At 37.8% G+C, this 72,089-nt stretch overlaps 1 protein-coding gene across 1 annotated transcript; it reads left to right on the plus strand.

Moving 5' to 3' along the window:
• Positions 1-4,115: 4,115 nt before the first annotated feature.
• Positions 4,116-40,605, plus strand: ALX1 (ALX homeobox 1). Its single transcript, XM_070947567.1, has 4 exons — positions 4,116-4,338; positions 9,365-9,669; positions 27,713-27,841; positions 40,291-40,605. The coding sequence occupies exons 1-4, from the start codon at positions 4,116-4,118 to the stop codon at positions 40,603-40,605; spliced, it is 972 nt and encodes a 323-aa protein (XP_070803668.1).
• The last annotated feature ends 31,484 nt before the right edge of the window (positions 40,606-72,089 follow it).

The raw sequence follows: 72,089 nt of genomic DNA on the forward strand, positions 1-72,089 counted from the left end.
GATAGGACAGGACAGGAAAAGCAACCGGGCCCCTTCCTTTCCTCCCAGGCTTTCTTTCCCAAGCGTCCTCTGGCGGGATCTGTTTTGCGCGCTTCTCCGGTTTTGGAGATGCGAAGGGCCTGGGGAGGCGAGGCAAGGAGCAAAGCTGCGAACCAAAGGTAACTTAGAGATCGTTGCGAAGAAAGACTCCAGCGGGGCTTCTGGTCTCCCGATTCAGCGAGCCCGGAGAGCAGGCTCTTTTTCTTTCCCTTTTCCGTTCCTTCTTTCCTTTTTTCCTTTCCTTTCCTTACCTCCCCCTCTTTAGGGAAACATTCTGCTAGTCCGCCTCCCTCGCCCCTCCCTGGGCTCGATCTTATCACATCCAAGGCTTATAAATCACGGAGCTTGTCTGGCGAGAGGTCACACCGCCTCCGTAAATCCAGGGCAAAGCCGGTGGAGACTGTGCACAAAGACAGCGGAAGAAGACGAGGGGATCCTTCAGATTCCCGGCGGCTTTGAAAAAAAGAAGCTGGGTGAAACAGTTGGGTGTTTGGCCTGCCCAACCCTCCCGGGGAAAGGGAGGAAGGACGAATCGGAGGGTCCTTCTTACCCCCCCCCTTCATTCTTTCCTCGCGTGGGCTGCCTTTGACGGCAAGGAGGAGGACGCACATCACTTTCATTTCAAAGATACAGAAAGCCGCATCTCTCTGACTGATGAAGTCTGGGGAGGGAAGAAGGGAGGGTGAGGGAACTCCGAACTCGGGAGGTTATCCTAAGGTCCTGTGACGATTTTTCAAAGCCACAGTCCGGAAGGACTGAACTTTAGACAACTTTTTCCTTTGTGTAACTGCACAAAACTACAATCGCATCCCAGCTGTTAACATATTAAGTTGCTTCTTGCCCGCAATCCTCCCTCCCTCCTGTGTCAAAATTTGTGATTCTTTCTCTCTACCTTGTGTATCGGGAGGCCACCAGGTCACCCCCGAACTTTGTCCCAAGATCGATAGAAACTGATTCTCAGTCGCAGCTATTTCTGATCGCAGCCAGGGTTTTATGCCCGAGACAAGCGGTTGCTTTTTGGGAAGAGCCCACAAAGCCAGCAAACAGTCCCCGATGGCGCATCCATTACTCTGTGGTGGAACTCTTTGAACTAATAATCCAACCCAATTTCTAGTCAGTTAGGATAGGCTGTTCCAAACGAGCACAGGATTTAGGACTGACCTTAAGGGGTTCTGACTGGCTCCTGCAAAAATCCGATTGGAATAGTTCGGGATTTGGTACCCAACTCTGCGAAATGCTTATCATGGATGTGTCGTTTAGAGGGGTCGTCAGGGACAGAAATGCTGGTATTGTTAAGGATTCTACAGTATACATAGAGGAGCATCACCTTTACTCAAAGCCCCGCCTGGACTGGGCAAATCGCGGCTAACGCAGAAGAAGCCAGAGGCAGATGGGTGACTGGTACTCAAGTTCGTCTAACAGGCACATTTCTCTCCAAACGAATCTGGTTCCCACCTCGCCTTTATTTATTCAACACCAAGAACAGCAAGAATATCCCGAAGTGACTACAGTTGTGAGGGTTTGAAGACGCAGGTCCTTTCCTACTTCAGGCTTAGAAAAGAAAAAAAAAAGCGGTCTCCAATATTTAGCATATTGAGCGTCTGAACCATCCGGAGTGCTGTAAAATGCCTCGCAAAATGCTCAGTGTTTTCGAAGCCGTAGGAGAACTGGCCTACTGAACAGCCTTACCTCTTTTCTCTCAAGGTCCCACTTCCCGGGGCACGCACCGAGCAGCTGTTGCCGCCAGACTCGCCTTATAAAGAAAGGGAGGTTCTGATAAGGCAAAATAGCATCAGTGTTTTACGAGTTTGTTATTTCATGTAATAAAAAGCAAGCGACCCCACCCACCCACCCTTACTTTCAAAGGAGGAGTGGGAGACTTCAGGACACACGCCCAAAAGTTTCTCTTATCCCTAGAGTTGCAAAGTTCACAGTCAAGGGAAGAATGCGGCGAGGAAGGGACAGATATCCTGCAATATCAACCGGCAAGAAATGTTTCGGGCCAAAGGCCGCACCAAAGCAAAACATGTCTATACTGCACACCATTCCCACGATCCTGGGAAACGGAGGGGGGGGAGGGAATATAAGAATATAAGAGATTGCCCGTGTAGGGGGACTGGAAAATCTGCTCGACCGCCGTGGGAGATGCAAGAAGGAATAAAAAGAAGAAATGGTTGCAGCAGCAGCAGCAGCAGCAGCAGCAGCAGCACACCCCCCCCCCCCGTATTTTTCTGGAATGGAAGAATTAACAGCAGATAAAGGTTTAGAATGGAGGGTATTATTTTCTTAACAATAAACCAATTTTACTATGCTCGCCACACTTATGCACGAAGCAGGTTTCCTTAAAATAAACAGTATGAGACTTTTAGCGTTTTAAAGATTAAAGATGCGGGACGGGGAGAGAGGAATAAAGGGCTTTCCTAATTCCTAGGTTACAATTCATCTATTCAGCTCATTAGCTTTCAAGATGCTTTTCAATTAATCGCACTACAATTGTTATATCTATCAATCATCATCATCATCATCATCATCATCATCATCATCATCATCATCATCATCATCCCATTTCCAAAAGGGTTCACAATGTACATAGGTCCTTTCTCTGCAATCCCTTGCCCCAGATCCACATAGATCCATCCTTCTGCATTCACTTGAAATATTAAGCCGCCTAATACTTTGATGGAAGGAGCAAGATATCAGACATCTCTCTAGGGTCTTTCGGCGGGTGGGATGCTCTCCTGGGAAATCGCCATCTCACGGTTTACTTGGCGATACCTGAGCCCTCCTCGAGTGCGGAGGGGCTTCTCCAGATCCCCAGAGCTCCCGCAGGCACAGCTGCCGAGTTTCTGCGGAGTCGAGTTCTTTGGCCTGCCAATCTATTTAAGTTAGGGCAAAGCTGCTCCTGACGGTAAAAAAAAAAAAAAAAAAAAGATTGCTCGAAAATAAACGCAGGAACAAGGCTGCTGCACTTTGAAACCGGAGATGCTCTAGATTAGGATCCTACTCAGTCTTAAATTTGTTTCGGATCTTGGAGCCAGAGCCAGAAGTCACTAAGAGGACCGCTTACTTCCAGAGAATTTCAATCAGAATAGAGCTGCAAGGGACCTTGGAGGTCTTCTAGTCCAACCCCACACTCAAACAGAAGACCCTCTATCATTTCAGACAGGTGGCTTTCCAGTCTCTTCTTAAAAACTCCAGTAATGAAACACCCACAATTTCTGAAGGCCACCTGTTCCACTGGTTAATTGTCCTCCCTGTTAGGAAATGTCTCCTTAATTCCAGGTTGCTTCTCTCCTTGATTAGCTTCCATCCATTGCTTCTTGTTCTGCCCTCTGGTGCTTTGGAAAATAAGTTGACCCTCTCTTGTTTGTGGCAGCCCCTCAAATGCTGGACTACCGCTATGGGGTCATCCCTAGGCCTTTGACATTTCTAGCAGCAACAGCAGCTGTTTTCCACCGCCGGCCTGGCAGCGCTCTCATTTTTTTTTTTTTAATTATTATTATTATTATTTTTGCTGGCTTCCCCAAGGCACTTCCTTCGAAGGCGGCCAGAGAAGTTTCCCGGGCGATTTCGGAGTGGCGCTCTCTTGCCGCTTTGGAAACGTGGGCGCAAAGCTCAAGCGGCCGCCCCCCTCACGTTGCCGCCCCCAAGCTCATCGGTCCCTTTGTCTTCCTCCTCCGGTTTACCGGAGCCGAAGCGAAATCTTCAGGTCGACACGGCGTCGCTGGGGCAGGGGAGGCGGGGAGGGGGCCGGACTCCTCTGGGCTGGGAAGAAGCCGGCCCGAAATGTGAGTCGGTTGCGGTCGACGAGGGGCTCTTCCCAGCCGCTCCCCCTCCCCTTGGCCGGCGTCCCCTCCGCTGTGGGCCGAGGCTTGGAAGAGGGGAGGGGGGGGGAAGGGGCCAAGAGGCTGGGTGGAGCCAGCGGAGGCTGCGCGCAGGGAGGGTTGCGCAAGAAGCCCCTGCTGCGCTTCAAGATATAAAAAGCGCCGTCGGGGCGCCTCCGTCGCGGCAGCCAGGGGAGCAGGTCGGCAGCCGGGCGGGCAGCAGCTGAGGCGAGTGCGGCTCCGTCGAGGATTATGGAATTCCTGAGCGACAAATTCGGCCTCAAGAGCCCCCCCGCGGCGGCGGGCAAAAGCGGCGAGTTCTACCTGGCCCCCGGAGCCCCTTTGGAGCACGTCATGGAAGCGCTGGACGGCGGCGAAGCCTTCTACGCCAAAGGCGGAGGCAAATGCGTGGGGCAGGCCGCCTACGCTGCTCACGGCCGGCTGGAGAGGACTTCCCCGGCTAGGGACGGCTCCGGTAAGTGAGGCAACCGGGGGTGGAGGTGGGGAAACGGGACGGTTGAGGATGGCTGTCACGGGCTCCTGTTTCCCGAAGAAAAGCCGCGCCAATGGAGCCCAGCTCGCCTTGGGGAAACGGGAAGCGATTGTGTGTGTATGTGTGTGTGTGTGTGATCTTTGTCAATTCTTCTCCCTCCCCTAAGTACACAAACAGTCGGGCTCCGGGCAGCAAATTTAACTTCTGATTTACACAGTGGGGTTTGCCTTAACGTCCCTGAACCGGAAATTATCGGGAGAGTTGAAAGAGCACAACAGGCCAGGCAAAAATGCGGCTGGCTAGTTTCAGGGTTGATGCAGTCATTGGCACTTTGGAGGCTCGATCCACCTAAAAATTTCCCGACGTCTTTAGATTCCGGTTCGCTTTAGGAGCCGTAGGGAAGAAGATTGGGGGGGGGGGGAGGGAGGCGGATGTCTGACAGAGGCCTTTTGACAGATTCACATTATTTATGGGCAACGGGGTGGGGGGGGGCAGAGAACCTCCAAAATTATTGAAATCAACAGGCGTGACTTCGGAGAAAAGAAAAGAAAAATATTTACGACTGGCTGCTATAATTGTGAATTAAAGAAAATCCGCGCGCTTTCAAAATCGAGAAAATATATCGCGTATTTCTTCTCCGTCTGCCGTTTCATTTTAAAGTAGTTGACAATTTCTGATCCATGCTTGCAGTTACGTCCTGGGCACACTGGTTACACATACGCATACATACACACGCACACGGTCTTCCCTCAGGCTGAAACTTGGTCTGGAAAGCGCCCGGGAATATTTGAACTCCTCGACTGTTTCCAGACGAATTTCCAGATGCTCTTTCTTTAGGATCCTCTGGGAGGAACGTACTTTAGGAAATCCTTGGAAAACGCGGAGGCTGCTTTAAATTAAACATACACACACTCACGTACCTTGGTCCAGACGGTCCGAATTCTGCCCTCTTGGTTTTCTGGATTCATCTACTCGCCGATCTTACACGGAGGAAAGAAACAACCGCTTTTGTTTTGTAAACCTCAACATCGCATCTTCCTTTTTCTTAGCAAAACGAAAGTGAATCCGCAAAGGCTCCGCAGGCAGAGTCCGGGTTGCTAAACTTAACATTATTGACCGGGCAAGGGCGGGGTGCGAGGGAGGTGGGGGGGGGGGGAAGGATGGCAGAAAGCAGCAGTTGTTTGTGGGGGGCAGGGGGGTTCAACTGACGCCCCGAAACTTCATTTTACTTTGGACACCGGTGCAGCAGCAACTTTTCATTTTCATCCTCTGTTTCAGCTAACCGCCAGGCCGCTGTGATCTGAATCAGCTCGATTTTTACGATTGAATATCTGAGTGGAGATCCCAGCCCATTATAAGAGCACAACATTTGTATTTTTTTTTTTAGATGGAGAGAGAATAAGACAACTCGATGGATAACTTATTAGGCAGAACGAAACAAAGCGATGACTGAAGGACCGGGCAACTTAATTATGGTTTGGGGGAATATTGTTCTGCTGTGGAGTTTCTTTTTGCATATGGTCAACTGGCCAGTCGCTCTGAATCTATTTTCTGATAGCTTTCTTCCCCCCTCCCTTTTAACTACCGGTAACATACAAAAGGCATCACTCGGACCAACTCTCCATTTACAGAGGCATCAGTGGTCAACACGATTACATTGAATTATTATTTTTTCATTCATTTTTTTTTAAAAAATCTTTGCTGCTTCACAGATAGCTTCATCTCCATATTTCTCCTCTACTTACTTCCTTTAGCAAAGTTTCTTTACATTTTATTTTGTGTGCTCCCTAAGATAAATTAAATGAAGGGGAAAATAAACGATTATGTAGTTAAGTAGTGGTCCTGCTACTTCCTTTCTCTCTCTCTTCCAAACCAGCAGCTGCCCTTTCCGTTAATTTTATGTTGCCCGGAAGCTCTGCGTAGCTTCTCCGCTCTGCCTAGTTGCTGGAGGTTGAAGAAACAGTCCAGCAAAATGAAATGTTGGAAACCAGAAACCGGCCAAGACTTAAAACTATCAAAAGGGTCAGACTGTTCTCTCTCTTTCACCCAGGAGCAGTAACGGTGGCAGAAGCAATTAGTAGTACAGTAGTAATAGTAGTAGTAGCAGCAAGCAGACTCTTGCAGAAATGAAGTCCTTGGTTTGCCATTAGATGCTCATACTTAGCAAGTGAAAAGTAAGAATTCAATGGGCTTCAACGGGCTCCCGAAGCAATTGTGCATTGCCCTGAGGTTTTCGCGCGCCTATTAACACTTTTCCAGCCTGGAAAGTCATTGGAAGTTGGTGATTGCGTGAACCATCTTGCCTTTGCTAAGCTTTGTTCTTACAATTTTTGTTTTCATTCAAAAAGCTGGCTACCACACAGACACACAGACACACACTTCACCACTTCTAACTGATAAGGGTATGTTGGAATTACAGTTTGCTTCTGAGATTTATAGGGAACACATCTTCCACTAAATCCAACTATTTCACAGTAGCTTCAGGGTCATCCAAAACTCTGTAACAAAAACAGCAGCAAAACATCCCTTGGTCTTCCTAACTTGCAGATTTGCCTCCTAAACCTTTCCCTAAACCTCTCCCACTTTCACCTCTTATCTACCTCAGTCTGTAAATCTGACAAACCAAGTCAAGAAGAAATGCTTTGTTACCTAGTCCTTCAGTTTAAGTGGATTGGAGTTCTCTTTAGTCATGTAATTAGTGCAAAAACTCAACACTTAACAAAACAAACAGTCCGAGCTTGGCCTAAAATATCTAGTAACACCCCCCCCCACTTTCTGGGATTAGTTAGCATTTCTGTTCTTTAAATGCTACATTTATTTTCTCGTTTGCAATGTGTCCTTTGCCATATAATTCACAACAGAAAGATGACTTGCTCTCTAATTTTAGACTCAGCCAACTGGTTACAGTTTTGACTTTAAGGCACTGTATTTGTAATTTTTTTTAAAAAAGAACATAGAATGAAAAATGCAACCTTTTTATAGCTGAACAGACACAAACATCAAAAAATTGATAATTGATAATTTATTCTAAGCAAAGGAGTTTATAAAGATTTTTTAGAAATTTTGCAATTAAAACAGCAAAGGGAGGTATTTAATGCATTATGGTGAGAGACATTTACATATCAAACATGTTTCAAATAAAGCAAATATCTTCAATGATTATTATGTTTTGGTAAGTTTAATTTTGAATCATAATATAATTTCCCTTATTATTAAAATTAAGGATTTATCCTTCCATTTGTAATGTTCTCACTGTTCAGTGTGCCTAAGAAAAAAGTTCAAATGATTTCAAAAAGAATCACTTCTCAGCACACACTCACACATCCCCACATACATATGGAGAAATGCAGGAAATATCTAATGAAACTACCAATTTCATAAAAGTATTAATTGGTTTGCTATTTGTTAATGCCTAATATTTGGTCAGAATTCATACATGTTTAGTTATTGTTTGCATTCATAGAAGATGGCATCAAAGTTTTACCAGAAAGGAACCAGAAAGAACATTGTTGGCAGAATTTAAATCATTATTTCTCATCTCACTTAAAATTATTTAATTTTTTATATATAGTTTTATTTTATGTGTGTAGTTCTCTCTGTGTTTGTGTGTGAGTGTGTGTGAGAGAGAGACAATATTTGATGAGTAGAACTTTCCATTGAATTTGTTTGGAATCTCACCTAGAGGTAAGGACACTAGTGCAAATTGTAAGCCATGCCTAGTTAAAATCATACCCAATGAGCAGACCAGTGTAGTGAAATTACTGGGAGTGACAGAGAACACTAAAAACAAATTCAAAATATCAAGTTAAATTCCTTTCATTTTAATGCTTACTGTTATGGGTAGATGGAATGATTTTTTTCCTCCTAAACTTGTGATTCCATCCCAACATGTAACATCAATTATCTTAGAAATATGGCATTTTTAACGGGGTGTGGAATCATGGGAATTTGTTCAGAAGCTAAGTGGGAGCGGGGGAATACTTTAAGCTTTATCTTGGACAGTGAGTGTTTCTGAGCAGATAAATAGTTCTTGTAGGACCAGGGCAAAATATAGGAAATAACCAGTTTGACTGAGTTATGATTTTAAAGAGCCCCCTCTCCAAGTTTGCAGTAATAAAGAAACTAATTGGAAGCAAAGCCACTCAACTAAGATTTAAGAACATTATTTTTTGGTGAAATATTTCCATTTCTTACTAACCTTGACTCGGTATGTTGCATTCTTTAACGAATCCTTGTAATACATGCACCCCTAATAATTTTCATGATTAAATAATTTGCAAAATAAAATAACTGGACATCATCCATCCAAAGAAAAGCATTTTAAAACTCTAATTGATTTTTCCTCAAATGGAATATGTTCAGATTGTTTCTCTGCATATTCTTTGTTTAGCAATAAGTTTCATTATCCCCAATTGATCCTACTCTTAAGTAAATTTGGTTATGATTATATTTGATAGTATTGCTTGTCTACCTGAAAATAAACCCCTTTGATTATGTTGTAAATGAAAAGTAGACATAGGCTTTGCAATATAGCTGACCCTTGAAGAGAATAAGGCTTGTTCTAAATGAATAGACTTAATACAAAGTTAACTCCGCAAGAATACAACAAGATTTATTGCTAAGAAGCTATGTCTAGTACGGTGCCATATGTTTGTACTATTACATTGATCAGATTTTCCATTCTAAGTATGAATCAATTTATCTTTAGTAGAAAAAGAAATGCACTGCTGGAAAAGTGCATCTTACTTTAAAAAAAAATCAGACTTAGATCTTGATGAGACTAAATTCAAAATCCACAATAATATCCTTATCTTGTCCACTAATTTCTAGATACTCACATAAAAAGAAATCTGAGCATAACAAATCTCACCCATGAGTAGATCATGTACCTATAAACATTTCACACATTATTCTTACAAGCAATCTATGGTTTGTCACACATTTTTTTAAAAAAATGATGCTAAACTTAACATGAATGCAGGCCAACTTCATTTATTTTCTTCTGCAGTGAATTTTGGGATTACGAAAGTTGAGAGTCAACCACTGCACTCTGAGATGGGCAGACCGCTGGACACTTGCAGCAACCTCCGAATGTCTCCTGTGAAAGGGATTCCAGAGAAAAGAGAATTGGATGAACTTGGTGATAAGTGTGACAGCAATGTTTCCAGCAGTAAGAAGAGAAGACACCGGACCACTTTTACCAGTTTACAGCTGGAAGAACTGGAGAAAGTGTTCCAGAAGACACATTACCCCGATGTTTATGTCAGAGAGCAGTTGGCTCTGAGAACGGAACTCACTGAAGCTCGAGTTCAGGTAGGTGCCTCAGTTCCATCCAAAACAGAACAACATAATCTACTCAGTGTTTCTCAAACTTGGTAACTTTAAAACGTGTGGCTTCGTGCTTCCTGGGGAATTCTGAGAGTTGAAGTCCACAAATCTTAAAGTTGCCAAGTTTGAGAAACACTGAATTACTGAATGACTAGAAGAAACAGTTGAAGCAGTAGGGTCCTGCAAAAACCAAACCAAAAGGTATAAATTATCAGTCAGACAAAATAAAATAGGTTATTTAGAACTGATGCTGGGCCTTTACTATTTGCTAGCAAGGCATGCCATCTAGTTAACACTGAGTAACTTCCCTAGCTGCTGCCCCTTTCCCGCCCCCCAGTTCTTCACTTCATGATCTCAAGAGTTTGTCTAAAGGTCTTAGTAAGGTAAAGCAAGATGGTTTTATATTCTATTCAATCAGAAATTGCAAAAGAACCTGTAGTACAGTGGACTAAAGCACTGTTATTAACATCTGTTGCTTGCAATTACTGCAAGTTCAAATCTCACCAGGCTCAAGGTTGACTCAGCCTTCCATCCTTTCAAAGGTAGGTGAAATGAGGACCCAGATTGTGGGGGCATTAAGCTGACTTTGTATAAATATACAAAAGTATGAAGGCTATTGCTTAAGGCATTGTAAACAGTCTCCAGAGAAGGGCGGCATATAAATTAAAGCAAAAAAAAAAAAAAAAAAAAAAAGCATAGTGTCTTGCTTTAGGACATCTGATATCATACTAGATTATAGACTGAGGACTTTTGGGGTTCAACCGGAGCTGTGACAGCCTAAAGCCCCGCTGCTAACAGCAATCATGGAAAGATGAGAAAAAGTACGTTATGATATCACTCTCAAGGTTCCGACTAATGAACCCAACCAATTCAGCACTCCTAGACTTGCAGCTTTCTCAAAGGACTGTTTTATTGAATACATCATTTCATCATGGATGAAAACAGTTCTTTGAGAAAGCTGCAAGTCTCGGAGTGCTGAATTGGTTGGGTTCATTAGTCGGAATCTGGACAATCACAACTCGATCCTTGCTTTTTTTTCTGTGCTTGCATCTCTGCATTGTAAGTCATGTGGGTTGCATCATGATGTCACAACACACATTTTGTCGTATGCTCTGCTTTCCCTGGATCCCCCTGTCTGTGGCAGCAAATGGTTCTGTTGGACAGCTTTAACTATGCTTCATTAAGGTGCCTTTGTACCTCGGTTGCATGAGCTGCATTTTGGAGCTAAATTTTTGTTAATGAAGGACGTAGAACAGAAGAAGCCATGTTTTCAATAAAAATAATTACATAGTCCCATTCCTATGTAATTTATTCACATTTGGGACTCTGGAAATATAAAGCGGATGTAAATATGGTAAAATTATTTTAACGTAATGATTAAGGAATGCCAAATTGTGCAGGTAGTTAAAGGAATGTATCTGCATTCTGAAATTAGGACTAACCATCCTTCTGTTCAGGAAAATGATAACTTGCTTAAACAATAATAATAATAAATAATAATAAAATGACTCTAGTGAATTGATTCAATTCATTGAGTCATTTTATTTTTTATTATTGTTGATTCTGAAATGTTTTTAAAGAGAAGAATAAAGAAAGAACATATTATATTGAACAATGTTAATGAGTATGAGAACATACTCATAGCACTTGAGGTCTTTTGAGTACCACTATCATCACCCAACTGGCTCCTCCCGAGCTGAGAAATCTTGGACTTTGGCCTTGAAGTTCACACGTGACTCTTCTACCATCTGGAAATCTATATAATTCCAGGAACTTTAGCTGGCTTTCTATTGAAATGTGATGCCAAGATTTTATTGCATGCTCTATGAATCAATAGCATCATCGGTGACTGATTTTGAAAAGTATAGAGTTCTGGATCCTCCACTAAAAACACCGGAATTCTGTTTATAGGATCTGCTGCATTAAACTGTCAAGATTAATGTAGTAAATGGTCAAGTAACAATGTTCTGCTAATCAGTATTCTTGTGCTTCTTCAAATGCAAGTGTAAACTCTCGGTTAAGGCTGTTTCAGATTATTGTATATATAATATCCTCCTCTTCATTATTACAAGCATGCTTTTTATGATGTGTTAAGCATATACTTAAACATATATATGGTGAACAGCAAATGTATGGCATGCTTGTATTTAGAAGTGCATATATCTCACATAGAACCACCAGATTTTCCTGAAAATAAGACCCTGTCTAATATTTTTTTGAACCCTAAGGCTTGGCCTTATTGCCATGCTCTCAAAAGCCCAATTGGGCTTATTATCAGGGGATATCTTATTTTGGGGGAAACAGGGTACTAATGCATCTAGGAGCTCATATCCCTGCAAAGCTGGCAGTATCAGGTTGAACATTATATAGTTTGCAATATATTATATTAGTAATCTGTAGTTGGTAAAGGAGTTGCAATACTACTTAAAATTATTACATTCAGTTCCCATTCCTGGCAGCTATTCCCACTGAAATTAGTGGAGGCACGGTCATACTTGGGCCACTAGAAGCTTGGAAACTTCCTACATCTTGTGATGGCATAGAAGAAATTAGGGTGTGTTTTGGAATTATTTCATTATATAGATTCTGTCCCAAATAGAACTTTATTTTTCTTCAGTTGATATCTTCCAGATGTCAGACTACAATTATTGTTGCCATCCACCAGACTAGAGATTATGGGATTTATAATCTAATACATCTGAAAGGGTTGTTGCATTAGTTGAGGCTGCATTAATTCATATATTCGGTCAAATCATGTAGCACGTATGGGGTGCTAACAGACACTTGTTGGATGTAGGTATTAATATAGGTAGTCCTCGACTTACAGCAGTTTGTTTAGTGACTGTTCAAAGTTACCACAGTGCCTTAAAAAGTAATTTATGACCGTATTTCACACTTACGACTATTGCAGCATCTTCATGGTCACACGATCAAAATTTAGATGCTTGGCAATTGACTCATATTTAGGATGGCTGCAATGTCCTGAGGTCATGTGATCCCCTTTTGTGACTTTATGTTAAGCAAAGTCAAATTTTGAGCTCAGTTGTGGCTGTTATATTGCAATCCTAAATGAATTAAATATCTCTGAGACAAACTCATAAAAAATCCTGCTAAGTGAAGCAAATTCCATTGAAGGTTTAAAATGGTAAAGTAGTTAGTACACTGGGAAATAGCTGATAATGGATATATCAACAAATCCAAAATTGTACCTTAAACTGTAGAGAATTCCTATAAAGAAATACGATACCTTGGATCCAGACTTAATGATGCTTTAAAAAAACTACTGAGTTTAATCCTTCCTGTTTCAATAAGGCTAACCAAAAGTTCACTTAAATCTGGAGTATTGGACTAATTGCACCAATCTGAATTAATCTATTCTAAATATGATTAAGACTATATATTCTGCTGTGATGGGCGAGGAATAGGTATTTGTCTTTTACAGAATGCCTCTTATTATTTATTTTATTTATTTATTTTTATCCTACCTTTATTATTTTTATAAATAATGCAAGGGAGTGAACATACACAACACTTCCACCCCCTCCTATTTTCCCTACAACAACAATCCTGTGAGGTGGGTTGGGCTGTGAGAGGGTGACTGGCACAAAGTCACTCAGATGGCTTTTATTCCTTAGGTAGGTTTAAAATTCACAGTCTTCTGGTTGTATAATTTAATACTGTTTTATTTAAGCAAGCTAAAACTATACTTTTTAAAATCCAGAATATTTAATAGTTACTTAACACCCAAAGTGTCCTTTTTCTCAATTTTTTTTAAAAAATAGTGTCAATAACAAATATTTTTGAAAGCTGTGTATCTAATTCAAAATTTGCTGGACACAATTTTCAGAATTACAGATTATGGTTTTGGTTTGGCATTCGAAGAAACTGCTGTACCGTTCATGCTAACATCATATCTTACTATTTGAAGGAATAGCAAGGTTTGGTCTAATTCAGCAGGCAGCTGCTTAGGTTTTGCTAAGGCTTCTCAAGTCATTATGGACAGATAAAAGAGTGGCAGAGCCAGAGAGAGAGGGAAGTTATGGCTTGTATATATTATATTCTCTCCTTGGAACAAAATTGCTGGTTTCATTTTTTTTTCCTGAGAATGTTTATTCTACTCTTTGTGTACATAGAGATTTCCGTGCTATTGAAGTAAATGCCCTAGATTTTTGCATCTCTGATCAGTCTACTGAAAAAGGCCAATGTAAGAAAACGGGGATCATAATCCCACTGAGCGGCAACAGTATTCCATCATAATATTAAGCAATTTTCAAAGGCTTTACATCATTAGAGACCGGCATCTGGTTAGGCAGGGATAACAAGCAGCAGATTGTTGCTTCATTTTATATAGGCAATGGTTATTTTATCTTTGCCAAGAGTCGGTTTTGAGTAAATCGATGTAAACAGAAACATTTTGGGGGAGTGTCAGGGTTAAAAAATGTGGGTTTCTTCCCCTCATAAATTCCTTCCTAAAATTCAAGCAAATTGTTTGATTTAAAATAACCAAACGATTGGCTGAATATATGCAGTGCACATCTCATTTTGCCAGTATTTCATCAAGAAGTTTCATCCTGCTTACATGCAGAAAGAGCCTGCCTGAATCTAATTTATTGAAGTGAATTTCTTTTTCTGTTGCATGTCAGAAGAGTAACTGGCACCCAGCCTAAGGAGACGGTCAAGACATTTACAGCGACAGGGGCCTAAATATTAAATATTATGAGTTATTTGTTCTTAGTGCAGACACAAAGGAGAGGCAAAAAAATGTTTCCCAGAGCCTTCATACAGCACAACAACTTTCAAAAAAAAAAAAAAATCTTTCCTGCAATTGATTATGCAGTTGGGTAAATTTTATTGACTAGTGGTTGCTATATATATGATCATAATATATTTATTAGCTGTGTTTTTCCTTTTGATGGTTTAGAGGCACTTTTCAAAAATTGTTCTATTAAATTTGCAAGAGGGTCTGTGGAAAATTAATTCTCACACTGGTGTTTCAGCATGGCAGTCACCTTATTCAGTGAAAGTAATTTCAAGTGGTTTAATTGCTTCTTAATTGGCTAATCTTTAACTGCCCTGAAGGAGTGTTCTTGTTTCCAGCAGATTTGTTATTATGTAATGTTAACTATGAATGTGGTGGAATATTGGTAACGCTAGAATATATTCTGTCATTCAGTTGAAAAGGAACAAATATGAAATAAATTATTTGTGCAATTTGGCATGCTAACATGCATCGTACAACAATAACGTTGGAAGGTCACATGCAGCTACTAGCTTTCATGAAATTCCAGTCCTGTCATGACTTGGGTATAGCAGCTCCAATAAAGCAACTATTCCAGCTTATATTTCTTTGAGAACTGCAGATAAGCCTTTGTATTGATACTGGAGAACACAAAAGTAGCAAACCTCAAGAACATAAGTTCCATCTGCTTCATATCAGCTAGTTACAATATGCTTGACGTGGGGGAGTGGTTAGACTGCCTTTGGAAACTTCAGTTGGTTTTAAAAAATACTGTGCTTCTTTCATTTAGTGTAGCTGAATAACTGACTGGATCAGCAAGTTTTTAGAATCAGTATGGAAGAAGGGAAAAATTGGGATTGCATAAAATATAGCAAAGACATTGTATTCTGTCCAATTTTTTTTGCCAATTGTTTTTCTTCAAGATGATTTTTTACTTAAGTTTCCTAGTTTTGTTTCCCAGCTTTTCTCTATTTCTTTAGCTGTTGCTATTCTTACTAATATTGGGCTGTTTTTTTATTTTAAAAAGTAAAAACAAAACAAAACAGAATTATATGAAAATGGCCAAGGTGAGGATTGAATTGCAAAACACACCACCATTCTTTGGAAGCTAGTACCTAATTCCAGAAAGCTAACTAATTCAAACCAGAGACAAGAATTTGTCCAAGGCACTAAATAAAAGTAAGAGTAGGGATTATGTCCCAGATCCAAAATTGCAGTTTGTCCCCCAGCTCCAAAGAACATCAGAACACCCTTGTCACAGTAAAAAAAAAAAAAAACAAAAAAAACCCTGGAAAATAGAGAAACACATATATTTAAAGATGCATAGAAAGATACCCCATATTAAAACCCATATGCAATCAAAACAAAGCCAATAAAAAGGAAAGCAGCCTTCATTGTATACATGACCCCCAGGTAGAAAATGTAAACATGGTAAATGAAACTATAGAAAATGAACATCTCCGTGAAAGAAAATAAATAGACATGTCTTGGGCATGGACAAGAACTTCTCATTACCTTAAAACTTCCTCTAGTTTCTTTGGATGTTCTCTGCCATTGCCATTTTGTACCACAGCTTGCCATTATTGTTTGTTTGTTTGTTTATTTATTTATTTATTTATTTATTTATTTATTTATTTATTTATTTTATTATATTTCTATACCGCCCTTCTCCTGCGGGACTCAGGGCGGTGTACAGCCAGGATAAAACATAGCATATAAAATTTCAAAACATTTAAAAAACAATTAAATAATTTTGGCCCGAATTTAAAACAACCCAATTAAAACCAAATTCGATTAAAAAACTGAGAGGATGGGATCAAGCCAGCCCAGCTAGATGGAACAAGTGTGTCTTCAGGGCCCGACGAAAAGTCCGGAGGTCTGATATCGTGTATATCTCAAGGGGCAGGTCATTCCAGAGGGCAGGTGCTGCCACAGAGAAGGCTCTCCCCCTGGGGGTCACCAGCCAGCACTGCCTGGCCGACGACACCCTGAGGAGGCCCTCTCTGTGCGCGCGAACCGGTCGGTGGGAGGCTATTGGCGGCAGAAGGCGGTCTCGCAAATACCCCAGCCCTAAGCCATGGAGCGCTTTAAAGGTGGTCACCAACACCTTGAAGCGCACCTGGAAGACCACAGGAAGCCAGTGCAGCTCGCGCAGGAGAGGTGTTATATGTGAGCGCCCCGTCGCTCCCATAATCCCCCGCGTGGCCGCATTCTGGACCAACTGCAGCCTCCGGGTGCACCCCAAGGGGAGCCCCATGTAGAGAGCATTGCAGTAGTCCAGGCGGGAAGTGAGGGGTGCTTGAATGACCGTGCGTAGGGAGTCCTGATCCAGAAAGGGATGCAACTGGCGTATCAGGCGAACCTGATAAAAAGCCCCCCTGGCCACGGCCGTCATATGCTCTTCTAAAGACAGCCATGCATCCAGAAGGATGCCTAAGTTGCGAGCCCTCTCCGTGGGGGGCAGTGATTTGCCCCCAGTAGCCAGCGATGGCACCAGCTGGCTATATCGGGACGCCGGAAGCCACAGCCACTCAGTCTTGGAAGGGTTGAGTCGGAGCCTGTTTCTCCCCATCCAGGCCCGCACGGCCTCCAGGCACTGGGACATCACTTTAAGGGCATCGTTGGGTGGCCTGGGGTGGAGATGTACAGCTGAGTGTTGTCAGCATACTGATGGAACTCCACCCCAAAGCCACAGATGATCTTGCCCAGCAGCTTTACATAAATGTTGAACAGAAGAGGCGAGAGGACCGACCCTTGTGGCAGCCGACAAACAAGGCGCCTTGGGGTCGACCGCTGCCCCCCTGTCAACACGGATTGCGACCGGTCAGAGATGTAGGAGGAGAACCACCGCAGAATGGTGCCCCCACCCCCAGCTCCTTCAACCGGTGCAACATGATACCATGGTCAATGGTATCAAAAGCCGCTGAGAGATCTAACAGGACCAGGATAGAGGAACAACCCCTATCCTGAGCCCTCCAGAGATCATCCACCAACGCGACCAATGCCGTTTCCATGCTGTGCCCAGACTGGAAACCGGACTGGAGCAGGTCTAGATAGACAGCTTCATCCAGGTACTGGGGAAGCTGCTGCACCACCACACTCTCAACAACCTTCGCAACGAAGCGAAGGTTGGAGACTGGACGATAGTTAGCCAAAATAGCCGGATCCAGGGAGGGCTTCTTGAGGAGGGGCCTCACCACCACTTCTTTCAAAGCAGCCGGAAGGACCCCCTCACTCAGAGAAGTGTTAACAATCCCCTGGAGTCAGCCTCGTGTAACCTCCTGGGAAGCCAGTACCAACCAGGAGGGGCACGGGTCCAATAAACATGTGGTCGCGTTCAGCCATCCCAGGATCCTGTCCACGTCCTCGGGAGCAACAGGATTAAACTCCTCCCAGATAACACTCTCAAGACCTACCTCAATCATCCCGTCCAGACTTACCCAGTCAGAGGCCAGGCCTTCCCGAATCTGAGAGATCTTGTCATACAGATACTGCACAAAGTCCTCAGCTTGACCCTGCAAGGGATCATCCCGCGCTTCCAGATGGAGGAGGGAGCGGGTCACCCTAAACAGGGCAGCTGGGCGATTATCTGATGACGCTATAAGAGCGGCAAAATAGCTAGATTTCGCTGCTTTTATCACCACTAGGTAGGTCTTAATGTGAGACCTCACCAGTGTTCAGTCGGATTCGGAGTGGCTGGTCCTCCAACTACTCTCCAGGCATCTTTTCCGGCGCTTCATCTTCCTCAGCTCCTCAGAGAACCAAGGAGTTAGGTGAGTTCAGTGCCAGGTCAGAGGCCGCAAAGGCACGACGCGGTCCAAAGCCCCGGCGGCCGCACTATCCCAGGCAGCCACCAGGTCTTCAGCCGAGTCATGATGAGATTGCATCAGGAGTGGGCTGCTGGGGGTTCACATGGGTTCGGGAGAACCTCTAGCTAAGATTCTGTGAGGCTTGGAGAACCCCCAAATCCCACTCCTGGCCTGCCCCACCCACCCCTCCCCACCTCTCCCAGGAGTCCTCACGCGACCCATTTTGGATGCAGGTAAGTGCAGGGCATGCAGGGAGGCTTGGGGAGGGCGAAAAACGGACCTACCAGACGTTTGGGAAATGGGCTCATTTCCAGCCTCCAGAGGGCCTCCAGAGGGCCTCCAGAGGCTCGAGGAAAGCTTCCAGAGCCCAGGAAGAGCAAACCCCCTCCCACCATGGTGCAGGAGTCTGAGTAGGCCATGCCCACCATGGCCACACCCACCCAGCAACCGGGCAAAGAACCCCTTGCTAAAATTTTTGAAGCCCACCCCTGGATTGCATAAATAAAGAAGATAGTAGGATCAGGAATTTTTATCTGACAGCTTGCCAGTTTTCAATTACTATTGTGAGGAAGGGAGGGAGGGGGAGAGAGAGAGAGAGAGAGAGAGAGAGAGAGGGAGGGAGGGAGGGAGGGAGGGAGGGAGAAAGAAAGAAAGAGACTGATCAAAATTACTACTCTTAGTAATTCCAATGTTATATTTCATTCAGTGTTCACTTTAATATGAAATGTAAACTTCAAACACCTTTTATAGTTTACTCTGAAGGCAAAGAGGGGAGAGAGAGAGGGAGGAGGGAGGGAGGGAGAGAGGGGGGGGAGATGGGACAAAAAAACAACAACAACAAAAAACAAAACCACAGACGGGATTAAGTGGCTGTCATTTTGACTCCATCTGAGGTGTCTTGCTCTGCTCTCTTTCTTTGCATTTTCCTTTCAAGGGATATATAGAATCTTCTCCTGTGTAACTTCACTTCTGGCTGCCTTTTGGTACACATGGAGTTTTGCTGTAAAGTTTGGTTTTACAAATGCCTTTTACTTATGGAACTATATTTTAAATGCTATATTTCCAAGCACAATGTTTTGATTGTGTTAATGTTTTAGACCAGGAGCAGACAATGCAGGGCCTTCTTGACTTGCCTGACTTTATTACTATTTTTTTTTAAATAATATTTAATTGTTTTAAAAATTGAAAGCTGGATAGTGTAAAATAGTCTCTGGCATCATCTTTATTTTCAAGACTGCTTCTGGAGCCCTAAACCAGTCCACAAATGTTCTTAAAGATGGTGGATGAAGACAGCCCTCAGATCTGTTTGGAAATATGTCTTCCTTTTACTTTTGGAGTCAGAAAGAATGACAGGGAACAACTTCACTAGTTTGCCTCTGGTAAACAGATATTGCATAACATGCCACTTGTCCAAAAACATATCCTCACTGTCCTTAGTGTAATCAGTGCATCTCAAACTTGGCAATTTTAGGTTTTGTGGACATCTTAAAAGAGTCACTTCGGAAAAATACTGGTTTAAATGGTAATTGGTACTTTTGATTTTCATGAATGAAGGCAAATATACATGTCGCAGGATAATGTTGCAGGATCAATCTGGGTCAGTCACCGAGACCAGAGGTTTAGTCTTCTGAGCTTTCAGACTTGAGCTGGAGCCCATCCTCAGGGAATTTCTCTCTCTACCAGAATATGTACTTTGGGCTATTCTATTCACAGTATTTATGTGGTCCCTGGTTGGATGTGGCTTCTTATTGGTTAATTGGGATGCTGATGGCCAGCGATTAAGACATTAGTTTAGCTATTATTTCTTTGTGCTGCCAAGTCCTCATACTAAATAAATAATACTAAATAAATAAATACATGTGAAAATATTTACAGACCCCTCGCATCCTGGACATAAATTGTTTCAACTCCTACCCTCAAAATGACGCTATAAGCACTACACACTAGAACAACTAGACACAAGAACAGTTTTTTCCCGAACGCCATCACTCTGCTAAACAAATAATTCCCTCAACCTTGTCAAACTATTTACTAACTCTGCACTACTATTAATCTTCTCATCGTTCCTACCACCCATCTCCTTCCACTTATGACTGTATGACTGTAACTTTGTTGCTTGTATCCTTACAGTTTATATTGATATTGTTTCCTGATTGCTTATTTGTACCCTATGACTATCATTCAGTGTTGTATCTTATGATATGATGAACATATCTTTTCTTTATGTACACTGAGAGAATATGCACCAAGACAAATTCCTTGTGTGTCCAATCACACTTGGCCAATAAAAAAAATTATTCTATTCTATTCTATTCTATTCTATTCTATTCTATTCTATTCTATTCAAATGCTATTAGAAAAATAGTGTCAATAGACTTGTTCGATGCAGCATTTTCACAAACCTTCAATTTGTACAAAAAGCGGTATCTGTGAAATGCAACAAAGCAAAGTGCAATAAAACAAGAGATGCCTGCATTGCTGTGAGACCATTTGTAAAACATGAGTTCATGAAATTCATGGGATCGTAAGGTGATGATAAGTCTTTCAAATATCCTGTTGTATCAAGAATGCATGGTGGAAGAGAGATGCATCATATGCTATTCCAGATAATGACACTTGAATTGAGGTATGAAGTAGGGAATTGTCATCTTAGCATATGCCCACATTCTATCAAGCATTCAAGTAGATGATGTTTGTAATGGACACCCTTCCTGTCTGAGCTCCAGCCTGATTATTTGAAAAGGACTTTTGAAATTATCCTGAGGGTGGCATGATATTAAACTAATAGCTGCCCGAAACCCAAAAGTCATTGGCGGTCAAAACTGTGTTAGTCTGTAAAAAGGAGTTTTATGGATTTGGGCCTGGACCATAGTTTAGCCATCCTTGTACTTTCTTATTCTGTCTTCATAAAAGGCGTCCATTAAGAAGTCCTTCCTCTGTCTGCCAGTAACATCTTTCACTGCATGTCTCAGGAACAGTGTATGATGGTATCTATCAAGATCAAAACATTGCTAGTTTCTAGGATTTCTTTAAAATCCAAAACAGAGTAAAGAAGGGACAAAAGCAGTGGTGAAATGTAAAATTTGTTACTACCGGTTCTGTGGGCGTGGCTTGGTGGGAGGTAATGTGACTAGAGGGGAAAGCCAAGGTTTTTTTTTACTTTTAAAAGTATTAAGAGGTTGTAGAAAAAATGCTTTTAAAAGTAAAACAAAAAAAGCCTCTGATAATCGCGTGGCTCAGCTGGGCATGGGGAGGGGAGGGATTTTTGCTACCGGTTCTCTGAACCACCCGCCGCCATCGCTACCAGATCGGGCAATCCGGTCTGAACCGGGAGTATTTCACCCCTGGACAAAAGAATAATTTTTTATCTACAAAGTGCTGTAAATTTAAAGATGCTTATTAAATAATAAGTCAAGGAGTGACTTTTTGGCTATGTTTCTCCTCAGTGCTTTGAACCAAGGGCTGTATTTGGTTCAATGAATGAAATGAGAGAGATGTGTGTAGCAGTGCAAAGAAATAGGCAGGACCAGAAGAAAATATTTCTTTTAAACCAGATTGATTAAACATAGTTGATATATTATACACCAATGAATTTAATACGATCCATTTGTCACATTAAGCATATTGAGTATTATGAATTACCATTTTTATTGCTTGTAACGAAAGCAATAGATAAGCAATCACACAGGAGTAAAACAATGCTTTATAATGACCAACATTTTTTAAAAAAGAGAAAGTATACACATATCAAACATTTAAGAAAACAGCCCCTATCTGATTATAATCCTTATTTCAGAACACTTGCAATCTTTCTCAAAGAGGGAGCATGTAACTTTCTTACTGAAATAGAAAACTGGACAATTTGATAAATGAAAAAGCAAAAATGTTGAGTTCCAACTGCTCTACTAAAATATTATCCCGTAACTATTCTGGTCTGAAAATTAGATTAAATAATGCAAAATATAACCAGAATTTTATTTATTTTTATTTTATTTATTAACTTTCTATGTCACCCATCTCACTAACACAACGGCTCTGAATAGCTTATCATATCATAAGCTATAATAAGCTATAAGCTATTTGACTTATCATATAATATAATAAGTCAAGAAGTGCTAAAAACAATTAAAACTAGGATTAAAAAGATTAAAAGTTAAAAACCAAGTTGGTGGGCAGCCCGGGGGTGAGAAACATCTCTACACCATTAGCCACTCTCAGTATAGCAGGCCCCTGTCAGGACACCAGGTCAGTGGCAGAACCAAGTTTTTAGGCTCTTCTAGAAGGCCAGGAGTATGGGGGTAGATCTCATCTCAGATGGCAGAATATTCCAGAAGGTGGGTGTCACAGCTGAAAAGCGTCTTTTCTTACACTCCACCAGCGAAAATTCTTTGGCTAATGGAATCTGAAGTAGACTTTTTAACTGGAATGAGTGGGGTGGGTTAATTCCATCAGAATAAGGTGATTCTTTCGATTCCCATACTGGAGTTTTAAAGGTGATGACCAATACCTGAATTGGATCTGGAAACAAAGTGGCAGTCAGTGGGGCTCACATAACAGCACTGTCACATGTGCCACCCAACGGGCTTCCAGAACTGTATAAATTATGATTTCACAAATACATGTTTCAGAGTATTTTAAAAAATAACCTTAGGCTATGATTGCTGAGGCCATTAACTGCAGTCCTAACACATGGGAAAATTAATTTATTTGTAAATGATTTTTATGGTCACCCAATTTGCGAATCAGTTAATTCCATTATGATTTTTAAAAGAGAAATATCATCTGCTTGAAAACAGTTGATTATTTCTATGTCTGTATTAGGTTAAAATTATAAAAATGAACCTACAAGTTGACTTTTACCTGTTAGTGATAGGGAAGAATCTACAGTTTGTGAAATTGATACATATCTGCCAATTCTCACTTTGGAATTGCCAGTTGCTTCATTGCCATTCTGTACAGGTAGTCCTTAACTTATGACCATTCATTTAAAAACTGTTCGAAGTTACAATGGTGTTGAAAAAAGTAACTTATAACTCACCCTCGAAGTTAGATTGTTGCATCATCCCCTGAAGTCACGTGATTGCAATTTAAGCATTTGGCAATTGGCTTATATTTATGATGTTTCAGCAACTTATGGTCATGTAATCAGAATTTGTAACCTTTTCAGATGGCTTCCAACAAGCAAAATCAGTAGGGGAAGCCAGATTCATTCAATGACCACATGATTCATTCAACAACCATGAAATTCACTTTAGCTAAATGGGCAGCATAAAAATTTACTCAATCAATCAATCAATCAATCAATAATTCACTTAATGATTGTGATAAAAATAGTCCTAAAACTGGGTCTGATCACTTCATTACTTGCTTAACAACTGCATTGCTTAGTGCCCTAAATTCTGGTTCCAATTGTACTTGGGTGTACCTGAAGCAAATTCATATTGCTCACATTGTGAAACACTTAGAGGGGCATTTTGCCCGTCTTGTCAATAAATGTCTATAAATCATTTATAGACTTGTCTCAAAGGTGTTTTTTCAAGAGGCAACTGGACTTTCTGGTTTTTCTTTGAAGACATTTTGCTTCTCATCCAAGAAGCATCTTTAACTCCAGTCTTCAAAGAAAAAGCAGACCTGGATGACTGAGAATCTCCACAGATATTTATAGACTTTTAAACTTATACCAAAGCTCTGGCTTTGAATAGCTTGTTATTAATTTCTTTTACTGGCAATACTCTTGAAAGTTTTCAGGTCTAATTTTATAAGAGGGGGGAAAAATCCCCTGCTCACACAAGAACCAGAATTTTCTGACTTTATATTGTTAGTGAAAATATGTAAGCTAAGTTTTGATACAAAAAACCATGTGAAAAAACCCTGAATCAAAGTATATCCATTTTTAATCTTAATATTATATGTCCTTTGAGGGAGATCCACCTGGTTCCAATTTCATCCCAATTCAGTTGTCACATTGCAATTTTTGCACTTCATTCAGCATTTTGTTTTTTGGCCAGAACAATTTGGCTCTCATTGTTGCTCCATCCACTGGCTGAAATATGGATTAAAAATCATTCCTAGCAGTCTTTAGGTGTATATAGAAAATACTGGTTATTCTTATACTGTATCAAGACTCTTCAAAGAGCATAATTATAGCTTGTACTTTCTGAAAAAAAATTGCTTCTTCCTTTTTTACTATTTATACATTTTATATACAGTTTTAAATGCTGTATCTAATACAAGATATCATTTCATTTCTATTTCCTTTTAATGTGTTGGGACAACTGTACTCCATTTCCAGCCTAAAGGAATAGTAATGTCGACAGTATTTATATATGTAAATGACTGAACAAATACTGGAGTACACTATTCTGGTGCCAATTTAGAAATTTCTGGCAAAACCTATTTTCCTTTCAGTTTTATAAAACTGGAGCTATAATTTGTTAAACATTTGCTGGAATAATAAGAGACTATTCCAATAAGCTTTTTTCCTATTAGACTATGTGATTTTAGATTAGAATTAACTACTGAAAATGCTTGAAATTCTGTTTGGAGTGGCTTATTAAAACTGAATTTATTCACCTCTCAGAATTTCTGCTTATTTTTCATAAGAAATCCCAAGACTGTTTTCCCAATATCATGTATGGATTCAAGTTTCCCTTATTTCCATTAATCATAATTTGGTAGTATTCATTCATTCATTTCTTTCTTTTTTCTTTTTAATCTACTGAAAGAGTATTCAACTCATGAAACTATTGGTAAAACTCAGTAGGACTTCCTTCAAGACTGAATATGATCTAAAGCTCCTAGAAATCACTGGAAGTGAGATATTTACTTCAACAATTGTGAGAGGCTATTATTACTTTATTTCCAAGGCATAAAGGATGGAAGTAAAACTACGGTTGCTCTTATGTTTGTATATTCATGTCCATGTTAAAATGGAAGCTACTTTTATGTGACTTTCATTCCTGGTATTTATTTGGACAAAATAAGAAAAACTCAATTTTAAATAATTTGAGTGGTGATCACCACAGCTACTGATACACATAAAGTCCTTTTCTGTGGGTGGCCCTGGGGCGACCCCCCCCCATTGCTGCTTATTCCATCCGTTTGTATTCTCTGACTGGGCCAGGTAAGGGAAACAGAAATAGTATATTTCCAGTAGTTTCATTGGGGAAAAAAGAGCTACAAATCATTTGTACTAAATTAATAAGGCTCACATTTCAAAGAAGAGTTTAAGAGGGAATAGAGTATCCTAAGTTTGATAATTGGAGCTAATTTGACAGATTCAGCTTGATTAAAATGTGCAGACATGCAGGATCTTTTCTTCCAACAGTAACCCTGTACAATACTTAATGGAAATTGGCTGCACTGGTTTCTGCTGAATGTACCATCAAACATATAACATTAAAGTGACTATCAAAGTGATACTACTTGAATTAGAGGACCACGAATTAAAGTTTGGATGGCACAATTATTTATGGCATGATAAAGTTAAAGTTAATGTTGATTTTAATAATCACTTTGCTAGACATGCCATACTAAGAGTTTGGAATAAATATAAAACAAGATTCTCTACAAAGTTGCCTCTTTGGGCATTCCCCCCAGGAAACTTTTTTAAAGAAAAGAAATGGTGGCAAAGCCAGACTGCTGGACATATGGTAAAATATTATCTTTCAACTCTGGTGACCCAACACTCAAGTCAAGGGAAGAACTTGAATCAGAAGGTTATGCTGGCCATTGGTTTATATATTAACAATTGAAAAAACGATTTAAATCAGATAAAAAGATTTATGGGTTTGGTTTTGCTAAAAACAAATTGTAAATTTTACTGTGTGTAGTGATGAGCATATTATTGCTAAGATTTATAAAATGTTATTGAAATTAAATTTGGAAAGTGAACATATAAAACATTGTATGATTCAGTGGGCAACAAATTTTGGATACAATGTGAAAATATATGGCCGAAAGGTTTAAAATTTACACTAAATTATAATTTAAAATCAAATCTTTTTAAGATGATGTATCGCTGGTATTTAACACCGGATACATTATCTAGAATGCATAAAGGTATTTCAAATGAATGTTGGAAATGTAAAAGCAAAGAAGGAACTTTTTATCATTTATGTTGGACATGTGATAAAGCAGAGAAATTTTGGAGTAAGGTTCATATTATAATACAAAAAAGTCTTAAAACAAAAATAAAAATAAAACCAGAAACTTTTCTTTTGGGTTTAATGAAAAAAGACTTGGAGAAAAAGTTTGGAACTTTGATCTTATATACAGTATATTGAAGCAGCAAGACTATTGTACGCACAAAAATGGAAGGACATTTTGATTCCCACTGTGGACGAATTGCTACAGAAGCTGATGGAGTTGGTAGAAATGGCTAAATTGACTGTTTTGGTTAAAGGAAAGAATATAAGTATCTTTGTTTCCACATGGAGACTGCTTCTAAAATTTGTGCCTGAAGTGGAAAAAAATGAAACTTTGATTTTGGGTTTTACCGATTAGATTGGTATGTTTTTATAGAAATGGCTAATTTATATTATTATGGAAAAATAAAAAGTTGTGGTTTGATGTTAATGCTTTATTTTACTGCAACAGAGGGAGCTATAACTCAATATTTCTTCTTTCCTTTTTTAATGTCCTTCTTTTCTAGTTTAATGTTTAAACTAACAGTGACTATCAAAGTTTGAATCTGAAAGAGGGAAAAGAAAATGAAGTCAGCATTAGTAGCTAAACCAGTCTTAATTTTTCTTTGGAATTAATCACTTAATGTGACAACATTACTCTTAGTATATTTTCTAATCACTAAAATACCCCTCCCTGTGCAAGATTATTATAGAAACATTCTATCTCCCATTTTGAATTTAACATTTATAGAGAACCAAAAGTTTACAGATGGTAATAATGAAATAAATATATTGGGATAAATTCCCAATGTTCTCACTGCTATTCAGTTATAGACATTGCAAGTCAGATTATATACAAGGTCTCTATCATTCCAGAGGAAAGTATCTTCTCATGATATTTCTAAGCTGTGTTAAGACATGGATTTTCTTTGAAGAATCAGAAGAAAGTATCCAATGGCTATAATCACCTTTTCTTGATAGAGTTCTATCTTAATTAAAGAAATTTCAAGCAAAACTCCTTCTAGGGCTACCACAGACAACATGTGGGGCCCATGGTCCAGGAAGTAGTGGGTGAACTAAGAAACTCTACCTTTACATATTAAAATTTAATATACTTTTATTGACTGAAATTAACATGTAATGCAGTTCATATTACTATTTTTGTCAATTAATATTTATGATGTGGACATAATTTTTCCAAGTGCCTGGGGGATGCATGCAGGACATTCAGGGGTCAGCTGCAATCCTGGGACTTAAGTAATTTATCACTGATCTATGGGCTGGCAAAACAATTAAGAGGGAGGGCAGCAGAAATGGTCTTTTGGACAATCTAACAATGTTCTTATTTGACATAGGTCTGGTTCCAAAACCGAAGAGCAAAATGGAGAAAGAGAGAACGTTATGGGCAAATCCAACAAGCAAAAAGTCATTTTGCTGCCACCTATGATATATCTGTTTTACCACGGACTGATAGCTATCCCCAGGTATTAAATATTGAATATTTATTGTTTTGTTTCTTTTCTCTGGAAGACAAAAATGTATAATTCGTATTTATTTATATCACACACACGCACCCCAAATAATTGCTATACAGTAAATTCATTTTTCCTAAATTATTTGAATCTAAATTGGGGATTTTGTGTGCCACATGGAATACTTGTCTGGAACTATTTCATTCTGAGTGAAGAATCAAAACTCTCAATACAAGAAAACCTCTTCTGCCTCCTCTGGAACTGAGATTCAGGCAGCAGAGTTAACCAGGGAACACTTACTCAGGGAAAAGATGGCAGTTCCTTCAGTTGTGAGATGTTTCAGCACGAGAATGTCTGCTTCCCAGTAGATGTGGTCTAGCTGTGATGCATGGAAGACATTTTAAGTAGAAGTCAAGATGAAACCCATAAGCTCATAAAATCATAAAAAGTTTTGACCAAATTACAATAGATTTTGTTCTTTCAATTCAATGCAGTTGTTAATTATTAAAAGAAATCTGTCCTTGTGTAGCATGATAGGACAGTGCTTCGGGACTCTTTTTTGGCAATCTATAACCTGCTCAAACAAGAATTTTATAAAAAAAGTAATGAAGCCAACCATCTGTTTTCTTTTTATTCCATTCTGTGAATTGTTAATTGTATAATTTTATTTTCCTTCAGACACATTTTGGAGAATATTTTTTGCCCCTTTGCCTTCCATAAATGTCAGGAAGCATTGTAATCAGAACAACTGAAGTGTTTACAGAGATAAATAATTAGCTGTTGGAATATTACATGAAAAGAGAGTCAGAGGAAACTTCTTTCAACTCTTTCCAAAGTCCCAAAGCTGGCTTGCTAGCAAAATGTCAGGCATTGACCTTTTGTCTGGAAATTTTACTTCTTTTTTCTGTTTTGACAAGCTGGTGGAGTCTTGTAGATGATTTAGAGTCATCTCACATATTATAAAACCAGCTGTAATTATGCTAATACAACATCTTTTCTTTGTCAATATTGTGTCCTAATAAAACTAACATAGGTGCTTTAGAATCTCCATTTCTCTGAAAGTAGGAAAAGCATGGGATGAACTTAGGGGTGAGTTCTACTTACTCTTACTACTGGTTCACAGCGGGGCCACGTACGTGCATGAACGAAGCGAGCGCACACGCGTGATCTTCTGCACAAGCATTTTGATGACATCGGGGTTGGTGGGCAGAGCCTCCCGCCGGTTTTACTACAGAACCGATGTGAACCGGGGGCAACCCACCACTGGATGAACTTCCAAGTAAAACTATTTAGAATGGAGATTTCAATGCAAAAAAGTAAAACAGTTGCTCATATTGTTTTTATCGTATCAAAGATTTACTTCTTGCCTAGCTTTGGTTAGAGATCAAATTGGTTGATTTTGTAATATCTTATGTCTGTTTGCTGCAGTCTTCCTCACAATGGTGCCTACCAACTCTCTGGAGTGTATCATCTCTCATCATTGGTTATGATGATTGGAGCATATGAAAGTTATAGCATGAAACCAGTGCTTGCAATTCTGAATTAGAAAGGAGAACTAGAAAATCTGAGTGACTGTACAGATAATTCATGCATGTGTAACTCTTTTCTTCCTGTGATTTCAATAAACATATAGAGTGAAATCTTCTATGGTTACATAGAGTAAAGACTATTTATGAATCATGAGCCACTTTCAGTATTTTATTTATTTAGGCTAATAATCTACTTCATTCATGAATGACTCTAAACAGTGTACATTCCAATGGAGTAGAAATGTTAAAGCAATAAATAATACAGTACAAAAGCAAACAACTAACAATAATGTTCACTTCCATCATATTATGTAATGTTATTGTTGCAACATTACAATTATAAAGGAGCATCTGCAATTTGAATGAGAAAAAAAGTTCAGATGGTACTCTGTGATTGACATATGTTTAAAAGGACAGAGTTTTGATTGTGCACCCCCACAGATGCCCCTACAATCATTTAATGATGGAGAGGGAATCTCTAAAGTTTTTCTGAAATAGCCTGGTCAGAGCTTTGCAGTGGGACTTAGTGGATAACTTCTTCAAGAGAGGCATTATTAGTGTCCTTTGGATATAAGGTGAAGTTACTTTTCTTTTTCTTTAGTTGAAATGTATTTGAATATTAGAAGCTGGGGCAAATAGATGGGGAAGAAATGGAGATAGTGACAGATTTTATTTTCCTGGACTCCAAGATCACCACAGATGGGGACTGCAGCCAAGAAATTAAAAGATGCTTGATCCTGTGGAGGAAAGCTATGGAAAATCTAGACAGCATACTAAAAAGCAGAGACATCACCCTGCCAAAAAAAGTGTGTATAGTCAAGGCTATGGTTTTCCCAGTTGCAATGTATGGGTGTGAAAGTTGGACCATAAGAAAGGCTGAGCACCAAAGAATTAAAGCCTTTGAACTACGGTACTGGAGAAGATTCCTGCGAGTCCCCTGGACTGCAAGACAATCAAACCAGTCAGTCCTAGAGGAGATCAACCCTGATTGCTGTTTAGAAGGCCAGATCCTGAAGATGAAACTCAAATACTTTGGCCACCTAATGAGAAGGAAGGATTCACTGGAGAAAAGGCTAATGCTGGGAAAGATTGAGGGCAAAAGAAGAAAGGGATGACAGAGAATGAGGTGGCTGGATGGAGTCATTGAAGCAGTCGGCACAAGCTTAAATGGACTCCAGAGGATGGTAGAGGACAGGAAGGCCTGGAAGAACATTGTCCATGGGGTCACGATGGATCGGACACGACTTTGCAACTAACAACAACAAGCTGGGGTTGGTAGTTAAGCTGTTGGTTTGAGCTCCGAACTTGGCAATTTGATTGCAAATGTTTCATCACCATTTGAGGAGACATGGTCAGTGTGTTTTGAGTTGTTTGGAGTTTTTCTTTAGTTTCATCTCACCAAAGTTTTGATTTATTATTATGAATAAATCAGAAACAGCAACTTAAAAATCATTGATGTCAGTTGCTAAATTATTTAAAAAATAGCTTAGATTCACTTGCTGCTTGGGTTACTAAATTTGTGTTTTAAACTCTGATTCTTGGTTCCTATAAAATTGCAGCTCAGAAGTCAAGGAAAGTGAAACTAAGTATAAAAATAATGAGCATGGTTGTTATCCAGAAAACAGATAAAGTGGGGATGGATGAAGAAGACAGGAAGACATAGAGGCAATGGTTGAAGTGGGGTCAGTTATGGATGTGGGGGTAATTGGGGTGATACAAGAATCTCTCCCTGGTAATGGTGACAGATAAACAATAGAATATAGCAAGGCACACAATTCCAAATTATCAGGTTCTTGCTCTGATCAAGAGTCTGTTTTTTAGCATTTTGAAAAAAACTAGGGGTAAACATGGATTTATTCACATTGAGAAAAAATTCCCTTTGTGAAAAACAATGCATGTCCTCTCTCTTTTTGTACTTTCTGGGGATCTTCACAAAGTGCAAATTTGAGGGTCTGATTTTTTTTTTTTTCTAAATCTCTGGAAGACTAACACACAGCTTTAAATGTCATCATCTTAAAGTTTGGTCTTAAGTGCCAAGCTATGATACTTTAAGCCTGATACCCTTCTAACTTTTTTCATTATCAGTATAAAATAGTAACCAGTTTGACTAAGTAGCATATATTGACATTCAGTGATAAATTACTGAGGTTCATTTTCAAGGTTAGGTTGTTTATAATTATTTTACAATGTTTATAATCTGGCCAATGGACATCAATTGTGAAATTATAAAACTGCAAAAAATAAAGAGAATCTACTAATTCATGTACAGTTGACAACTAACCATCAGAACATTACATAAGATTGGGGTGGTATTTGGACCATCCCAATCTAATATAATGTTGGGCGACACAATATTGCCTATAGCTTTTTATTTTCTATAAGACTGAAGACGATTATTGTTCTTTTGGTTTAGTTTTTGATATCAGCTGGCATGATATACCTTTTCTTTCTTTAAGTTTAATTTTTATTAAATTTCTATACCGCCCTTCTCCCGAAGGACTCAGGGCGGTGTACAGCCATATTAAAACACAGATAAATTACAAAATTTAAAATTAAAATTTAAAATTTCCTCTGTCATTTAATTTGAAGTTCTTGAAATATGTCTAGAATCTCATAGTTTGTAGGGCATCTATTACTTGTAGTTATATATTTCCTTTTACTTGTTCCTTTTCCTTTTACTTGTTCTTCAAACTTACATTGCTGCATACTGGTACGTGAGAAAATTAAACAGTCCAGAAATCACTTGGAGGACAGGGCTTGGTATTTCTATCTAGCAAATAGTGGGGGCTGCTATCTCAAAGGTGCTTTTTCAGAAGGCAGCTGAACTGTTTTATTTTCCTTGAGGAAGAAGAAGAAGAAAAAGTTTTGCTCCTCATCCAAGAAGTTTCATCAATTGAGCTTTTTGGATGAGAAACAAATCATTTCCTTCTTCTTCCTCAAGGAAAAAAAATAACTCAATCCAGTTACCTTTTGAAAAAGCACCTTTGAGACAATTATGACCTGGATGACTGAGAATCTCCATAGACAGTGAGGTTGCTAGTTAATTAAAGAATATTTGAAACTGATTAATAATCTGCATTTGCAATGGTTGTAACCAAGTGCATTTAAATATAAATGTGAATATATATTTATTGCTTTTCTTTAAGATTGTAAAGGACATAGTCTTTAGTTTGATTTTTTTTAAGCAGGGTAACATACTAGAGCTAAAATAACTTCAAATTATGTACCTTCTGCCAGGTCCCATAGATTAAAATTATCTTTACCTATTAATTGGCTAAAATTGTAGTTGATGCACAGATGAGTTAAACTGTTAAAATCTTACAGATCCTATGCAACATACTCAGACATAAACACACACATGCACAAACACACTAAATGATACTTTGGTGATTTTATGTTAACCACAAGAGAAAAACTTAAAATGTTTGTGATGTAACAGAAACCAGAAGTGAGATCTATGTGTAGGCTTATTCAGAAACTCCCTGAATTACCTTTTATATACTGCACGAATTACAGAAAATTTAAACAAGAATAATTATATTTACATTCAAGCACTGTTTTCTTTCCCTCCCATGTACCAGAGTTTTCTACTTATTGTAAAGTATTTTATTTATTTTGAATTCCAATATAAATTTTAGGTTTAGAATTTTGTTTTACGATACTTACACTATATAACTTGCTAAGTAATGAGTCTTCAGCATGTATTCTTTTACTTAAAGAAATAGAACAGATAAAACTCATAGTACCATAACTTTTAAGGTTCAACTCGATTCACGAGCCAAGCAGTAAGTGTTGTGTTGTGCTCGTTTATAGCCAATTTATATTTTCTCCACTAAGAAAACTTTTCACAGTTGTTTGCCAACTTTATAAATTCTTAAAGTCTTTGTCTGACATAAAGTTTGTGGTTAAATTTTCAGGTTTCACAGAAAATTAAAATGATAAGTGTACAATCAGTTTGCAATAAAACATGGAAAACATTTGCCACTTCCTCTTAAACAATGTGTTGCAAAAGGGATTATCGGCTGTGTATCTAAAACCTTTAAACAAGAAGATAAAAACTATGACAAATTAATACAATGTAAAGAGGAATAAAGAAAAATAAATAAAAGAAAAAGCAAAATGTGCAAAGGAAGAAAAAAGTTGAAGAAAAATAGAAAAGAAATAAAAAAGGTATAAAGAAGTAGCAACCGATATTCTTCATTGTAGCTATAAATACAAATATATTTTAGCCCCTCTCTCTAAAGTTACATCATAGTCCTCTACTTTCTATAATCCTATGTAATCATCAAAACTGATTATGATCAGAAGTTCACATTTTTCATTTTTATGCAAAAAGTCCCTAAGAGCCAGTCATCAATAAATATTCTTTAATCAAAGGAATTGATCAAAATCTAGCAGTTTCACCAACTATTCTTCCATAGTGGAAAGTATCAAAACTTTCTATTTCTGTGCATATAATAATCTTGCAATAGTAATCATATATTGAACTAATCTCCCATGGCTTTTTTCTAATGGTGTTTAAAAGGGTTGAAATTTATATTGTGTTATCATAGGGATGTCAAACTTGTGTTGTCATGGCATTGTCACATGATGTATCGTGACTTTCCCCCCCTTCTTGAAACCGGATGTGGGCGTAGCCAATGCGTGTCACATCCAGCCCGCAGGCCACGAGTTTGACACTCCTGTGTTATCATCTGAAAGACAATTTTTATATTAAAAAAGTATTGTTGGTACATGACACCAGAGAAATTATAGAGAATGCACTTTAATTGTATGTTGGAAATGTGAACAACATGAAGGGACATTTTATCATACTTTTTTTTTTTATTGAAAAAGTTTTCAAATACAGATTTTCCCCCCTTTTTTCCCCCCCTCTCCCTCCCCCTCCCTAACCCCCCCTCCCCACCCCACCCATCCCCCCCTGTGACTTCTTCATATCAAAAAAAACCTAATTCATAACAGATTACTTACTCCCTCCTCTAGATATTGACCTTTACTTACTAAAAATATTATTAATATTATAACATCCCCCTTTATCCATACATTTCAGAAAAGAGAAAAGAGAAAAGAAAGGAAAAAAAAAGAAAAAAAAAGACATTATACTATGACATTATAAAATAACTTCTCCACTTTAAAACTATACAATAAGTCCTACTTTAACATTTAATCTTCTATGTATATTACTATAACATTTCAAAGCAGCCTTCCCCATCAAATCTAGTTTAACATTTATTCCACTCTATCCATTTCCTCCACTCCCCTAAATATATCACTTAAAAATCCCTTTTCTTAGACTAATCAATCTACTAACTAGCTTATTCACCCACTATCAAGCAAAATTACCATACACAACATTTCTTAATATCTTTGATTCACTGCCCACACTACTTAAAAATATATGTCTATATTTTCCATTATATCTAAATAAAAAAAAGAAAAGACAATGACTTTAAATTTATAATCCATATAGTATCTTCTTTAAGGTCTTTCCACTGGATTGGTAGAACCAACATCCATAATCGGGTAACATAACTTGCTGGTGCAACAGTTTATTCAAGATCTTCAATCATATCTGCCCCCATCAGTAGTAAATATCTTCTTATATATATAAAAGTAAAAACAACCACCCGAGTGACATTATAATTATATTCCATATAGTAATAATTGTGGGTTTCATCAGGATTATTAATTCCCGTCATCGTAGTGGGTAACAACCCGATCTTCTGCATGCCCCAGCATAATTCTCTTGCCTTGTAATTCAAGATAATATAATATATTTATCAACACAAAAAAAAAAATTCCAAAATGGATAATTCAAATCCATCAGTTTAAGGCTCATTTCACGTCCCCAAATTACGGCCATGCAGAGATCTGCCACAATCTTCAGGATGATATTAACCAATACGTCGCCTCTTCTGTGTTTACACATAATCATTCATATTTTAAAGTCACTGGCTTCACTGTTGCCTGATTTAGAAATTTCTATTTTTATGCCACCTATTTCTTTTTTTCTTTACTTTTTGTGGGTTTGGTTTCCATCCTGGTTTCTTTTCTACAAATTGTGTATCATCTGGTCGGATTTTGTTCTGCTTTGTAGATTGGTCTTGTTGGTTTTGTTTTTGTATCTCATATTTCTTTTTTATCCCTTGTATTTCACCTAATTGGTTTCCATGCTTATCCTTGCCTTGATAAGTCATCATCTTAGGGTTAGATGCCACTTCTCTCAGATTTGTAGATAGTCCAGCTGGGGTATCCAATGAATCCAAAGGCAATTCATCTGGTACAGTCTCTATATTTCGATATTTTACCTTTATTTCCGGCTCCTTCTGCTTATCCTGTATTATACCTGAAGATGTTAAGTTCATTTTCAACCTATTTTGATAAAATTCTTCCGCTCTTTCAACAGTGTTTAACTGATATCTTTCTCCTTGATATCTAAATATAATACCAACTGGGGCGTCCCACCTGAATGAGATATTTCTCTTTTTTAACTCATTCACCAGAAAACCAAATTTCTTCCTTTCCATCAATATCTTAGGTGGGAGTTCCTTGTAAATCCAAATCTTTCTTCCATGCAATTGCAACTTAGAATTGAAGGAATTTTGCACGATGTTATTCCTAATTTCTTTGTCTGTAAAATAAATCACCACATCTCTAGGCAATTGCCTTTGCTTGGCAATCCAGGAGTTGATTCGATAAACTCTGTCAATCCTACAAAACACTTCATCAGGTTGAACCTTTAGAATCCCAGCTAGAAATTCAGAAGATATTTTCCTTAAATCATCTCTATTATTTTCCTGCAAACCTCTTAATCTTATCGCATATTCTGTGAAATTATATTGTACCATTAAAATCTCTTTTTCAATCTTCTGTTGCAGATTTTCTGCATTACCATACTTTTGATCAGCATTCATTTTAGATTTTTCTTCTAAGCTATTATCCTGAATGTTTATCAAGTCATTTTCAATTTTTTGGATTCTATTGTCCAATTTATCTTGAATTCCTTCCATTTTAGACTCTAGTACATTAGTATTTGTGTCCAACTGCATCATAAATTCTGTAAAACCATTAGCCATTTTTGAGAATTTTTTCTCCAAAGAATCAAACTTAGATTTCACCAATTCTTTAATTTCCTGCTTAAATTTTTCAAATTGCTGATTCACAATCTCCTCCCTTCTTTCAATCTCTTCTATAAAAAAATCTATTATATTAAAATCAGGTTTCTCAGACTGAAGAGTTAAGACTTGTTCCTTTAAGTTGTTGGTGGGGGAATCCCCCCCCTTCTTGTTTATCTGACTTTATGAGTCTCAGTGCCATGTTTCCGCCCAGGCAGACTTTGTTAAAAAAAAAGCAAGAAAGACTTCTTTCCAATCAACAACAATATCAGGTCTCCAAGGGAGAGAAAAAGAGAAAAAAACACAGGAGCGAAGTTTTGTCTACAAATGTAGCCAGTGGTATTTATTCCGCTACATTGTAGTAATAAAAAATGAAAGGACTTTCCCTTTCTGCCTCTCCTCCAGCCGATGCCATTTTAAAAGGCTTTTTTTCCTCTTTCTTTTCCTCCTCTCTCTTAAGTAATTTCTTTTAAAAAATCAGTAAGATACTTGCGGTTCAGTCTTACAGGTCCAACTCACATTTTCTTTAAGTAGTCTGTTAAATTTGCAGGCTTGCTTTTGACGCCTGGCTCTGCATCAGCAGAGGTCTCCCAAAGCCCGGAGCAGCGGCTGGGGATACGGGGCATCTCATCCGCTCCGTCCCAAAAGTAAAAAAAAAAACTTTTGGGACTCCGCAGAGAGTTCTACCCACCCCTGCCGGCTCTATCTCCATTTCCTCATGGAAATGGAGTTTTTTCGAGCCGCCATTCCGTTGTGAAGGCGGCTCTGACAGGCGATGGAAGCTGACGATCCCAAAGGAACGTCTGGCAGCGACAAGCAGCAAACCGGAAGTCCCGGGACATTTTATCATACTTGATAGATATATAAAAAAGGAAAAAAATGGATTTAAATACATATTTTAATACAGAGTATTTTAATTTTCAATAAAGAGTCAATATTCAATTGAAGCCAGAACATTTTCTTTTGGTGTTAATGGATAACCACTTAAGAGAAGTCATGGAAGATTATTTCAATATATGATTATTGTGGTTAGGTTAGGTTTATATTCACAGAGATAGAAAGATTTTATACTATTCACTATGGAGGGATGGTTGGTGAAGTTGACTCATTTTGCTGAAATAGATAATTTGACTTCTTTGATTTGAATAAGACATAGGCTTGTTTTTGTCATGGAAATCAGTCATGAATTCAGTGTTTGTCCATTTCCCATGTGTTTTTAACATCCTTTTAATGTTCTTTGGGAGTTCAGATACACACCTTGATAAAATGTTAGATCAAATGGCAAATGGTAAAGCCAAAATCCATTAGATGTTAAGAAAGTTTGGATGGCACTCTAAGTTAAAATTTACTACCTATGCTAAAGCAAAAAGGAACTTAGTTATTTAGTTTGTTAGCCACTTGTGTGGAAATTGGTTTGCATGGTTTAATTAGAACTGGCTGTTACAAGCAAGATTCTTGCTTTTTTTTTCTGTGCCAGTTTTTTGGAAAAGCTAACCCAATTTTGGATTATACTGATATTAATAATTATTTGTTTAATGAAAATCTAAGATAATTATTAACATAACGGTTGCCATGTGGAATGTTATATATTTATTTTGAACAAAATTAAATTGAAACCTAATCGTGGCCACATGTTGTGTCTTCCTCCACCCCCCCCCCCCCAAAAAAGGATGAAGGGTTAGACTTTTCTAGAATTTTTGAGCTATTTGGAACCATAACTTTATTAATTTAATTACTGTAAATAATATCAATGTTCTAAAATATATTAACAGCAGAAGTGTTTGTGGTTCTGCTTTGATTTAAATATGTCCAGCAAATAAGCACACACAATTGGTAGTATTTGACCTTTGGGGATGTGTCGACAGATATGAGTTGGTCTGGGATGGGAATGCTTGTTTGTGTGACATCCATGGGGCAAGTGGGGCAGCATACCTACAGCCACATTAATATAATCCTAAATGTGGCCCAACCATGGGTTAGTAAGTTGTTTTCGTGAGATGATATGGTGATCTCTTAGCAACCATAAAAGTGGTCCTTACTAGACATAAGGAATGCCAGTATGACTTCTCTGACATTCCAGAAGTGCTCCATTGGATGTTGGAACATCTGTACAAGAGGATTTTTGAGAAATGGAATATATGGAAAGAGGGAAGGATGCTAAGAATCATGTGAGTAAGGAGCACTTTGTATTCTCATTCTTGCCATTCAAATGTTGCTATGAATCAATCAGAAAAGAGAACAGAAATATATGTCAGACATCAGCAAATGTACAACCACATGTACAATCACTTTTGTAGCCCTTGCTGGGATTTTCTATTTATTCCTACAGCTCCTGTGCATATACAGTTTTATATGTGCAGAAGACATTCTCAAAGAAGAATGCAATTCTATTTCCAGTTTATTCATTTAGTCACCAAGAATTTGATAGGGGAGATTAGGATAACAAAAATTGACTTTTCCTCAGTTACTCTGGCTCCAGCTTGCAATTGTTTGAAAATATCTCCATAAACAAAGGTTTCTAAGCATGGCACTATTTCCTCACCACAGCTGAAATGAATCTGTCCTTTTGTTGTCAGACAATAGTAGTTGATATTCTGATTTTTTTCTTTGGTCCAAATCCAAGGTCAGAGGACAGGGTTAAATTCTCCCTACATATTGATGTTTAGTTTTATAGATTGCTTCCATTTCTGCAGTGATTTTCAGAGTAGTTGTACATGTTTGCTGCTCTATACAAAGCTAATTTCAAACTAAGGAATGAACCTACAGCTGTGCACAAACATCTCCTGCAAATCTTTTACACTTTCCATGAGCAGAAGAATTAAGTGATCATTGACTGCATTTCTCCAGGGAGAGAAGAAATTTTCCAAAAGATTTTTTTGAGAGTGACACTTATCGTACCCAAATAGTAACTGTTGGCTTTCAGGCCATTATGTAGATCCAGATCTGTTTGGAGTATATGGCGGCCATTCTTAATAGGGTAGGGGGAAAAAAAAGCCTCTCAAATTTATGCCATCTTCCAGTGGCTAATGAAAAATTTCAGAAGGCATCACTGAGCTATACTATCAATAGGAAATAAATATATCAATAGTTGTGAACAGTTACCAAAATGAATGAAAGTTCTAAATACACTAGATACAACTTTATTTTCAAGATTGAAATGAAATGCAGAGATATCCTTCTTTTTCATTAAATATATAAGTTTCATTATTGTACAAGTCAGACTTATAAACCAGAGTTGCCCAGAAAATATTCCATTATATGCATGCATTTCTGCAGGAGAATCATCATGTTGGTATCAGTCTTCCTGCAAAAATGGAGCACAAAGTTGCTCATGACATTGACTCAGAGTTTCTGTTAAAATTCTACCTCAATTTATTGTAAAGGGACTGTAAGCAAGATATTGATTTCCTCAGAAAAGACAGGCCCTAATCTTAGGGGCAATAAAACAAGTGCTTCTACATTCCATGAATGACTATCAAGTATTTCATCAAACTTATTAGCATTACATTCATTGTCAAATTTTACTTTGGGGAAGATGGTTATGACCAAACATGGGCAAAGCTATTTTCTAGCCGAAGACAAGTCAACAAATGATACCCAGTTCCCTAATGAAAGACAGAATATCCAACATTAGCTTTGTTACTTTGTCAACTCCTTCAGAAAATTACAGTTCTCATTTGAATTTCTATTTTTCATTTGCATAAACTTAATATTATCCTATTGCCAGCTGTATTGACAATAGATTCAATGAAAAATGAAGAGAAAGAAAAAGATGTTTGAAATATACATTTAATCTTCTCTTGTTTATATGTTCCAGATTCAGAATAATTTGTGGGCAGGAAATGCAGCTAGCAGTTCGGTGACTTCCTGCATGCTTCCACGGGATACTTCCTCTTGTATGACCCCTTATTCCCATTCTCCTCGGACAGATTCTGGGTACTCTGGCTTTTCAAATCATCAGAGCCAGTTCAGCCATGTTCCCCTTAATAACTTCTTTACTGACTCTTTACTTTCTGGAACTAATGGACATGCATTTGAAACGAAGCCAGAATTTGAACGGAGGTCTTCCAGTATTGCAGTTTTACGAATGAAAGCCAAGGAACATACTGCTAATATTTCCTGGGCTATGTAATATAACAGAATCTCTTTCCATTTCAAGGTCAGACATTAAAAAAAGAGCTCTTCTCCTCCTCCACCACCATTCTTGTTTCTATAATTAAAGGACTCAACAATAAGCTGCTGTGTGAAGAATTGCTAGGGGTCAGGATGTACAAAGAAGCCTGCTTAAATAAATACCCAATATGCTATTTAGCATTTAAGCATCAATGTATATGAATGGAACCACCACACGCCAATCTCCAAAAGCCCTCTTAAAATAGCCAAATATGTTTTGTTGTGTCAGTTGATGAAATATAATTGTAAAATCTGCAAAAAAATAATAAACCTATTAAACAAGTATGTGTGCTGCATATTGTTTGATGCCAGTGCAATGTCAAGGTAGATGGCTTATTTATAAGCAGGGCTGATACAAAAAAATGCATTTGTTACAACAAATGTTTAGAAAGGTTTTCTTTCTAAAGGAAACCTTTTAATAAGTGGTGTGTTGAATGAAAAGTTTCCCCTTTCTGTTTAACAAACAGAAGTTGTGCATTTATTCATTTGATAATGCATCCTTCTTAAAAATTATTTCCCATGAACATGATGAGTTTTTCTGGAACTTTGGAAGCTGTCTGCTTTACAATGTATGCAATTTCAGGCATATAGTACCACTAAGCATCACTAAGCACCACCAGGGCAATTTCTTACTGTTTCGTCAAATTTGCCATCTTGCTCTTTCAGGTGAGCTAATTCTCTAAACTCCTGAACAGCTACAACTTACACTGTCAATTCTTTATTTGCTATAAAAAAGTCTACATTTGCTGCATGATATTAAGAATGTTTGTGCACCACAACAGGTAAATAAAGATAGATCTGCATGAAATGCTTCATATAAAATATATCTACATATAAAGGATATCAAACTTCATGTGTAGGTATAATTTTGCATATGAACATAATATATGAAGCAAAATGTTTCAATGAGAGGAATCTTGTATTTGGCTGTCTTACCAGGTGGCCATGCTTTCTTTTAAAATGTCCAGGTTGCTTCCTCTATCTAACAGCAAGGGCCCATAGAGGCACAAACTGTTTTTTATATGGCTCATCTTCGTGATGCTGCTTTTGTTTCACCTCCACTAAACAGATTAGATATTTGCTTATTTGGAGACCTTAATATGATCTACAATCAATCTCCTTGATTTTGATGATGCCCCGCTTAAGTGCCAGAATCTTCCTAGTGCTTATTAGCCATGTTGGTTACTGCAGGCAGCCTTCCACAACCAGTTGGTCTGATTTGAGAAGAGATGGGAAATTGGCTTCCAAAGAGCTATACTCATGATGCCTGATCAGGGCTTCCCAAAGTCCTTTCCAAATCAGGAGCCTTAGGCACATAAATTTACTGACCTTTTGAAAGAATATTGCCTCAGTCTGTTTGTTTCTTTTCAAAAATATGGTTTCAGTGGACATTTGGAAGAACCCTAGACCTGGGCTTAAAAAGCAGGACTCTCTTGATAGAATGCTAGTCTTTTGTGCTTCACAAAAGGCTGATTTAAAACCTGGAAATAAGGTTGGTTCTGTCAGGCGGGTGTTGCTGGTTCTGTCACCATTGATTGGTTTACATGTTTTTGACTGCTTCTGCTAAAAAGGGAAGTACGGTGTGACTCTAATTTCTTATTATTATTCCGGGGGTGGGGGTGTTGTCACCAATTTATGTCAGTTTGCTATTCAGGGGCTCCTTTCAGAAGCTGTTGAGCATGGGGACTTGCTATCATGCTCTTGCTGTGGTAGATGCAAATAAAGCACACTCATCAGTTACTGCCTCCTGCTTCACCCTGCTCTGCTCCTCCATCTGTGGCCTGTCAGCCAGACTATTTTTAGACACAGGTTTAGAGCTCTTTCAGAGGAATTTCCGAGCTGTATTTTTTTTTTATAAAGAAAACAGGCTTGTGCTGAGACATTGACCAGTTGACAGGTCACAGGCACAGAATATCTCTGATCTTTTTTTCTGGGCAAATTGGCATGGTGCTGAAACTCCAAGTCTCTATCTCCACTTGTCCCAGTTAAGTTAGGAAGAGCAATTGGCTGTGGTTTCCTGCTAGCATATAATGTCTAGTAGGAGAGAAACGAAGTCAAAGGGATGCATCAGTTGCTTTACTTACCTGGTCCACATTCAAATTTTAAGGCAGAAACTGCTGCAGCTGCTGTTGATGCTAGATACATCTCAGGCAAATTTTATGCTGGCGTACTTTTCTACCTGCTGAGGAATAATGGATAGCATTTTAACACAGCTGTCTTAGCCTTCACACTTAAATCATTTGGCTGTTGAATTCCCCCTGCCACTCCTTGCAGTCCTCCCAATAAATTTTATTTTTGAATATATTTTTAGATTGTGAATAGAAGACTCTATTTAAGTTACAAAAAATATACCCAGACAAAGTTACGATTAACATAGTGAAAAAAATGGTATAGCTCCATTGAGAGAGCATCTCAGTAATGATAAAGGGGAGACATCCACAGGAAAAAAGGAAGTGTTAGAGGTATGACAAATAGGTGCAGAAGTGAAATTACATATTTGCTGGCTTTGCTATTTAAGTGTGAAGACTAGATTGAGCAAAAAAAGAAAGAAAAAGAATTAGATGTTTTTTAATACTGGAACTGCATTCTTCTCTGTTGGTCCAAGTTACTGATTAAATTTATCAAACATTATTACTGATATGTTTATATTGAGCATCTTGTGAGTAATGAGTAATGAGGAATTAGGAAGTGGTAGTATCTATGGCAAACTTATATACAACAGATTTTTTTCTTAATAGGTCTCCTAAATGAACCTGTACTTCAACATTTAAAAGGTACAATGGATTTTTAAAAGATATAATTGAATCTAGGTTCTGCTAATTTTAATCGTTATAGGAAGATGAACATACATTTTTTCTATAGTTATTTAATAACAATCAGGAGACATTGACAGTCTAAAATGATCTGCGCATTCATAAGAAGTTTGAAGAGAATTGTGTAAAGCATTATAATAATTGAGTTTTATGTTTCAATATAATATTTATAAGCAATCAAAACCAGACATTTTTATTATAACAATCTATTCACTTGTAATATGTTAATGACAGATGAAAAGTACGGTACATTTTGAAGTAAAATTATAACTTATTTTGGTAACGGTAATATGAAAATGAAAAGTCCAAATGGACCTAGCCACAAATGGTTTTTTTGACAATTTTTCTGTTAATAGTGTAGACCAGGGGTGTAAAACTCGCGGCCTGCAGGCCACATGTGCTGGCCATGTCCATTCCCTGTTTAGCAAAGGGGGAAAAAGTCATGATATGTCATGTGATGACCACGTGATGCCATAAGTTTGACACCCCTGGTGTAGACAAAAAAATTGCTCTGATTTTCTTATAGGAAGAAGAAATTTTCCAAGTATTTCTCAACAGCAGGATATCTCTATTAAAACACCAATAGTATCAATATAAAAAAGGGAGAAAAAAGGAGTTCCCTAGACATCACTTATTTGCATTATGTGGATGATTATGTAATGAAATATGATATATTCATACATATTCTTTGGCTACCATTTGTAAATATTTTTTAAAAATCTTATTATCTTATTTAATTTTCTAAAAATATGACAATTAGTAGAAAAATAAATATACAAGAGAATATCTTTCTGACACTACGCATAAATCTGACAAACATACTTACAAATATGCTGGTAAAGGATTTATCTTTAAGCAACATGGGTTGGTCTTAAGTACAATAGCCATTAATAGCTATTCCGCAATTGTGGGACTAAATTTTAAAGAAAATTTAGAAAAAGATTTCCTATACCTTTTTTCAATGGGATCTTAAAAACAATAAATAAGCAGGTTCTCTTAAAATTTTAATATACTTTCAAAAAATATTTAATGGATATTTATTTTGTTGTCAAGGATTGTGTCTGTCCTGTTACTGGGTTAAGATTATAAATTAGGAGAAAGACAAAAATGAAATGATTAAATGATTCATTAATTTCTGTTTCCTACTTTCCTACCTTTGCCAACTATTACTCATTTCCCACTCTTTCCTCTCCTTTACACATTTATAACACTTCTAATTCAGTTTTGGTGGTTCCCTCATTTTTAAAGCTTCTGAATTTTATAGTGCACATAAAACACTATGAATACTCTCAGTATCTGTAGAAGTTGTGTTTTTTTCCCATCCACAATACATGTCCGTAGTAACTGAGTAAATATTTGATTTCTCCCCATTCACATTGTAAAGAGACATGTTCCTTCTCTCTCTTTATTGAATCTAAATTCAAGGTAGTCTTTTTATGTATGCTTCTCCTCACAAAGAGTTTTGCAGGTCACAACCAGTGGTGTATTAACAATTAAGCAGACTAAGCATGTGCTTAGGGCACCAGGCCCAAAGGGGGCACCACAAAGTTGAAAAAGAAAAAAAAAACCAATGAAGATTGGTTCTTCATTGAAAGGAGGGGGCACCAAGATTTGTCAGTGCTTAGGGCACCAGTGAGCCTTAATCCGCCACTGGTCACAACCCATGAAAGCCAGTGATGGGCAGAGAAGTTTCATCCACTCTTCTATTCCCTGCAGCCTCCTGTACTATGTCCAGACTATTGTTTGTATGGGGCGGGGAGGGGGAGGGAGGGAGTCTCTGTGAGTAAAATTCTGCTCAAAGGCTCTCTCAGTCCAGTTCATCATTTACTATTAACTAACCCTTGACTATATATTTCATGCTTGGGAGCCATTCTTCAATACTAAAGGCATCTTGATGAAGAGACTCAAAACTCTCAGGAATCCCTTTTTCTTCTGCATCCTAAGGCAAGGTAAGAAAATGCAGGCAGTGTTGCCAATTCCAGACTTTGACTAAGCTGAAAAATGAATTTACAAAGTTGGAAGAAGAGCTATAATAGTTCAAACTTGAGTTGAACTTTCATACTGACTGCAGTCCATCTTAGTCAAGGTTTGTCTGTGTGGTATGTTGAGTTGCAGATGATTCAAGGCAAAACTCCCTCTGGCTTTTCATCAGGAGCAAGACAAAACTGCTGTTCCTTTACAGGATGTCAGTGCCTCTGTTATATGAAGGAATTAAATTGTCAGCAAACATTCTGAAACTTCTGGTAGGAGAGAAAAAAAAAACAAGGCATGTGTGTGTTGGGATGAAGGGAGGGAAGAGGGAAGAGGGAGGGGGCATTGAAGCAAAATACTTTACATCTGGTGAATTGCTATCTGCTTTGATTTACTTCTCCTCCCTTTCCCCTGTCACATTCCGGACTCCTTCTGATGAACGAAATATTCGCTTCTTTGAAAGAAACATTCTCCCAAGTTCAGAAAGGCAAATACTTAATTGAAATAAAGGAATATTTGAGATTGGGCCTTGAGTAGAACAGGATACAGGCCAGCCTTTGCTCATTCTTGCTTTTTTTCTCACAACCTCTGAACTTCAGACAGGAAGGGAAGACAATCTCTTTGCAGAACGAAAGTCTAGGCAATAAAATTACAAGACGACAAGAGGAGATGCTGCATCAAAGACTGCTGACTACCACATTATGGTACAGTAGTTCCTTCTACTATTAATATATTGTCAACCAAGCATTGGGTCTTTAAATTCCAATTGGCATACTTTCTACTAAGTCGGCACATATAGGCACATTGACTTTACCTATAAGTTTATTTAGAAAAATTGATATGGCGCCCACCGCTTGTTAGTTCTAAGTGGCTTGCAAAAATACAGTAAAAACAGTCATAAAAACAACATTAAAAGCATGTCAAGTATAAAACGTAAAGCTAAAATAATAACAAAATTAATTTTTTAAAGATAGATTTGTTTCAACTCCAATGACACTTCATTCATAAAGATGAATTGCAATACTTGAGGGCTTTTGAAAACAGATTATCAACAAGGTTTACTCTCCCTCCTTCTCCCAATATACAGTAATCTATTTCACAATATCTCCTTGCCAAATTCAAGTATGAACCAAGATTGGAAAGGATAAAAACAATCCATTTCATCTCAGAACTTCTGATGCAAAACCATTACTTCTTTAACTGATTGCCAAACATGGACATAGGTTTAATGAACGGGGTCCAAAGTTGAGCAAAACTTTCAGTTTTGCATAACTTCTTTTAAGGTGCTAGAAAAGATTGCCTGGGAAAAAAAATGTGTGTGAATTCTATTCTTTGGTAGGAAGAAATTCTTAGGGATCCTTGTAAGCCAAATGATAAAACCACATCAAATGTGCAAATATGGATGCAAACAAAGCCAAAAGCCTTATCTACTTCCTCAAGAGAGAAGTAATATATCTGATACAAATGAATATTATTAAATAAGTTGTTACGTAAACTAGGTATGGTACTTCCCATACCAAAGTGACAGAAACCCCACATAAGCTTAAAATGTTTTGTCTGCAAATATCTGTCTAAACTGTTTGCAGTGGAGCTCAGTGATAAGAAAATCTGGCTAGAATTATAACAGGCTAAATCATCTTCCACACAACCCTCAAAAACTCTTTTGGATGGTTTTCCTGAATGCAGTCAATGCAGCCAATGAGGATACACATTATTTCTCCCTGATTGCCATGACATATCTCATAATGATGCCTTTACTGCCTTTGTTTGGATATGGTACTGTATGTTCAAACTGACTGTTTTCACTTCTGGAAACTCTTGGTAAGCAGCACAGTGACTTCAACATGGGATTAACCTGAACTGGTGAGATTGCTCTGCCATCCAACTGTTATTGGTATTGCATTCTAGATTGCAATTTCCAAATTATCTCCAAAAGCTACCCCAAGTAGACTGCATTGCGGTAGTGATCAAAGCATACGTTATCGTTGCCAGAGAAACTTAACCACAACAAGCACAGGAACCAGAGACTTTTTAGCAAGAGTTGTGAAGACAGCCCTGCCTCATGAACCAGATCTTTTGGGAGGAAATGTATCCCCAAATAATATATTTGTCAGGGTCAGCATTAGCACAATGTTTATTGCAAAATTCTGATCCTAGTAGGATATAATATGAACTTATTTCAACCTTTAACAGCTTCTGGATTCTGATTCAGACTTTCCATAACCCTTGTAGTTTGACCTGGAATAAGAGTGTATAATTGTACATTGATATCTCATCCCAAACCTCAGCATATTATTAGTTTATCCAACAACTTCATAATGATGTTAAATAACAGGATAGAACTCTGAAACATTCCTGTACTGGAACATCCGAGAATGTGAATGCTACCTTTCAGCTGGTAATGTGGCAACTGGCAGATTTCTCTGTCTTCCTCCTGTGATTATTTATGAGTGTGTGTGTATGTGTGCATATATCCATACATTTACAGCTTAAACTTGTTGGTGTTTTTACTACAATCTGAGGACACACCTTTCTCCAACTCAGACTGAAGTCCTTTCCTCACTTCCGCAGATCAGCTAGATATGGCACTTTGAATCTATTTGATTTATTACATACTTTTACATCTTATTCTTTAACTCAAGGGAGCTTCCAATTCCTTTGAGGAAATGTAATTCAAAATTAGTATAACTAACCAATATCATCACCACATACTGGTAAGAGCAGCAAGAAGGTTGCAGGGCAGAAATGCAGGCCGAAGCACTTCACTTACATCTTTAGGGCCACAGTTAAAAATGTAGTGAAAAATATTGACTAGATTATATTAGCACCTAAAAATAATAAAATTCAATTTAGCTAATTTGATTATTCAATCTCATGCCTATAATTATTCTTCTGTCACATTAAGGTTGATCACAACTTTTAAATGTGGGGGGACATGTGGGGTCCTTGGGGTTCAAATCCTGCAAATCTATTCTACAATATAGTTGATTTGTTTATTACATTTATTTGTTGCCTTTTCCCCATCCCCCTTCCCAAATCCTCCTATTTCAATAAGCAACCCCATGGGGCAACTGATATTGAAAAATGACAACTGACCAAAAGTCAGTTAAGTATCATTAAGTATCATGTTTGAGTGGGGGATGCCATATTAAATCTAGAAGAGTTACATATACTGAGTCATTGTCATGACTACCCCCTTCCCCCCTGATACATGCAGTAGCTATTGAAAAAAAAAAAACCTTTTGTTTTCAACTTCTAATAAATGCATAGATAGATTTTCTCCATGATCGCCTATCCTTACATATCCTTAACCAAGTCTTTTAAGTCTTCCACTGTAACTGAACCCACCCACTTTGTAGCTGGTTGTCCCCTTATTCTCTTTCTTTTTACTTTTCTCAACTTTACACCCTTTTCCAGAGAGCTGGGGATATTTTGGGGATGTGTTAAACATATGCAAACTTATGAAACAAAGTGATGACTTATGTATGCTGATAACTGAGCACAAACATTGACAATTTTTGGTCACTCGCAGAAATTTAGAACTCAACATCCATGTACACTTCACAATATAATAAAAAATTCTAGTGAATAAGATAATCATTTCCAAGTAAGTAAATATCAGAAAAGTCATTTCCACCTAAAAATAATGGACAATAATTTCTAAACTTTAAAGAAGGCCTTATGAATGTTGTAGTACATATATACATATACTGTGTACTATATATAAATATAATATATATATATATAAAACAAAAACAGATAAAAATGGGGAACTTGTTTTATTGAAGGATATTTGTTGGGAGAAGCTCACTCTTTAGAGGGAAATTTGTTTTTCTAAAAATAGAATAAACTTCACTTCAATAAAATTCACTATACTGCAAATCTAAAGAAAATCTCCATGCTCATGGTGCAGATCTTAAATGTTAGAATGGCTCTTGTCTGAATTAAAATAATCAAGCTTGAAGCATATTTGCTCATTTCTAAGATATACTATCACTACCATGTTCAACACAATGAGATATTCTTTCTTGCCTATAGCTGGTTAAAAATTACAAAAACCTATAGAGCTATCTCAAAACATCTTGCTTGGGTAGAAATTGGCTAAGTTATATTAATTCTCATTCATGTTCTTGAAACAATTAGCCCAAGATCATAAACAATAAGGATAGTGCTTTGATGAATCAATGATTGCAGTGAACCTTATCTATGTCCATTGGCTTGAAGAACTGAACATATGGTCAGAGAAGTGCAGTATAATAGAGAATTCTAGGGAAGAATATTGTTGAGAAGCACACAAATTGTTTTAGGTGGTGTATTTGCATTGAAAATAATTCATCCTAATTCACTGCAGTAGTATATATATATGTTGTGCAATTTATAGATTACATTGCCTTCAGAAATTTCTATGATGTTTCTTCTTCAAAACCAAGCAATGAACTTTTCAGTCACAGAATTCGCCTCAGAATGATGGATATAGAGAGCAAAATAAGGAATTTCCTTATCTTCTATTGATGTATGCTTTAATTCCTACTGAAGAGGAAGGGAGAGGGGAAGGGAAGGGAAGGGAAGGGAAGGGAAAGGGAGGAAAGGAAAGGAAAGGAAAGGAAAGGAAAAGAAAGGAAAGGAAAGGAAAGGAAAGGAAAGGAAAGGAAAGGAAAGGAAAGGAAAGGAAAGGAAAGGAAATTTGGTTGAAGCTTTAGAATGGTTTAGGGCTGGAGGAATGAGGGAATAAATGAGCAGTCAGAATCATTTATGGAACCCTTAAAACTGACTTGGAAAAAATATCCAAATGCTGGTTTTTTTTAAAGAGCAAGGTCTCCAATAACTTCTTAAGTGTTGTGATTCAATTTTGAGGACTATATCTATATTTAATTATTATATGATTAATATGTAATATTTCAGGTCCCATTTATATACTGGAAGTTGTTCAAATGTAAGCTTATAAATATTTACCATGGGCAGAGAAATGTGCTTCTTAAATCGATATTCCAGCTGGGAACTTGAAAGTTATGTTCTTTCTACAATTTAGAATTACGATTTAGTCAATCACCTTCTTCATGAAGAAAACCTGGAACTCTTTTTTCTTGTAAAACAGTTAAAAATAATGTTAAAAATTACCTACTGATAATGCACTTTAAATGAGTTTTTATACAATTATTCATGAGGAAAAATGTATTGTCCTTGCTTGCCATTTTAAATTCAATATTGTAATTCTTTTTGAAATCATTTGCTAATTGCCATCTTATTTCTTCCAAAAGCATGTCTACAATTACTTTGGAAAAGGTGGGGGGATGAAAAAAAGCCCTTCAAGATTAGTAGCAGATAAAATTACTTTTTAAAAAAAATAGTAAAGTAAAATGTCAGAATTTAGTAATGATTATGTTTTCATATTACAAGGGAGTAAATGATTATTATGCAGTGGTCCATAGAAATCCAAATATTTCTATGAATTCGTTGGTGAGAATTTTCTCCTGCATTGAGGGAAATTAGAAGAATAAATACAAGCATTTTACAAATTAAGTAGCAAAAGTCTTCTTGAAAATGTTTTTCATTTTTTTTTTGAAAATTTCCACAGAATCTTGTTCAAAGTATATTTTCAGATAATTTTTATCAATACTATTAACAGGAGAGCAAGATTTCTTTCCCAATGCTTCTAGTGTTTTAAAGCCAGAATATCCTCTGGTCATTCCCAGAAAATGTTACTTATTGTTAGTATTATTTACGATGATGAAGTACAAAGCAATCTTGATAAGCTCTAAACAGCAAAATTCCTACCAATAGACAGCAGTAGTGGAGACTTTGCAGCCAATCAACCATTGTGTAAAATTACTTCATCTGAGGGGAAGAGGGTGTAGATGCACATTTCCTGCCATTTCTAACTAATTGGAAAGACTGTGTTTAAATTAAACTTTCCCTCACTATGTTTATGGTGGAAATTATTCTGGTTACATACTGCAGGCATACCCTGATGCAGTTAGACAAGCAGGTATTCACGATCTTGCTGGAGCAGAAGCGTGATGAGATGCAGACACCGCTTTAAAGTTGTCATGCCTCTGCACACAGCTCCATAGCTGCAATGAATGAAAGTCTATCAAGGCAGCTTTCCACATGATGAATGGGGAACCAGATAACCCATGTCAGTTTGAAGCCATTAGATTGCAGAGTTATGTTAGATTAGTCTTTATGACCTTAAAGAGTCATAAGACAAGAATCACATTTTTTGAATCAAATCACTGATACAATATGTGCTTGAGTGTCTTGTTCATTGATCTGGGAACTTTGATATTGAAAGTGGCCTCATTCAGGAATGGAGAATTTTTATGTGGTTGAAGACTTTGGAAGATTCTGAGGGACATGGTGAGCAAATTGTGTAAAACAACAGGGCTTCTTTTTTCTGTTTTTCTTGGGGAAGACTTCCTTTGTTTTATTCTGCTACGTGGAATATATTCTTGGTTTTACAGCTCTATTTTTGTGTTTCACTTGCTTCAAAATGCCTTTGAGGCAAGGGAAATGATTATGGCCAGGAGAGCTCCAGGGACTGCAGAAAAAAAGGCTAAGAAGTTCCTGGCTGTCCAAGCCTGTTCCAAACCTCAAAATGGTCAATTCTTAAATGCAGAATCATAGGGTGATCACTTACCATGCAATTACTGAAGGGTTATTTCATGTGAATAGTTGCTTGTGTGAATCAGGTCACAAGGTGCTTACATGCTCATTTTCTGTCAATTGCTAGTCTGCCTGTCATCTCAGATAGGAATGCAATAATGATCCTTCTTATAATGGCAGGGCCTAATTTGCACTACTGGACTCTGTTTCAAAGTGCTTGTTACCAGGACATTGAATATATGAAAGATGTTTTAAGCTATAGCAAAGCCCACTGGAAAATGTTTTGCCCAAAGTTGACAGTTAATATAATGTATAATCCCATTGATACAGGACTCTTCTGCTTTTTCAGGATGAGGATGATGATAAATCACACTATTATTGTGTAATCCTGTTTAGATCTATTTAAATATAAGCTATTTAGATAAGTGTGTATAGATTTCAGTCTTGTCCTGTTTCAAATATAAATCCTACCATTTCATTGGGTCTTACTTCCAGATAAATACTGAAAACATTGCATCCTTGATTTTTTCCTCCCCCCCTCCCATTATGGTGCCTGTATAGTGTTATGGTTTAGATGTTCAACTAGGATCCAGGTGACTCAGATTCAAGTCCAAGCTTAGCCAGAGATGGTCCCTGAGTAACTTTGGGCCAGTCAGCATCTCTCATCCTGATCTACCTCACAGGCAGTTGCTAAGAGAAAACGGGAAAAGGGAACAACATTGATTCATTTATTCAAAATCTTTTCATTTCTGTGAACAAGGATAGGCCACTTATTTCCCAAAGCCAATGTGGAGTCTTTGTAAAACCTAGTTTTGGTTTTCAAAGCACTCCTGAACAGGTTGCCAAAATTTAGCAATCAAATGGCTAAATTTTAGTAGCATATTTTTTTATGTTTGTTTTACAGAAATAAATGGAATTGCATTTTTTTAAAAATACAGTAAAAAAAATGAGGATTTCATGTTTTTCACTGGAATAAATAACACAATTTCATCAATTTTGCAGTGCTAGCTTTTGCAGGATATCTATTTAAATGGTGGTGTTTGACTTGTAAAAATATGATTTTTTTTCCCCATTCTTTTGATGCTAGTGTTGATAGAATTAAAATTGTCTGTAAATCTCTGGATGGTTTGCAACATTTAGCTAAATATTTTTTGGCAGAGATAGCAGTTGAAGGCTTGTATTTTCCAGCAGAAAGCAAATGAGGCTGACTTTTAATGCATCGTTAATACTGCATAATCCAGGATACTACTTTCTATAAAGATACAATATTCTAATAACTGAAGCGGGTGAAGAATGTGAGCAGCCATAGAGCTACACTGATGACAGTTTGGCCCACACATTTCTCACGAAAGCCATCACTCGGGGCCAGGAAAAATTAAATTGCAATGCCAAAATCCTGTTAGATTTGCAAAACAAGTATGTAGTTTGACCTTTCTTTCCTACAATTTGCTCACACATAAAGCATATATTGCTTTCACTGGCCTTTTAGGAGACACCAATTGAATATGTACTTTATGGGAGGAAAGCTGAGATGATAATGGAAATCCTTCCCTTTGACTTTGAAAAAGAAACACATAAAGTTTTGCCTTGATGAGGGACATTCTGTTCAATTATTTCTGCCTGTTAGGATAGAACTAAATACTCCTTGGAACCACATTGTCTTTTATATCTGTAGTGTCCAGATGTTCCAGACTCCTGTAGAATTTTCCACTACTAACTAAACTTCAAAAGAGCCTTGATAGTACAGGGGTTTAGTGCACCCTGTTATTAACACAGCTGCCTGCAATTACTGCAGGTTCGAATCTCTCCAAGGCTCAAGGTTGACTCAGCCTTCCATCCTTTCTAAGGTAGGTGAAATGAGGACCCAGTTTGTGGGGGCAATAAGCTGACTTTGTATAAAATATACAAAAGAATGAAGGCTATTGCTTAACGCATTGTAAGCCGCCCTGAGTCTCCGGAGAAGGGCGGCATATAAATCAAATTTAAAAAAAAAAAAAAATATGGTTAGTCAGAACATGAGTAGTAACATTTCAAGTGCAGAAGCTAATCTATAATTTAGGAACAACACAAACTGAGACAAAGAGACTGGGATGGATAAAGAAACTTCTTGTATTTGTATCCTGCATTTCTCTAGGAGCTCAAGGGGATGCATGTACTACAATTTGATGAGATATGTGAAATTTGGGCTCAGTTTCATAATAAAAAATTGATTGTTAACCATACTTTATTGAAAACTGCAGATAGCTGAGTGTACTCAATAGACTATATATTAAACTATAATTTAAAAATGATAATTTTTACTTACGAGACCGCCTTCTGCCACCAGTAGCCTCTCACCGACCAGTTTGCTCCCATGGAGAGGGGCTCTTCAGGGTGCCGTCGGCCAAACAATGTCGACTGGTGGCCCCTAGGGGGAGAGCCTTCTCTGTGGGGGCACCTGCCATCTGGAACGAGTTCCCCCCAGAGATACGGAGGATCCAAGACTTACGCATCTTCCGCCGTGCCCTAAAAACGTTTTTATTCCAACAGTCTGGTCTGGCCTAACTCTCCCTTTTAAATTGGGTTTTAAATGTTTTACGTAAATTGGATGTCTTAAATTTGTTTTTTGAGCCCAAATTATTTAATCTATTTTTAATAGTTTTTAACTTTTGTATGTTATTTGTATTTTTATCTTGGCTGTTCACCGCCCTGAGTCCTCCGGGAGTAGGGCGGTATACAAATATGATAAAATAAAATAAAATAATAAATAATAATCTTGAATTCAGAAGCCCAAACCAAACTACAATGATTGATGATGCACTGTGTGAACTAAGTCATAGACTGAGCTTTGTTACTGAGAATTTTGAATCTAGATTTAGGTTAGGATACCTCCACTGGTTCACTGGATGTATCTAAACAGTGAAAAGTTAATTGGACACCTAATTAGAAACCCTAGGTCTTTACACTGTTGGTATTTCCTTGATTCTCCAACCACCATGGTATTTTTTTGTAGGTGGTGATGTTATAAAATTTACAGAAAGTGTTGCTCTGCAATCAATTATGTGAATCTTTTAGCATCTGTCAGCTCAGAGGCTTGTACTTTCAATTACTGTACTGCCTTTTATATATTCTATCAGTATAATGAAATATGACTATTATCTCCTGTGTAGAAATTTAAGATCTTTGCAGATTGAATGCTGGTTTTTTTCCTCATTCTCAACACAATTCATGGTGTAAAAGGGACATTATTGAATAGGATATCTTCCCAATAGCTTTAATAAAGCAATAAATCATGTCCTGAAAATATAGTTTCACTGAACTAGGCAAATAACAAATCAGAGTGCAGCATTGTATGAAATATAAATGTTATAGAGACAAGGCTTGGGTGAAAGCCTGCTATAACACATTTAACAGTCAGGGCCAGCATAAAATATATATTTTAGTATAGCATTAAGTTATAATTCATTTGTTCTCATATAGTTCAATCATTTGATTGATAGTTTATTTGCCATCAAATTAAGTAACCACATAGATAGATTTTCTTCATGACAATCTATCCCTGACCTGGTCTTTCATGTCTTCCAACGATGCTCACCTCACCATTGTAACTAAGTCCATCTTGCTGCTAGTTGTCCTCTTCTTCTCTTTCCTTCCACCTTTCCCAGCATTACAGCATTCTCCAGATTGGTAGGTCTTTCTATAATTTGTCCAACGTAGGATAATTTGAGTCAGGTCATTTGTGCCTGGGTTGATTTGTTTGATGATGCATCTATTTGTTTTCTTGGCTGTACACAAGGTTTCAGGAATCTTCATCAAAATCAAAGTTTAAAAGCATCAATATTGTTCCTCTCTTGCTTTTTCAAATTCTAATCGTTCAATCATATAACTTACTAAATTGTTGAATTAAATCTTGTGATTTAATTGAAATTTACAGCCATATTTTCTACTCCTGTTATTGTTTATCAATTAGTATGCATTTACTGCAGGTAAATCTCCAAATTAAAAAACAAACAAACTAAAAAAACCATTCCAATGGAGAATATTAGTTTTTCAAATAATCAATTTCTATATCCCCTGAGTCTTTGGGTTGAAAGCCAGCATGAAATATTATATACATTAATTGACCTAATTCTCCTCTGGACTGTCAGCAAAGGATATAACAAAGCTACTCAGAGAGCCACTTAAACCTCTGTATTTATCCACACTTCCTATTTATACTACTAAATGTTTAAAACAACACTGGCTCATTCATTTGCTCTTTCTTTCAAATTCCTTTGGCAGGGCTGTATGTTTTGAGGGTGTCACTGGGCCTCCTCTCAAATAAATAAGGGTTGTGAAGAAGAAGGAGAAGAAGGGAACAAAATCTGCAGTTACAAAGTAGTTTGGACTCATTAAATGCAGATGGCCCACAAGGGGGGTTAATTATAAGGGAGAGAACACACATCATGCTGAAATATAGCCCTGTTTTCTATCACTTGTTACCATTTGACTGTCTGTCTCAGGAAAGTGAATTTAATATATCTTCCTGGCCATCAGTTGCCCTTTTGGTTACTCCTTTTCCCTCTGATGTAGCTAGATTTTCTTATAGGACATACAGAGATGAATGAGCTCTTACAACACGTAGAAGTGAAAGAAAACATTTCTTTCTGCACCAGAACAGATGAGATTCATCATTAAAAGAATGGATTTGACCTTGTCAAGTGGACCAAAGCAATTTATAAATAAACTCTCTTTTTTTGGGGGGGGGGATACTTTCCATCAAGTACTAAGTTAGAAGAGAAATAGTAATGTCTGTAGCTACCTTGCAGTGGGTTGAATCCAGCTACTATTCTGTTTAGGGTAGGCTTGTTGAACTCAATGTACTTCCATTTTTAAATGTAGGGGATTTAAGTTAATTGTAACTACTTCGTTACAATTAACTTAAATCCCACACATTTAAAATGGTTTATCCTTGTATCTTAATTAATAATTATGCTAGTAAATAACTGCTTGAAATACATAATATTAAATTGTTTTATTGCATTGTTAAAGAAGTATTCAAAATGACAAATTGCAAATAGTTGGAATGCCAATAGGGGCATTGCAGGAATGCTGAAGTGCATGGGACTTGTGGGCTAAAATTGAATGCTACTGCTATTCAATGCATCTTATTCCCAGCTAAGGCTGGACATAATCCTTCATATTTCTATATAAATACTTATATGTTTTTACATGCTTTTACTTTACTAATGAGTAAATCCAAAGATTATAGTTTTCTCCTTCACTCCATGTCCATAGCAGGAAAAGTAAAAATGGATTGAATTTTTATGTTGCATGAAAATAATTCTATTTAAAGACAAGATAACCAGGACCAAACAAATGCCAAATGATGACCTATGAGCAGCCAACAATGGTGTCCCTCAATAGAAGTGAAAAACTCACACCATGAGATGAAAACAATTGTAATATTATATCTGCCATCATTTTCAAGCCAAGTTTTTAAACTTTACTCACTCACTGTTCCAAATAAAATAATTTTTTAACAATGCAGATTAAAATCAAACATGGCAGATAAGAACAGTTAGAAAATGTTCCAGTAAAATGGAGTGTGGCAATAGAAGAGTTAAGGACATGATAGCTGGGTGGGGGGGGGGGAAACTACTGTGAAACCCTTTATTTTCTTGATTCTCTAAGCAGGTGCCTGTTTTTCTTAATGGTTAATCCAGGGCTGTTGTCTTAGCTGAAGAATCTGCCAGTATTAATCTGCAATTTGTCATTGATCTAGCATTTGGAATATACTTATTGTTTGATTATCTTTCTTATATTTAATCTGAATAGAATAGAATAGAATAGAATAGAATAGAATAGAATAGAATAGAATAGAATAGAATAGAATAGAATAGAATAGAATTCTTTATTGGCCAAGTGTGACTGGACACACAAGGAATTTGTCTTTGATGCATATGCTCTCAGTGTACATAAGGAGAATAAAATACATTCACCAAGAATAAAAAGATACAACATTTAGTGATAGTCAAGATTATTAATAAGCTATCAAATCGTACTAGGAAACAAGTAAAAGCAATATAAATTGAAAGATACAAGCACATGGTTATAGTAATAAGCAGGAAGAGATAGATACTAGTAAGGAAGAGAAGAATAATAGTAATACAGTCTTAATAAATTATTTGACAGTGTTGTGGGAATTAGTTGTTAAGCAGTGTGATGGCATTTGGGAAATGCCTATTGTCTAGTTGTCTCGGTGTGCAGTGCTCTATAGCTTCGTTTTGAGGGTAGAATTTGAAACAATTTATGTCCAGGATGTGAGGGGTCTGTAGATATTTTCACAGCCCTATTTAAACCAGTGAATTGCAGTTATTTTAAAATTGAGCCACAACATGTGAAATATAGATCTTGGACCTGGGTTTTCCCTCTCCAAAAGAAAACTAAAGTAGAATTCTTAAAACAGGTAACATCCTAATCATAACTACTTTATGAAAAATGAAAATTTTGCTGGACAGTGGAGTTTGACCTTCAGTTATTCCATAAGAATGTTATATATTCATTGATTTTTAAAATACCAGGCTCAATGTAGAGGGCAGGAGTAAAAAGAAGTGACCCTAATTCTTTGTTGCTGGTATGTTGTAAATAAGCAGCCCATTCTAATGTCAAACTTCAGAAAAAATCTTATGTACAGTAAACCATCTGTGAAGCCTGTGGAAAAGATAGACTATGAACTCTGCTGTGTGACCACAAAATGAGATTATTGACTTTCCGTCAACAATTAGGGCTGGAACATGACCAAAAGAGAATTTCTCAAGCAGTTACAAAAGGACCACACTGCAACTGTTCATAGCTCTTCAGCAGATTTATGTTTTAATTCATTAATGGGTCACATTATCAAGTGCAGTCCCACTAAGACAAAAAGACTGTGGGGAAAAATATCTGTTGCAGATCTACATTGCTGCATTATGACTCATAGATTTATAAGCTATGCTAAGCAGTTTAAAGGAAAAATATTCAGACTTTGCCATTACAGTATTGGCCTTGTTAGATCAAAATAAAGTTGTACTTAATACAACGCAGTGTTTCTATCAGCAGCTAAACTGGATGCCAATAGAAGTCACAAGCTGAAGTGATGTCCTGTTATATCTACCACTTTCATCCCCCCCCCCCAAATAGCATATATTTGAGTATACCACTTTTGGACTTGAGTTTGCAATTAGTTATAGTAATTAATAATAGTTCTAGCCTTCTTCATTCTGCCATACTTACATTGTCAAGCCTCTTAGAGACAATGACTGCATTTTTATGAACTCACATACTAATGGTGTTAGAAAAAAGAATGAAAGTCCCTAGTGCAACGCCTTGCTCAGTGTAAAACCTAAAGTATATGATGCAATTTTAGTAACTTTACTGGATGCCTGTCCAGCTTACTCAACTTATTCAACAAAATGGTTACCCACACAAGTTTATCAAAAAGTTCCTGACCACTCAATCCAATACACCACAACCAACACAAACCCTAAAAAGAATTGCACTGCCATACATCAAAAATATCTCAGAAACCACCAACAGACTCCTACAACCACATAGAATTAGCATAGCACACAAGCCAATGAAAGCCCTTCAAAACATCCCAAGCAAATCAAAAGACCCATAAACCCCAGGAATAAACAAACAAACAGGAGTTGTCTATATAACATACAATGTAAGGACTGCAACAACCATTATGTAGGACAAACAGGCCGAAGACTGGCAAAATGCATCCATGAACACCAACTGGCAGTCAGAAAACATGACAAAAAATATTTAATTTCACAACACACGGACAGATTTAACCATAGTTTCAATTGGGGAAATGTGACAATTGTAGACCAGGCCAGATCCAAAAATGCCAGGGAATTTCTAGAAACCTGGCACTCTGACCAATCAGCCACCAATAGACACATAGACATTAACAACATCTATACACGATGCAAAAGAGACAATCAACTAGCTCAAAAGAGAACACAATGACTCCTGGATCTCTCCACCAGTAATCAGCACCCAGATCAACACAAATTAACTTCAAGGTTAATTTCAGACTAACAATCAAGTAAACAATACCCAAATCAAGAAACTGCCAAAGAGCCATCAATAAATAAGCCAACCAAAGAATATCCAAGACCACCCCACTCACACAGACAGGTAAGACACCGGAACATAAACCGAAAGCAAACAGCACCCCTTACTAGCACTGATGATGTTACCTAGTTAGGGTAATTTTAAAATTTTTTTAAAAAATTAAAATGTCCTTTATTGCATAACATTCTCAGAGACTCTTCCCATTCTGCTTACAATCTTTTTGGACTGTTGCCTTCTGGCAGAAGATACAGAACAATTAAAACTCAGGCTGCACGTTTTCTGAATAGTTTTTATCCCAGAGCTATAATTGCACTCAACAATGAACTAAAGGGCCACCATCAGTGAGCTGTTGGACAGCATTACTTGGTCTGTTGTGTGGATGTTTGGGTGGTTTAGGGGTGGGGAATTGTGGTGGGTGGGAGTGTATGGGGATTGTTATGTGTGTTGGACCTGGTCTTTGGGTGTTAAGTGAATTTCGTTGTATGGGTGTACTGTGTATACACGTACAATGACAATAAAGTTATTCATTCATTATTGAAACTTCTCTACATTTTCCTCTTCTTCAATTGGCAAGAAGTTCTTGGGTACCATTAATCAGAGACCTTTGGAAGCAGAAGTCACTGAAGCTTTTGCTTTTTAATGTATTTGCAAATATATAAATAAAACATTAGTTTTCAGCAAACAGTTTTTATATTCATAACAACGCAAATTAGTATTGTGCTTTCAGGTTTCACAGCTTGATCTATGTTCCACATCTCTCTGCTTCAAAACTGCAAGAACTTGTGTTCCTTTCTGCTTTGGACATAGATATGCTTTACTCATCCTTCCATTCAACCAGAGGTTGGCTGCTGAAATTCTCTGGTCAGAGCATTTCAAGCTAACTTCTAACTACTTGGGTTGGCTTGAAACATTAAGTGTTTATTTGCTTAAGGAAAGATATATACAGACTATAACCTTAATGGATGAATATGTACTGCCTGATTCCGCAGTTTAGGATTTAAATAAGGACTAAGTATGACTTTCCCTATTTCATCCACACACACACAGAAACACAGACAAAAAAGTCTTCAAACTAAAGCAAATGCATTCAATGCTATGATCCAGGAGATGGATATTTTGTAGTACTAGAAAAGGAAAAAAAAATCAAATAATTAATAGCAGGGGTTGAAGTAATTGGAGACACAAAACTTCATCAGAATCATAGTTTTCAACATATCTTTGTTTTAAAAAGAGAAGGGCTGGAATCTGGTTATCTCTACTTTAGTGGTCAAGTGTCAAAGAAAGAGCAGTACAGATATAAATGAACATTTCAGAGTATAGGTCATTTGGCATGTGGAGGAGGGGGAGGGGGAGGAGGAGGAGGAGGAGGAGGGGGAGGAGGAGGAGGAGGAGGAGGAGGAGGAGGAGGAGGAGGAGGCTTCTTGGCTTTTACTCCTTTCTTTGTCTCCTCTCCAGAACCGTTTGCAGATGTTTTAATGACTATTTTTATTCTTTTGTGTCATTATATGATCCTCACTCCCAATAAAGCAATAAATGTCCTTCCTTCCTTCCTTCCTTCCTTCCTTCCTTCCTTCCTTCCTTCCTTCCTTCCTTCCTTCCTTCCTTCCTTCCTTCCTTTTTCTTAGTCAAATCTTGCTTTTTTCAGAGCCTTTGAACTTGATCTCCCATACAAGTGATGATTCCACATTGCTGTTATGCATCAACATCTTCTAAGTTGTTGCCTTTCAATTCTCCATGTCCTTTTGGCTGTTGCTACAAAAGGCAGAGGAGAATGATTTCTCTCCTCACCAGTATCAAATCTTAGATAACTGACATTGTAGGAGACAATATGGTCAACAAAATGGAGCCAGCTTTGAGCAGAGAAGAAATGTGAATAGAAGCTTGTGTGTAAATGGCCACTTCTTTTCTAGCTTTGCATTCTGGGATGATTTTTTTTTTAAAAAAAGTAATCCATATTCTGCATTTTTAGGAAATCTGAGCTATAAGCATGTTCAGCCGAAGGCAATATGCAGAAATTTAACATCCAATCTATTCTTTATCTCTGCAATCGTATTTTGCATAAGCAGAATCAAAGTATAAGTTTTATTTGGGGAAATAGGGAAAGCCTATTTACACATTTAGAAACTGATTTGCAACTTGTCCTCTTAGTAAGCTTTATTTATTTAGCATATATTATTTATTTAGCCCATTTCCTCCCGATCAGCTGGGACTTGGGAGGCAGAGAATAGATGAGGGTGGGACCAGTCAGAGGTGGTAATTACCAGTTCTCCGAACTACTCAAAATTTCCGCTACCGGTTCTCCAGAACTGGTCAGAACCTGCTGAATACCACCTCTGTGGTAGTTGTATTTTATCTAAATTTGACTACATGCATGCTGGTATACTCCGGGGAATGTTCTTTTCTTGCTACCTGACTCCATGATTCAAGGATTCATGACTTTACAACTCCATGATACAAGGATTCTGAATTTCTTAGATTTCCCTAAAAAGGATGAAAAAGGATGCTGGATTTCACTCCTAGCGTGTATTCAACTCTCCTAGCGGAAGTGCATATAGAAGAAAATTAATTTCATTTATTCAAGATAGGTCTTTTGATTACCTCTCCAATGCACCTGCAGTTTTTGGCCATAATCTTGTCACGATTTCTAAGACTTTTTAATTAGACTCTGCTACTTTCTTTTACTAGATATCTGGACAGTCCAATGGTTGCATTTGAAAATGTTTTATTTCTGAAGACTTTGAGAGATAGTTAATAAATCTATCAGGCCAAATCTTCCACTCCTAGGACCTTCATATATTATTTATTTATTTATTTATTTGATTTTTATACCGCCCTTCTCCAGCAGGATTCAGGGTGGTGAACAGCCAAAGTAAAAACACAACATACAAAAATTAAAACAGTTTAAAAAATATTAAATAACGTCGGCCACAATTTAAAATAACCCAATTAAAATTAATTTCAAATTAAAAACAAAGGATGGGGTCAAGCCAGCCCGGCTAGATGAAATAAGTGGGTTTTAAGGGCCCGACGAAAAGTCCAGAGGTCCGGTATTGTGCGTATCTCTGGGGGTAGGTCATTCTACAGGGCGGGCACCGCCACAGAGAAGGCTCTCCCCCTGGGGGTCGCCGGCCGATATTGTCTGGCTGACGGCACCCTGAGGAGGCCCTCTCTGGGCGAGCGTATTGGCCGGTGGGAGGCAATTGGTGGCAGAAGGTGGTCTCGTAAATATCCAGACCCTAAGCCATGGAGCGCTTTAAAGGTAGTCACCAACACCTTGAAGCGCACCCGGAAGACCACTGGAAGCCAGTGCAGCTTGCGCAGGAAAGTTGTCAAATGGGAGCACCCCGTCGCTCCCATAATCCCCCGCACAGCCGCATTCTGGACCAGTTGGAGCCTCCAGGTGCACCCCAAGGGGAGCCCCATGTAGATAGCATTGCAGTAGTCCAGGCAGGAGGTGACAAGTGCTTGAGTGACCGTGCGTAGGGAGTCCTGATCCAGAAAGGGACGCAACTGGCGTATTAGGCGAACCTGATAAAAAGCCCCCCTGGCCACGGCCGTCATATGCTCTTCTAAAGACAGCCGTGCATCCAGGAGTATGCCCAAGTTGCGAGCCCTCTCCGTGGGGGCCAATGACTCGCCCCCAATAACCAGCGATGGCGCCAGCTGGCTATATCAGGACACCGGAAGCCACAGCCACTCGGTCTTGGAAGGGTTGAGTCGGAGCCTGTTTCTCCCCATCCAGGCCCGCACGGCCTCCAGGCACTGGGACATCACTTCAAGGGCATTGTTGGGGTGGCCTTGGGTGGAGATGTACAGCTGAGTGTCATCAGCGTACTGATGGAACTCCACCCCAAAGCCACAGATGATCTCACCCAGTGGCTTTACATAAATGTTGAACAGAATGGGCAAGAGGACCGACCCTTGTGGCACCCCACAAACAAGGTGACTCGGGGTCGACCTCTGCCCCCCTGCCAACACAGATTGCGACTGGTCAGAGAGATAGGAGGAGAACCACCGCAAAATGGTGCCCCCTACCCCCAACCCCTCCAACCAGTGCAACATGATACCATGGTCGATGGTATCAAAAGCCGCTGAGAGATCTAACAGGACCAGGATAGAGGAACAACCCCTATCCCGAGCCCTCCAGAGATCATCTACCAATGCGACCAATGCCGTTTCCGTGCTGTACATATATATATATATATATATATATATATATATATATATATATATATATATATATATATATATTTGTTTTCTGATATATATATATATCATCTATAATGGACAAAAATACAAACAAATAGAAGGAGCACTCATGGGATCACCCCTCTCACCTGTCATTGCTAACCTCTACATGGAATACTTTGAAACCCAAGCTCTAGAAAAATCTGATCACAAACCCAAACTCTGGCTCAGATACGGAGACGACACCTTCATAATCTGGCCACATGGGAAAGAAAAACTGGACAACTTCCTCACACACCTCAACAGCCTACAGCCCAAAATACAGTTCACCATGGAAACAGAAGCGAACAACCAACTTCCCTTCCTGGATGTCTTAGTCTACAAAAAATCCAATGGCTCCCTAGGACACACCATCTACCAGAAGAAAACACACACAAACCGCTATCTGCATGGAATCTCACACCACCACCCAGCACAGATCAACTCCGTAGCCAAGACACTCATCTCCAGAACAAAATGCTTAGCTGACGAACAACACCTAAAAACCGAACTACACACTCTCACTAACGTACTAACATCCAATGGATTCCAAAGAAATAAGATTACCAACCTAATCCAAAAAGAAACCCCAAGACAGAGAACAAGAAAACGGCAAAGCCCTCCTCCCATACATAAAAGGCACCACAGACAAAATCAGCAAGATCCTCCACAAACACAACATCAAGACAGCATTCTGCACAAACCGAAAAATATCCACCATCCTAAGAAACCACAAAGACAAAACTGAGTTAGAAAATCAAGCAGTATATGAAATCCCATGCACTGCCTGCCCCACCACATAAATCGGACAAACCAACAGAAGAATAAGTGCACGCATTGAAGAACACAAGAACTCAGTCAGAAAAGAGGAACCAACTTCTTCCCTGGTCCAACACCTCAAAGCCACAGGACATGATATTGACTTTAAAAAGACCAGAACTATCGCCAAAACTGAACACTTTAACAACAGAATAATCAGAGAAGCCATCAAGATAGAAAAACGTCCACACAGCATGAATAAACGAGATTATACCTCCCGCCTACCAGCCATTTGGAAACCTGCCCTTATTGACAAACGAGTCCCTAACACAAAGAATGACACCAGACCCACACTCACAAGAGCCACACAGGATGTAACCAGCACAAATCCACGCAGAAAGCAGACTCAAACCCACACTGATGATGATGCACGACCCCGGACCAGAAGCCAGACCACAGCTGCATCATTAGCCACTTTAAACCCCTCCAATCCATACATGAAGCAGACTGACACCCACCATGAAAAGGTGGCACAGCCACGAACACGAAGCCAAACAACAGCAACACAGCTCACCAGCTCAAATCCCCCTGCTACTCAGACTAACCCGAGCACAACCAAGCCCCACCTAAACAGAACACACACCCATCCAATCAGAGCACAGCCAAACCCCCAACCAATCAGAACACACCTCCACCCAATCAGAACACAGCCAAGCTCCCACCCAATCAGTTCACACCCCCACTGGCAGTTAAAAGGAAGAAACAGCTGCGATCACACACATTGCTCCTAGAAGCACGAAGCCGAGAACACCAGCCTGAAGATGACAAATGAGACTTCGTCGAAACGTTGCCAAGAAACCTCCAATTTCACGTGGGAGAAAACCCGAATAACCAAAGACTTACATACAAACACCCGCAAAAACCTCAGAAAACACACACACACACACACACACACACACACACACACATATATATATATATTTATGAAGACAGAAAAATTTTAAATTCATATATATATATATATGAATTTAAAATTTTTCTGTCTTCTTGATGGGGGGAGATTTTAATTTACAGATTAAAAAAAGAAACTAAAAGAATGTCTAAGATGTTTCATAGAGATATCATTTCAAAAGTACTGACTCAGTCATTGTAGAAACAACTTTATATTTGTTCATATAAGACAGGGGTGACTCACTGAGGGCTGCATTAGGCTTGTTTGACCTCAGGGGGCAGGATGAGCATGGCCAGCTTGATGTCACTCATGTCAGGGAAACCTGTGGTGGCCTGAGCATTCTGCCAGCGAAAATGGGCTCCTGAGCTCCATTTTTGGCTGCAACGGCCTCCTGCAACTCTCTGGCAGTGGAAACAGAGCTTGGGTGGGCCGTGGGCTGTCCTCCTGAGCTCCATTTTCACTGGCAGAAACACTGCAGGCTGGTCCTTGGCTGTTTCCAGGGCAGCCCCGTGGGCCATATCTAAGCACCCTGTGGGCTGGATTCAGCCTCCGATTCTTGAGTTTGACATCCCTGATCTAAGAGAATATCTAATGGAGGAAAAAATGTCACTCTGCCTCTTCTAGTTTTAATATATGCAATGGCACTTCATTCCCTGTGACACAGTTTAAATCAATGAGAAAGCCAGTTAACAGGTTTTTTTTTTTTTTTGCTGTAATACATAATACCTTATCTGTCTGAATTTTTGTGCCAGCATCAGTACAGCTATGGCTGAGAAACTAGCAGTTCTGTCTACTATCAGGTTGCATTTTTAATATGTATCATGTTGTAGCTGAACATGATAGATGAAGTGTGAGCTTATGAACAGTTCTTTGAAACCTACAGCGGCATTCACAAAAAAGATGGAGAGCTTTATTGTTTACCAGAGGCAATGTGAAATACAGTTTATAAAGGACAATATTTTTAAGCCAATGCATGACATCACCCTCAACTAAAACCTCTCTTTCTATGAGTGTGTGTGTGTGTGTGTGTGTGTGTATACACACACACACACACACACACCATATGTGGTTTGTGTATGCATGTGTAACAGCATTTAGTATTTTGCAACAAGACAACAGGACAAAATGTGAGTCCATTTCATGAAAAATTTTATTTTATTTTCAAAATTAACACTTTTATGTTCAAAAGTAACACAGATGAGTAATGGTTACTGTCCATTTTATGAAAAGCAATCTTGAGTTAATTCAGTCCAGATAATAAACCTTAAACTGTTTGAAACCTTACTGATCAATGCATCTGAGGATGATCCTGGAACATTTAATGATAAACAATTAATCATAAACCATTCTATCATCCATACAAGAATCGTGCTACTTTATAGTAAGGAATTTATGTATTTTACAAGTTTTAATACTGCCCCAATCTTTAGACATGTTCTGTCTACTTTCTTAAACTTACACATTTTGTCCAGTTAATAAACAAAAAGTATATTCTAAACAGTTTCACATCATGAAAGATTCAATTTTAGTATTTATGGAGATTTATACTCCTTAAATTCTGATATAAAGAATGATAAGCAAATGTTAGTGTGTTGGGCTGCATAGTAATATTGCAATATTTAATGATAAGTATATCCAAAGTAAAGTTTTTTTCTTGGAAGAAAATTTTGAATACAATTGTGTTTCAGATTTCATTATAGGTTCAAGGTATATATATATATCCCCAGGGCTAATCAATAAAGTAAAGTGTGTGTGTGTGTGTGTGTGTGTGTGTGTGTGTGTGTGTGTATGTGTATATATATCTATATATCTATATAAAAATAAATGCAGTCTTGCTTTGGAAAAGAAGAGCTATTAAAGATACTATTTATAAAAATGTAACAGAAGTTTAGAAGACCATTAATGGCAAAATAAGATGATATGCATTATGCAAATGTAAATATATAGGTCTGCAGTTAAAAAGTCTTACTGTAATTAGTGGAAAATGCAGCACATATATTCTTTTTAAAGAAGATTGTGGCCAGATGTTCTGTGTTCAATCTGCTATTCAGGTCCTGACTATTAATGGGCAATCTCAAGGACACCCAGTTCTCACTTAATACGATTGTTTATCATGAGAAGATGTGATAAAAAATCACATTAAGAAGTTCATTTGGAACCGCTTGCCTCCTGGAATTGTGGGTGTTTCATCGCTGGAGGTTCTCAAGAAAAGATTGGACGGTCATTTGTCCAGGATAGTATAACAACTCCTGCCTTGTACAGACAAAAGAGAATGAAAATGATGTATGCAACTAGTTGTACCCATACAAGTAAGTTCTGATTAGCTTCAGTGTCCACTAAATATAATGCTTGGAATCCTCCATGGACTTCCTTTTAAAATTGAGGTCCTCAAGGTTATTCTGGCTAGACTCCAGCCATCATCTTTATTTCCCCAAATACTAGCAGATCCTAAGTAGAGCCATATGATGTTTTCTTAGAAATAAGAATGATGAAGTGGTTATGGTGCAATTTTTAAAATTATTACTATCATTAAAATTAAGTTCACCTGCTCCAAGAAAAGGATAAGATAGCAAATGTAACTGGAATCATTCTCTAGGAGTGGGCAACAAGAGGTAAATGTTGATAAGCCAGTGCCTTGTAACTGTAAAATTTCTCATATATTTTTTTTCCCCTTTTTGATCACAAATGCCAAACATGCCAATCAACCCCACCAAATTCGGATTTCTGGTTGAAATAATCTCAGGCATTATGAGAAATGGCATTACTAAGAAAATTAGTAGAAAACCACTGAATTTTTTGTTTATAAATTACTTTGACAGTTCGTATTTATTTGTAGCTACATCCACTCAAGATGATTTGGAAAGTTGCACATTGCCCATTACTCAAAAAGAAAAGTCCAGATTTTATGGGCAAAAATATTATCCTAGCCAGATTCTAAGAATTCCCCAAGGAGTGTATTTTATAAGAAACCTGCAGCTTACAACAAACCAAATAATTGTCATGTTTGTAGGATTTATTTTTAGCAAACCATGTGATTGTTATATTTGTAAATAAAATATGGTCTAGGCAAAGCTTTATTTTATTCTTGCAGAAATGAATCAAGATCTGGTTCCCTGCAGCAATTATACACGAAGAGGGAGTGAATGTTTGCATTTCAGTTTCTTTGGCCAATGTAAGCTAGACAACAAGGCAGCCATTGATCTCCAAGGATTATCACAAAACAAGTTTGCTTTGCTTTGGGGTTGCCATTTATCATTCCAGACAAAAACCTGATTGTGGTTTTTTTTAATATTTGAAATTTGGAAGGGGAGGGGAAAAATGGAATGATATAATTCCTGTGCATGAGGTGAGGCCAATTTCTATTAGTCCTTGGCATCATGATTAAGACAGTGTGTGCATCAGCTATTGATCTGCCTATTTTTTTCTGCCTCTTTTCATATGTTTCTTTGTTGCATCCCACTTTCCATGTCAGGGTTCCAAGTAATAGACCCAAAAGCAAAACTCTAAGGCAGATGAATCCCTCAAAGAATAGCTTTATTGGATATTTCATATTGGCACAAATTGGTGAAAACCTACTCTGAAGGGTCTCACAGTTTTCTAGTTAAAAGTAAAAGTTTTTCCCTCAACCCCAAACAATCCGTTACATGGTCCAATCACGGCACCATCTGGTGACCCACTGACATGACTCCTCCTTCCTCTGGCCAGGTGTGAGAACGTCCTTGGTTTCCAAGAGAAAGTATTTTATTTTAACTACACAACCCCAGTTATCTCTAATCAACCCCCCCTTTCCCTCAACTCCAGTATAGCAGCACTGAAGTTCCAAGATGGCTTCAGCCAGGCTAGCTTCAGGGTTGACATTCCAATCTCCCACTTAAAACAGTGATAACAATTTGTTGCACATTTGTTTTGATGACTGGAAAGAGAGAAATGGAAAAAGGAAGTTCTCTTGCTTTTATTCTCTTACTTTTGTTTATCTAAATTGACCCTTCCTTACCATATCTTATTTTCTGGTCCCATTAGAATGAAGATTTGCCCATTTCTTTTGGTTTTCTGAACTATTCCACAGAATGTTTGAAGATAAACAGTCTGTTGCCACCTTGTCTTATTTTCATTTTCAACTTAATTAATTAATTTGCTTGGTATTTGTGATTGTATATTCAACAGTAATTTATCTATTTGTGGTTATTTCATATTTTCTGGAAATGTTGATTTCTTAATTCTTTACTATGGACATTTTAATGGCATGATGGTTCATCTTTATGGTTGTAACTGACAATGGCTTTATTGATTCAATGGTATTTAAGTAGAATGAATGAATAATTACCAGTGAGGGTTGCATTTAATAAAATGTTCAATTACTTCACTTAGCTTTAGTTATACAATTCAGGCAACCTTATGTTCATTAACATCTCAGAATTATGGATAACATTGATGTCAATCTTTCACCCCTTTATTTTTGGAGGTATAAATTGTCTGACAATTTATACAATTTGGCAATGCGTATTGAGCAAATGTGTCCAGCTGATGTCTGGTTAAATATTTAAAGTTTTAGGAAAAATCATAGGAGATTGAGAAACATTTGATATAACCTTACTAAACAAAATTCATATGGGAGTTATTTTTGACCCTCTGGCTAGCTTTAATTTTATTGATCTCCTAGCTTTTCTAAGTAATTCATAACTTCTGGCTTAGCTTTGCAATTATGTATGCTTCTGTATACAAGTCGAATTGTATATATTTGTTACTTCATTTTACTTGGAAAAGCAAGTTTATTTCTAGAGACTAACCTTTAGAATAGCAGGTATTTTACAAATATAGATTAGTCCTGAAGAGCAATTATATCAAATGACAAGATTTTTCTTCCTTTTTCACTGTGGGAAAATGATGTAATATATGATACATTATTGCATATATGTATTTACCTGAAACTTTTCCCGTTATATTAGTTTTCATTGTGTCTTGAAATTTGCCTTGAAATAATATTTTTTTAAAACCTAGAATTAATAGTTTTGACATTTTTGCCATTTGGTGTGAATGCCAGAAAAGGTTACACAAAAAATATAATTGTCATTTGCTTGCTTTAAATAGTTTCATTAAATGCAAGAGGCTCCTCATAACAAAGTAGCTAGAAATCAGAGGAAAGGCATGATCTGAAACATAAAGTTACAGCCTTACCAATCTCCTTCCCTGATCCTATCCTATTCAAATCAATAATGTGTGAGGAGCTGTAAATTCAGTATAAATATGGATCAATGTTCCAGCATACTGAGACATTTCTTGATATGATCACTTAATTTGCACAATAATCTGAAAGAAATATATGATGATGTTCAGAGGAATATGGTTAATAATCTTAGCACTTTTACAGTACAGCCTTTTGTAGTCAATCCAAACTACTTCAGATCTTCATGCTGAATATTTAAAGATATTAATATGGGATGTTGTGGACAGAACTTATTTGAGTCCCTTTCCTTCCTATTAAGAACAAGCTTTGCTATTGCATGAACAGTATTATATTATGAGTTTCTACTCCAAAACCAAGGTTTGTTGCAATCTGCCTTTTAGTCATAGGCTGGGTCTATAAATTGTGCTAAACTATATATATATATATATATATATATATATATATATATATATATATATATGCAAAGGGACTTGAATAAACATATTGGTTCAGTTTAAAAAAATGGTAAGCCATGTTTCCAAACCACAATGGCAGCTTTACACATCTTGGTAAGCCAAAGACAAACAAATCACATTATGCTATACTATGATGCGTGAACCCCAACATTATATTGAAAGACTTTAAGCCAAGAATAATTATTGATTTCAGATAGAATATTCATTATAATAATCATTCAATGCAGATTGGAACCCTACATGGAAAAAAGAGATGCCAGAGTCCAAGCTGGTTTTAGAAAAGACTGAGGAACATGAGACATTATTGCTGATGGAAGCTATGGAATATGCTCAAAAAAGTTGGAATCCCAGAAATTTAATTATCCTCAGGAGAAATGTATATACAAGTCAAGA

Source organism: Pituophis catenifer, unplaced genomic scaffold (assembly GCF_029215685.1).
Source record: "Pituophis catenifer annectens isolate HBS135680 unplaced genomic scaffold, rPitCat1.0.hap2 SCAF_7, whole genome shotgun sequence".
NCBI classification, from domain to species: Eukaryota; Metazoa; Chordata; class Lepidosauria; order Squamata; family Colubridae; genus Pituophis; species Pituophis catenifer.

Coding starts and splice junctions, on each gene's coding strand:
- ALX1 (XM_070947567.1), top strand. CDS start 4,116: ATGGAATTCCTGAGCGACAAATTCGGCCTCAAGAGCCCCCCCGCGGCG. Junction 4,339..9,364: donor CCCGGCTAGGGACGGCTCCG/GTAAGTGAGGCA, acceptor TTTCTTCTGCAG/TGAATTTTGGGATTACGAAA. Junction 9,670..27,712: donor TCACTGAAGCTCGAGTTCAG/GTAGGTGCCTCA, acceptor TATTTGACATAG/GTCTGGTTCCAAAACCGAAG.